This window comes from Lynx rufus, unplaced genomic scaffold, assembly GCF_022079265.1.
Source record: "Lynx rufus isolate CCGP_SWC_20201006 ecotype Redwood Valley unplaced genomic scaffold, mLynRuf1.p SCAF_14, whole genome shotgun sequence".
Taxonomy (NCBI): Eukaryota; Metazoa; Chordata; class Mammalia; order Carnivora; family Felidae; genus Lynx; species Lynx rufus.
Window position 1 is genome coordinate 65,044,556 of NW_025814828.1, and position 72,089 is coordinate 65,116,644.

A 72,089-nucleotide genomic window follows, 5' to 3' on the forward strand; every position below is an offset into this window, starting at 1 on the left:
TCTTTACTCTCTATTATATTCATATAATTTATTTACGCATCTATTTTAATGTAATAGCATATCATAAATTATTTTCAGGTTAGTAATAGTTTAAGCACTCTGTTTCTGATGTTTCAAGAGTGTTCAAATGATTATTTAACCAATCCCCAATTAATTAATATTGGTATTATCTCCATACATTTACAGTTACTGGCCTTGTTTCAGTAAATGTATATATGCAGATTGCCCTCAAAAAGACTGTCCACACCTTACCAACACATGTTGTAATCAATCACATTAATTTATGAAATACTGAATCATACAAAACAAGGTTGAGAGAATAAAGCATACATCCATGCTTTTATACTATATACAGTTTGAAAAAATATATAAAACACATACATACAAACACAGTCATTTTTATAATATTTTATGTGTGTGTATATGCATATAAATACATATATATCCATACATAAAGCATATAAATAAATATATATCCATACATAAACAAAAACACAACTTGCTTTTATTACAAATCATGTTTTTGAGATTCATCTATATTGATTTATAGATAGATGTAAGTCTTTTTTACAGGAGTACAGTGTTCCATTGTATAATTGTATTGCTCGTTTTTTGTTTTCCTATTGACGCACAATTAGATTTTTCCTTTTTTTTTCTGTTACAAGCATAGATTCAGGAAACATCCTTGTGCATGCCTTCTTTGTACTTCCTTCACTTGAATAGCAAAATTTCATATTTGTTCCGTTTGTTTATTATTTTTAGATTTTTTTTTTTTGTTAAGTCTGATCTCCCAGGATTTTCCAAATCTTCCCTTTTTTGGGTGGCATTCTAGATATTGTAGGTACATTGGTTTGTCTTCTGGAGGTTTTAATTTAGTATGTTTGGAATGGAATGTGACAATTTGTAATTTAAGAAGGACCCCAGATAATTTTTAAGATCAGGCAAGTTTGGAACCCTTTAATGAGGTTTAAAAAATTATTTCTTTAGGGGCGCCTTGGTGGCTCGGTCAGTTATGCGTTCAACTTTGGCTCAGGTCATGATCTCACAGTAAGTGAGTTCAAGCCCCGGGTTCTGTGCTGACAGCTCAGAGCCTGGAACCTGCTTCAGATTCTGTGTCTCCCTCCATCTGTGCCCCTCCCCCTCTGGCGCTCCGTCTCTCTCTGAAAAATAAAAACATTAGGGGCGCTTGAGTGGCTCAGTCACTTAAGTGTCCCACTTCAGCTCAGGTCAGGATCTCATGGTTCATGGGTTCAAGCCCCCCACCCCCCACTCCCCGTCAGGCTCTGTGCTGACAGCTCAGAGCCTGGAGCCTGCTTTGGATTTTGTGTCTCCCTCTCTGTCTGCCCCTCCCCCGCTCGTGCTCTGTCTCTCTCAAAAATACATAAACATTAAAAAAATAAAAAATAAAGAAATAAACATTAATTTTTTAAAAAATTTGCTGATTTATGTTCTTTAATTTTTGGTATAGTTCAGCATCTATTCTTAGATATCTTTATTGCCCTTAATGATTGTGTTTTACAAAATACAGTAATAAAGATATATATAATATAGAAAGTAAACGAGTTTGCTATATATGTTTCAGAAAGTTTATTTTGTATGTATTTCTGCATAGGAATACTTTCTTAGCTCAAGCAAGGAGGAAATACACTTAAAATTGTTCTTTAGTAGTTAGGATGTTACTTGGCTTCTCAACCGAGTAGCACTTAAGCACAAAATTTTAGGTTGAAGGGAAAAGTTTCAAAGTGAATACATTTTTTTTCTAAGTTTTCCATAAAAGCAAACAATCTATTTTGGTCAGCCTTGAAATTGATACACACACACACACACACACACACACACACACACACATTCCTCATTGATCTGTAATTTCTACTTCTTCTATTTTTGTCTGTTCTTTTAAAAATATTTTTTAAAATCTTAATAATTGACTTATTTTTCAAAAATAAAAATCCAGTTTGATGTATATTATTGGAATTCATTTTCTATGCATATGCTAATGTAAAGGAAAATTTTATTGAATCTGGGCAGAATTACATCATAAATGTAAGTTTCTCCTTTAAGGATGGTACAGAATTATGCTTAACAGAAAAATGAAAGTTTGAAGAAGAATGAAGTTTTAGAGTCACTACATTTTTACGATTTACTCTGAACAAGAAACTTTTGTTCACCACTCAACTAAGTTTTTTTAAAAAAAATGAATACAAATGCTTTCTAATGCTAAAAGTTGCAAAAATTTCATGGGCATAAATGATTATTTGTCCTTTTGTTATTTTAAATGTTTTAAAACATTTGAAACATTGTAATATAGCATGAGTAATACAGTAATGATTAGTTGGAAAATTATTGTTTCAAAAATTTTATCAGCTGATGTAACATCCCTTTTTTTAAGCTTAGTAAGACTTTGTTAAATAAAGCTTTGTACTCAAATGTTACTAAAACTCAGTTTTTCTTGATAATATTAGTAAGAATGGTTTAAGATAAATATCCCTTCTGTAGTAGAAATAAAGATAATTCAAATTGCTTTTCTAATCTTAGACACATTAGGAATGCTGTTTGCTTTATTAAAATATGTTAATAAAAATAACACATTATATATATTCACATATTTCAATTGAATCATATATACTATAGTGAGACTTGCTTTTTTTTTTTTAACCTAACAGTATATTTGGACATAGTTCCATGTAATAAATACAGTAAAACCTATATTAGTTTCTATTATTGTGAAACCAAGTACCACAAACTTGGAAGCATATACAACAAAATTTACTAGAGGTCATATCAGGCACAGCATTGCTAGGTTCTCTTCTCAGAGAATCACAAGGCTGAAGTCAAGGTGTTGGCTTGCTGTGTCCTTATCTAGTGGCAAACCTAGGGAAAATCTGCTTTTAAACACTGTCTTGTTATTGGCAGAATTCAGTTCCTTGACGATGTAGGACTGAGGTCCCGATTTTCTTACTAGCTATACCCAAGGACAGCTCTTAGCAACTAGAGGTTGTTTTCATATTTTATGATATGGTCCCCTTAATCCCAACAAGAAAGAACCACCGTTACTTTAAATCTCTCTAACACTTAGAATTTCTCTAACTTCCACTTCTGCTACTAGCTGGAGAAAATTGTCTACTTTTGAATGGCACATGTGATTAAGTCAAATCCACCCAGATAATATCAACATTATAGGGTCAATTCATTAGGGATTTCAATTACATGTGCAAAATTGAATCACAGAAGTACTTTGATTAGCATTTGATTGAATAACCAGGGTCCTATAATCTCGTGTGTGTGTGTGGGGGGGTGCATCTTAGAATTCCCTCTGTATCACTATCTAAATCATTTTTCTTTTTAAATTGAGGTAAAAGTTACCTACGTAAAATTCAACATTTTAGCCACTTGAAAGTGCATGATTCAGTGGCACTTAGTACATTCACAGTGTTTTGTAACCATCACCTCTATCTAGGTCCAGAAAATTTTCACAACCCCAAAAGAAAACTCCACGTCTATTAAGTAATCAATCCCCTGTGCTCCCCCCACGCAACTTCTGGCAACCACTAATCTGCATTCTGTATTTATAGATTTTCATATTCTTGATATTTAATACAAATAGAATCATGTAATTAATGACCTTTTGTGTGTGGTTTCTTTCACTTTACATAATGTTTACATAAGTTTCACCCATGTTGTAACACATATTAGTACTTCATTCTTCCTTATACTGTATGGATATGCCCCATTTTCTTTATTGATGCAGCAGCTGATGGACATTTGGATTGTTTCTATCTGCTGACTATTGTGAATAGTGCTGCTAAGAAAATCTGTATACAAATTCTTGTTCAACACCTGTTTTCAATTTTTTTTCTAGTATATATCTAGGAATGGTATTGCTGAGTCATATGGTAATTCCACATTGAAGTTTTTGTCAAGATATTTGATTTCTAGTTACTATTTTGTTTACTTCTGATATAATATTTGTTATTTCCTTATTTCTGCTCATTTTTGGTTTAGTGTGCTCCTGTTTTTGAATGTACATGTTTAGAGCTATTCTCTTCCCTTTGAGCACTGCTATTGCTGCATTACATGAGATTGCTATGTTGTGTTCTTGTTTTCATTTTTTTTTTCAAAGTATTTTCTAATTGCCCTTGTTATTTCTTCTTTGGCCCATTGGTTTTGTGAGTGCATTTAAATTTCTTCATATTTGTAAATTTTTCAGGTTTCCTTCTCTTATTGATTTATAATTTCATCCAATGTTATTGGAGAAGATATTTTTGTATGATTTTAATCTTTTTTAAAGTATTGAGATTTGTTTGTATCCTAATGTATGGTCTATCCTGGGGAATGTTCCATGTGTACTTGAGAAGAATGTGTATTCTTGTGCTTTGGGGTTAGAATTAGACATGAAGTTAGACATTCTATGTATGTCTGTTTGGCTTAGTTGGCTTATATTGTTGTTCAAGTCCTATATTATTAATCTTTTGCATTATTGTGCTATCCATTAATGGAAGTGGAGTATTGAATTCTTTATTATTTTAGAACAATTTATTCAATTATCAGTTTTCCCTTCTTATATTTTGGGACTCTGTTGCTAGGTGTGCATATGTTTATAATTATTATATCTTCTTGATGGATTATCCCTTTTAAGAAATGAAATGATGTTTGTCTTTCTATGACTTACTTCTCTTAACATAATACTCTCTAGCTCCATCCATGTCATTGCAAATGGGAAGATTTTGTTCTTTTTTATGGGTAATACTCTGTTGTTCATACATACCACATCTTCTTTATCCATTCATCAGCTTATGGACACTTGAGTTGTTTCGATAATTTGACTATTGTAGATAATGATGCTATAAACATTGGGGTGCATGCATCCTTTTGAATTAGTATTTTTGTATTCTTTGGGTAAATGCCTAGTGCTGCAATTCCTGGATTGTGGGGTAGTTCTATTTTTAACTTTTTGAGGAAACTTCATACAGTTTTCCAGAGTGGCTGCACCAGTTTGCATTCCAACACTACAAGAGGGTTCCCCTTTCTCCACATCCTCTCCAACACCTGTTGTTTCCTGTGGTGTTGATTTTAGCCATTCTGACAAATGTGAGGTGACATCTCATTATGGTTTTGATTTGTATTCCCTGATGATGAGTGATGTTGAGCATCTTTTCATGTGTCTGTTGGCCATCTGTGTATCTCCTTTGGAGAAATGTCCATTCATGTCTTCTGCCAATTTTTAATTGGATTATTTGTTTTTTGGGACTTGAGTTTTATAAGTTCCTTATATATTTTGGAAACTATCCCTTTAACAGATATGTCAATTGCAAACATCTTCTCATATTCCACAGGTTGTCTTTTAACTTTGTTGGTTGTTTCCTTCTATGTTCAGAAGCTTTTTATTTTGATGAAGTCCCAATAGTTTATTTTTGCTTTCTTAACCCTTACTTCAGTAGGCACATCTAGAAAGAAGTTACTACAGCCAATGTCAAAGAGGCTACTGCTTGTGTTATCCTCTAGGATTTTTATGGATTCATGTCCCACATTTAGGTCTTTAATACATTTTGAGTTTATTTTTGTGTATAGTGTAAGAGAGTGGTCCAGTTTTATTCTTTTTTTTTTATTTCTAAAGAGGTTACTATTGGGATTACAATTAGTGTCTTCAATTTGTAACAATCTAACTTGAATCAATACCAACTTAGTTTCAATAGTTTATATAAATTTTCTTTCCATACAGTTTTATCCCTTCCTCTCTATGTAGTTATTGCCACAAATACACCTTTTACATTTTGTTTCCATTAACATAGATTTATAATTATTGTTTTATGTTTTTGTCTTTTAAACCACATAGAGAAAGAAGGAGGAGTTACAAACCAAAAATATAATACAATGCTAACTTTTATTTTTATCTATGTAGTTACCTCAACTGATGTCCTATGGCTTTGTGTCAAGATTTCTAGTGTACAAGGATAAGGTGTACAGTATTTTATAGGTTTAGTGATCTAGTGGGTAGGTATTCAGGATAAAAGATGAAAGTCATGTGAGACGTGATAAGGTCACCATGAAATTCCTACTTTTGTAACTCTTAGAAATATTTACTATATGCTTTTTGATAAATAATTCAAATAATAAAATGTATGTGAAGTAACAATATAGGAATGGCCTTCCTCACTTCCGCTGCCTCCATTAGTCAAAGAACACTCTTTGCAAAAGTCCTGTTAGCCAGGTAACAACCCTGTTTCTGTCAGACTCCAGGTATGACATCTGGGTTAGTCACACTGTCTCTAATGCTCCCTAGAAACAACATATTTCCTCACTCATCAGGTCTTATTTACAACTATCTAGGATAACAATGAAGTAATGAGAGTGCTAGGGGCTGCTCAGGTTTGAGTGGTGAGGCAGGGCCTTTTGGTGTGGTCCTGCTGGTTCATGACTGGAGAGAGTAATCAAGGATATACAACATATAACATCACTTATAGAACAAACAGCATCATTTGCTACTTTGAAAAGGAATAGGGATTTTTGGTAGGACAAGTACACAAAACAACTGGCTCCTTGGGTGGATGAACATTAGCCCTATAGGATAAGCTTTAGCTTCCTGCACAAGCTGTACTTCTCACCTTAGTCCAGGCCAGAAAAAAAAAAGAGTAGGATGATAATGACAAATCCAGTGGCTCCTTTCAAAGTTTTTGTTTTAGAACCATGGATCACTTCATGAAAGCCTCTTCTGGGACCTTGATCATAGTCTACAGGAAGTGAAGGGAGAGCGTTGGGAGATCCTGAGTGCCAGGAGCCCTGAGTTTCATCCCAAAACCAACCAACCTCTGTGTTCTTGGCCTAAATTCCCAGATAAAACCTTAAGCATAGAAAGAACTCACGTAGCTCTAATATAGTCCCAGTGATAGTCGTGAGGCATCTGGAAGGGTTGGTTGAAGGACAGACATCTATTAGGACCTAAGTGTCAACAGTCTGACCGTTAAGTGTCATTCCCTAGCCTATGTGACAAAAATATGCCTTTAAATTTGCCATAGGGGTGCCTGGGTGGCTCAGTAAGTTAAGTGTCCTACTTTGGCTCAGGTCATGATCTCGTAGTTCGTGAGTTTGACCCGCACATGGGGCTCTGTGCTGACAGCTTGGAGCCTGGAGCCTGCTTCTGATTCTGTGTCTCCCTCTCTCTCTGCCCCTCCTCTGCTCATGCTCTGTCTCCCTCTCTCTCTCTCTCAAAAGATAAATAATAAACATTATTTTTTTTAATTGTCATGAAATATGCCCCGGAATGAGTACTGAGGCACAGTGTGTATTGGGGAAAAAAAGTCTTGTTTATCTAAATGTCAGTGATTGAACAGGGTCCATGGAATTCAGGAAATTACTGTTCACCTGTTCAAAGTGCAAAGTTGAGCATAGACTTAGAGAAGGGTGTCAGTTCTGGCTTGAAGAAGTCCTTCTGTGTCTATTCAGGGCTGGTGCTCCTCATAATAAGCTCATCATTAGAGATATTTGACTTCACACCACTGTGGGAGCTGAGTAAGTAGTTTCTGTAAGGCTATCTTCTTCACATCTGATGCTGAAGCTTTATCACCAAAGTGCAGGCAGTCAGAAAGAGAAGTTGCTGTAAACGTGGGGAGAACAATAACAAGCTATAATGCATAAGCACAAGCTGGAGCCCTTGAGGACAGAATATGTTCTCAGAGCCTCTGTAGTTAATGGCATGGGTGTTATGCAGAATCTGAGGTCCTTCAACACATATCAAGTACACATACCAGACAGAAGAGTCAGAAAAGCAAAGAGGATCCAGAGGAAATTTGGAACAGCTGCAGGCTTGACCAATGTCTCACGCCATTGAGGTGAGCCAGCCAATAAGCAATGTCTGTGAACTATAAAAATGGTGATGTATGGAATTGTTGTATCACTATAAGTGTACACCTGAAAATATAACACTGTATGTTAACTCTACTGAAATTAAAATTAAAAAAATTATGGAGTGTCGGGGCATCTGGTTGGTTCAGTTGGTTAAGCATCTGACTTTGACTCAGGTCATGATCTTGCAGTTCATGAGTTCAAGCCCCACTTTGGGGCTGACAGCTCGGAGCCTGGAACCTGCTTCAGATTCTGTGTCTCCCTCTCTCTCTGTTCCTCCTCTGCTTTCTCTCTCTCTCTCCTCTCTCTCTCTCTCTCTCTCTCTCTCTCTATCTCTCTCTCTCTATCTCTCTCTCTCTATCTCTATATCTCTCTCCCCAAAATAAATAAAGGTTAAAAAGTTTTTTTTTAAATGGTGGAGTGTCTTCACTTCCACCCTCAAAATCTCCCATAGTAATCTCTCTTGTGACTCATTCTAACCTCAGACATCCAGGTAAGTGAATCCTGGAAAATTTAGTCCATTCTACCCAAGTTGACACATTTAAAATATCCACAATATGATTCCACTTATGAGACACTCTAGTGAAGGCAAAGATATAAGGGATAGAAAACTACTCAGTGGTTGCCAGCAGATAGGTGTGGATAGAGGTTGTGACTACAAAGTGGCCTGGGGAAATGTTTTGACCTGATGGAACTGTTCTATATCCTATCATCCTCACTGAAATGAGGGTGACCATGTCAAGAGCAGGATCTCTCATCTCATCTTTGGCTTACACAATTCAGCCACTTTATAACACTTCAAAGATGAAGATGCCCTCCTCACCAGTATGTTCCTCCGTGCTGTGGGGAAAGTCATGTTTTCTGAGTCCCTAAAATCAGTTGCTTGGTCCAACCTCATATTGACTTAAAAGACATTTTAATTCAAGTGACCACAGGTGATAACTTTGGCAACTATTTTTACCATTGAATTCCACAAAATACCAATATTTCATCCTCTAATGTCAATTGGATCCTTACTATCTGCAGATCCACCTAGGCCAGATAACCATCCCAGATCCCCCTTCAGGGCTTTTTGCCTATAACCAATTTTAGTGTCAGTAACTTTATTAATCAGTGTTCCCTCTTGTCAATGCTAGAATTAATTCTGGCTATTTTATAAAAATGAGATATCTTTAATAAAATATATTACATAGCTTATAAAACAGCTGTGAAGGCCAGGAAACTAGGCTTAGATGCTTCCCAGCCAGGGCATGCTATGGGACTGTTATAAGGAAACATCACTCTTTGTCCACTACTTGACATGTATGGCATAAACTGAATTCTAGACACTCTGCCATGTTTGTTTCACAAAAAAAACAGATCTCTCCCAACATACATAGCTGACCCATGTCCTTAAGCCATATGTGTCTCCCACATAATTCAGTTACACCTCCAAGTCTCAGGATGGTGTATATGCTTGATACAACCAACATCAAATTTAGGAGTCTAGCTGCAAGAGGCTCTGGCACACATGCACGTACACACATACACATATTTATATATGTCTCCTTTCTTCTTTTTAGCTTTTTAGACTTTATAGCATGGGAAATCAAATAAGAGTGTTAGGGTCATTTCCAAGTGAGCTAACAGTATATTTCAAATTCCTTATTATTTTATTTTTTGCTATTGTTGATGGCATATTCACAGTGAAAATCGTATTTTGCATTTGTTGTAATTGTTTTGTGCACAGTAGTCTTACATACAGCAAACTTACTAATATATATAATTAAATATACTTCTTATATAGATTCTCTTGGATTTGTATATGAAAACAATCATATTAACAGTTTTGTTTCTTTTCACTTGTATACACTTAATAATGTGTCTATGTATTTATTTTGTCTGACTGCACTAGCTAGGGCGCTCAGTACCACATTGAACAAAAATGGTTATATGAGTCATTCTCTTTCTTTTCTACTTTTAAAGAGAGTATTTTTAATTTTATGATTAAGTATGGTGTTTACTGTAGTTTCTTTAATGTCCATTTATCATTTTAAAGAATAACCTTTTATTCCTGGTTTGCTGGTTTATTGTTGTTTGTTAATTGTTTTTTGTTTTCTATTAATAATATTGTTGTTTAACTTTATTGTATACCTTTTTTCTGGAACTGTTTTTGAGAAAATTATCTTTTTTCCTATTTATTTTATGAATGTGACAAATTACATTATAGACTTGCCAATGTTAAGCCAGCATTGCATATTTAGGGTAAGCACAGCTTTGTCATGCTATACTGTTTTAGCCATTGATGGATTTAGTGTATCATTATTTTATTTAGAATTTTGCATTTATATAACTAATTGATATTGGCTAGTAATTTTGGCTTTTCACACATTCCATTTCTGTAATACTTTTTTTTAAGTTTATTTATTTATTTTGAGAGAGAGAGAGCACTAGAATGTGAGCGTTAGTGGGGGGGGGGGGCGGGCAGAGAGAGAGGGAGGAGAGAATCCCAGGCAGGTTCCATGCTCAGCACAGAACACGATGCAGGGCTTGATCCCATGACCACAAAATGATGACCTGAGCCAAAATCAAGAGTCAGACGCTCAACCGACTGAACCACCCAGGTGTCCCTGGAATATTCTTAATATTAATAATATTCTGTTTATTTTTGACTCATTTGGAAAAGTTACATTTTTTTCCAGAAATGTAACCATTCCATCTTAACTTCTACATTTTCGAATATTTTTTCATAATATCCTCTTATTTCTTAAATCTTTGTTGTAACTGCAAACATGGCAACTTCTTCATCACAAAAGTAACTTATTCATGGGTTTTCTCTAATTTTCTTTATCCGTGTTGCCAGAGGGTTCGTTATTATCCTATCTCTCTAAAGTGCTGACAACTAGAATTTTGTTGAACTCTTCATATCTGTTATCAGTTTCACTAATTTCTGCTTTTATTTTTATTAATTTTCCTTGACAATATGGAAAAACATGGCATTATTTTTATTAAGTAAATCATTAATAGTCTTTCCATCTATCATCAAGTTTTATTCTTAATTTTTATCCTTGAATATAACAGACACAGAAATATCCAATACATTCATTTTATTTATTTTTTTTTTTTTGGAAGAGAGCTGTGGCTTATCAATGCTGAAGTTTTCAGCCAAGGCTGTCATGTCTATTCATTTGCTATATATATATATATATATATAGTAAAGACTTTAAGAGAATAGCATACAATGTAGAAAGGAGTATAAAAATACCACTGACTTTATTTTTTTATTATTTTTTTAAACTTTAATTCAGTTTTGAGAGACAGAGATAGAGCACGAACGGGGGAGGGACAGAGAGAAAGGGAGACACAGAATCCAAAGCAGACTCCAAGCTCTGAGCTGTCAGATGACAGTCCGACGCGGGGCTCGAACTCAGGAAGCGTGAGATCATGATGTGAGCTGAAGTGAGACGCTTAACCGACTGAGCCACCAGGTGCCCCGAAATACCACTGACTTTAAATTCATACCTATTTATATTGAAATACTGGTCCTGTTACTTATTACCTGTGTGATTTTATGCAAGTACTCCATCTATCTGAGTTTCAGTTCCATCGTGCATTAGTTGGTGGTGTCGTTTGCCAAGTGTTCACATTTCTGCCCTGTTCCAGGAACTTGGTGGATGCGCTTTTGCTCAACCCCCTTTTTAAGAGGCACTAGTACATGTGACTAGTTCTGGTTAATAGGCTCAGAGAGACATGTATTTCTGGACGAGAACATATGGTTGTTGGTTTGAGAAACTCCCTCCACTCCAGTGCCCTCTTCCCCTTAGGCACAGCGATTGACAATTTTCTAGATGGTGTCTGCTCTATCAGTTTGAATGTCCAAGGCATTCCAATAAGAATCGCTCAGACTCCCAACATCCACCAGCTTGTGGTGGATGTGCATTTGCCATGGACATTTAGTAAGAGTGAGGAATAAGCCACTGATATGGGGGTTGTCTATTTCCACAGAATAACCCCTGACTCTCATGACTCACACATCTTATCTATAAATTCAAATAATACCCTCTCAAGACTTTTCTGAGGGTTAAATGAGTTAACTTATATGATGAAGTTATTACAGTGTTTGGCATATAATAGGGACACAAAATATGGTAGCTATAATTACTAAATAATAAAATCAAAACTGCTTTTAAAAAGTGTGGCATATTTGTATAAAATTAGATATATAGCATCTGCTCATCCTGACAGGTAAGTTGTTTTTTGTTTTCAAAAGTAGAGCATTTTCGTTGCTGTAGATAAGACATACTAATACCTATTTATGCACTTGTTTTTTTTTAACTTTTTTAAATTTTAAGTTTTTATTTAAATTCTAGTTGGTTTACATACAGTGTTATATTAGTTTCAGGTGTCCAATATAGTGATTCAACACTTCTATACATCACCCTGTGCTTATAATGACAAGTGCATTCCTTAATCTCCATCACCTATTTTACCTATCTACCCACTCCCTCCCCTCTGGTAACCATCAGTTTTTTCTGTATAGTTAAGAGTCTGTTCCTTGGTTTTTCTCTCTCTTATTTTTCCATTTGCCTGTTTGATTTGTTTGTTAAATTCCACATATGAGTGAAATCATATGGGATTTGACTTTCTCTGACTGATATATTTTGCTTAGCATTATATTCTGCAGCTCCATCCATGTCCTTGTACATACATACACACACACACCACTTCTTTATGCATTAATCTGTCAGTGAACAATGGGCTGTTTCTATACCTTGCCTATTGTAAATAATGCTACATAAGGGTGCATATATCTCTGAATAAATGTTCTTGTAATCTTTGAGTAAATACCCAGTAGTACAATTGCTGGATCATAAGATAGTTCTATTTTTAACTTTTTGAGGAACCTCTATACTATTTTCCACAGTGGCTGCACCATTTTGTTTTCCCTCAACAGTGCATGAGTGTTCCTTTTTCTCCACATCTTCACCAACACCTGATGTCTCTGTTGATTTTAGCCATTCTGACAGGTGTGAGGTGATAGCTTATTGTAGTTTTCATTTGCATTTCACTGATAATAAGTGATATTGAACAATTTTTCTTGTGTCTATTGGCCGTCAGTATGTCTTCTTTGGGAAAATGTCTTTTTATGTCTTCTTCCCATTTTTAATTTGGATTATTTGCTATTTTGGGTGTTGAGTTTCATAAGTTCTTTATATATTTTGGACACTAACCCATTATTTGGTATGTCATTAGCAAATATTTTCTCCCATTCCATAGATTGCCTTTCAGTTTTGTTGATTGTTTCCTTCACTGTGCATAAGCTTTTTATTTTGATGTAGTACCAAGAGTTTTTTTTTTTTTTTGTTTCCCTTGCCTCAGGATACATCTCTAGAACAATGCAGCTATGGCCAATGTCAAACAAGTTATTACCTGTGCTCTCTTCTAGGATTTTTATGACTTCATGTCTGACACATAAGTCTTTAATCCATTCTGAGCTTATTTTTGTGTGTGGTGTAACACAGTGGTCCAGTTTCATTCTTTTGCATGTTGCTGTCATTTTCTAAACACCATTTATTGAAGAGACTGTCTTTTCCCCATTGGATATTCTTTCCTGCTTTGTTGATGATTAATTGACCATATAGTTTTGGGTTTATTTCTGGCTTTTATAGTCTGTCTCATTAATATATGCATCTATTTTTGCCAGTACCATACTGCTTTGATCACTACAACTGTGTAATATAACCCAAAGTCTGGAATTGTGATGCCTCCAGCTCTACTTCTTTTTTTCAAACTTGCTTTGACTACTTGAGGCCTTTTGTGTTTCCCTACAAATTTTAGGATTGTTTGCTCTTGTGAAAAATGATGTTGGTATTTTGATAGGGATTACATTAAATGTGTAGTTTTCTTTGGGTAGTATAAACATTTAAAAAATATTTGTTCCTCCAATCCGTAAGTATGGAAGTCTTTCCATTTCTTTGCATCTTCAATTACTTTCATAAGTGTTATAGTTTTTAGATTAAAGGTCTTTCACCTCTTTAATTTGCTTTATTCCTAGGAATCTTATTGGTTTTAGTGAAATTGGAAATTGGATTGTTTTAATTACTCTTTCTGCTGATAGAAGTGGTGATAGAAGTGAAACAGCTTTCTGTACATTGGTTTTGTATCCTGCAACTTTACTGAATTCTTTTATTGGTTGTAGCAGGTTTTTTTTAGCAGTCTTTTGGGTTTTTTATATACAGTATCATGTCATCTGCAAATAGTGAAAGTTTTCCTTCTTCCTTACTGGTTGGGATGCCTTTTATTTCTCTTTGTTGACTGATTGTTGTTGCTAGGACTTCCAATACTGTATTCAATAAAAGTGGTGAGAGTGAGCATCCTTGTCTTGTTCCTGAACCTAGGGGAAAACCCCTCAGTTTTTTCCCCCTTGAGGATGATGTTACCTGTGAGTTTTTCATATATGGTCTTTATTATGTTGAGGTATGTTCCCTCTAAACCTACTTTTTTGAGGGTTCTTAAAAAGAATGGATGTTATACTTTGCCAAATGCTTTTTCTGTGTCTGTGGCAATGATAATATGGTTCTTATCCTTTCTATTATTGATATTATGTATCACGTTGATTGATTTGTGAATATTGAGCTACTCTTGCAATATAGAAATAAATCCCACTTCATCATAGTGAATGATTTTTTTTAATGCATTGTTGAATTTGGTTTGCTAGTATTTTGTTTAGAAGTTTTGCATCTATGTTCATCAGGAATATTGGCCTTTAGTTCTCTTTTTTAGTGGGTGTCTTTACCTTGTGTTCATATGAGTGTAATGCTGGCCTCATAGAATGAACTTGGAAGTTTTTCATCATTTTCTCTTTTTTGGAATAGAGAAGAATAGGTACTTTTTTTGGAATAGAGAAGAATAGGTACTAACTTTTTTTGGAATAGAGAAGAATAGGTACTAACTCTTCTTTAAATGTTTGGTAGAATTCCTTTGTGATGCCATCTGGTCCTGCATTTTGTTTGTTGGAAAATTTTTGATTACTGATTTAATCTTTTTCTGGTTATCAGTCTGTTCAAATTTTCTATTTCTTCCTGTTTCAGTTTTGGTACTTTATATGTCTCTAGGAATTTATCCATTCCTTGTAGGTTGTCCAATTTGTTGGCATACAGCTTTTCATAGTATTCTCTTACAATTGTTTGTATTTCTGTGGCTTTGGTTATAATTTTGCCTCTCTCATTTGTGATTTTACTTACATGAGTCCTTTATCTTTTTTCTTGATAAGTCTGGCTAGAAGTTTATCAATTTTATTGATGTTTTTCAAAGAACCATCTTCTGATTTCATTAATCTGTTTTATTGCTTTTTTTTTTAGTTTATATATCAGTTATTTCTGCTCTAGTCTATTATTTTCTTCCTTCTCCTGGTTTTAGGTTTGTTTGCTGTTCTTTTTCTAGCTCCTTTAAGTGTAAGATTAGGTTATTTGAGATTTTTCATGCTTCTGGAGGTAGGCCTGTATTGTGATATGCTTCCCTCTTAGAACTGCTTTTGCTTCATCCTTGAGGTTTTGGAGCATGGTGTTTTCATTTTCATTTGTTTCTACATAATTTTTTTATTTCTTCTTTTATTTCCTTGTTGACTGTTCATTGTTTAGTATCATGTTATTTAACCTCCAGGTACTTGTGGTCTTTCCAGATTTTTCTTGCGGTTGACTTCTAGTTTCATAGTGTTGTGGTCAGAAAATATGTATGGTATGATTTTGATCTTCTTGAATTTGTTGAGTTTTTTTTTTATGGGTTAATATGTGATCTCTTCTGGAGAATGCTCCATATGCACTTCAAAAGAATGTGTATTCTGTTGTTTTAGGATGGAATGTTCTGAATATATCTGTTAAATCCATCTGTTCCAATGTGTTATTCAAACCCATTATTTCCTTGTTGATTTTCTGTTTAGATGATCTTTCCATTGATATAAGCAGGGTGTTACTATTATCGTATTATTATAGTTTCTTTCTTTTTCTTATTAACAGTTTTATGTATCTAGGTGCTTTATGTTGGGTGAAAAAATATTTACAATTGTTATATTTGCTTTTTTTTTTTTTTACGTTTTTTTGAAGAACACCTATCCTGTTAAGGAAGGCACTTTTCAGGATAAGCCCTAGGAGTCATATGTAAGTGATTAGTAACTGGGTTCTACTCCTGAAGCCAAGACTACACTGTATGTTAACTAACTTGAATTTAAATAAAAAAAAATTGTTGTATCTTCCTGATGGATTGTTCCCTTTATTATTATATAGCGTTCTTCTTTGTCTCTTGTTAGAACCTTTTTTTACCAGTCTATTTTTCCCATATAAGTATTTCCACTCCAGCTTTCTTTTGACATCCATCTGCAGGATAGATGTTTCTCCATCCCCTCACTTTCAATTTTTAGGTGTCTTTATGTTTAAAATGAGTTTTTTGTAGGAAGCATAGAGATGGGTCTTGTGTTTTTGTCCATTCTGTCTCCCTATGTCTTTTGATTGGAGCATTTAGTCCATTTATATTCAAAGTAATTATTGATAGATATGTATTTATTGCCATTTTATTACTTGTTTTGTGACTTTTTCTGAAGATTTTCTCTGATGCTTTATTGTCCTTCTTTTCCTTCACTGGTTTCCTTAGTGATGTATTTGGATTTCTTCCTCTTTATTCTTTGCATATTTATTAGTGGACTTTGATATATAGTCACCATTAAATTTGTGTATAACCTCTTCTGCATATAGGAGTCTACTTTAAGTTGATGACTATTTAGGTTTGAACCTATTCTTTTCTCCCTTCTCCCATGTTTGAGGTATATGTTATTATATTTATATATATATTTTTAGTTCCTTGACTGCTTTTTTTTACATAAATATTAATGTTTAGCGAAGGAATTTATGATGGTGGAGAAGTAGGTGACCTGGGCTTCCTACATCACTCACACAATTGTATTGGGGTCAGATTTCTTAGAACACCCAGGAAATTGATCTGCAGAGTGGCAGACAGATCTCCATGGTTGGAGGGAGACAGCTTGGCAGGTGTGAGATGTGTGGATGTGAGTTGGGGAAGAGAAAACTATGGGGCCACTGAGGGAATGGAACCCATTCTGTGGAGAGATAAAAATGAGAGAAAGGGAGAAGGGTTGAGATAGTATGGCATCGAGTTAGCACAAAAGAAACACATTTCTGGACCATGGGCTGGGGAACAGAAGTACTGAGGGTTCTGGTTGTTTGCAAACAGCTTCTGGAGCCCAAACTTGGAGGTTTTGGAAGTGTGTGACTTTTTCCAGAGCAGAGACATGGCGTATCCTCCTGTGGAGGAGGGAGCTGGCCCCAGAGTGCAGAGCATGGTGTAGCAGTCTCCAGGGAGCACTGGGAGGGAACAGTGCCCTTCATGGAGTACTTTTGCAAGAGGGATTATTGCCTCCCCAAGGACAAAGGACCCTGCAGGTACCAGCAAAGGCTTTTCATCAGCAGGGTAGAGAGGTTCTACACTGGAGGAGGGCAGTAGAGTCGTGTTGTGTCCAGTCCTTTAAGACTTCAGGTTTTGAATCCCAGCTGTGGGTCAAGGAGAAGGTAGAGGATACTTGTGGCACAGGGCAAGCTGACTGCCCTCAGTATTCTGTGAGGGATGCCTGAATGGCATTGGTTGAGATAACCAGTCTAGGGATGAGAGATTGAGGTGACGCCATTTTCCCTCAATACCAACATGGTGGGACTTCAGAGAGCAACACAGATGCCCCCGGTGGAAGCGGGCCCACATAGGCCAACCACTGCCCCTCTGTGCCTGGCAATTGCTTATTTACTGGGGCAAGATGGACTGAGCCAATGTAGCTGGCCTCTCCTTCAGACCAGCACAGCCACCATCACCCAGATACCAACAGATAACTCTTTTTTTTTTCTTTTTTACTTCCTTCTTTTTTTTCTTTTCTTTTGGAATCAGGCTCATAGTTTCTAATTTGTTTTTGGTCATTTCTTTTTATCTTTAATTTTTTTCATCAGGTTTTTCTATTCTTTTCTTTTTCCTTCTGCTTTTTTTTTCAGTTTTTTTCTTTTGTCTTTCCTTGGAATCAGCCTTATAGTTTCTTGGCTCTCTGGTTTTCTTTTGTCCCCTTTCCTTTTTCTCTTTTTATGCGATTAGGCTACAATCCCCCTTTTTTCCCGAGGGTTACTTCAACAAATAAATCAAAGCACATCTAGTTAAAGGTCCAAACACTCCACCATTGCAAGCAAGGAGGAGCTCTGAAGAGGACTGACCTGTGGGAAAGAGAAGCTAAAACACAACAGCAGAGTGCATGCAACATACACCAGAAATGTTTCCTGGAATACCAAGCTCTGGACAGTGTATTACCTCTTTTTAATATAGTAGTACTCTCAGGTGCAGAATACATAAAAAGCTTTTAAAACGCTCAAGATACAGAAACTTAGCCAAAATGACAAGATGGAGGAATTCTTCCCAAAAGATAGGTCAAGAAAAAATCACAGCCATAGAATTGCTCAAAACAGATATAATCAATATATCTGAATACGAATTTAGAACAACAGTCATAAAACTACTAGCTAGGCTTGAAAAAAGCATAGAAGACACCAGAGAAACCCTTGCTGAAGAGATCAAAGGCCTATGAACCGGTCAGGTTGAATTTAAAAATGCCATAACTGAGATGTAAATGAAACTAGATACAGTGACAGTGAGGATTGAGAAAGCAGAGGGGAGAATAAGCGAAAGGGAAGATAAAATTATGGAAAACAATGAAGCTGAAAAAGAAAGTGGCTAAGGAAATTACTAGAGCATGAGGGGATATTGAGAACTAAGTGATTCTACTATGAAATGAAACAATATCTGTATCATAGGAGCCCCAGAAGAAGAAGAGCAAGAAAAAGAGGCAGGAGGTTTATTTGAACAAATTATAGCTGAGAACTCCCCTAATCTGGGGAAAGACACAGGCATCCAAGTCCAAGAGGTACAGACAACTCACTTTAAAATCATCAAAATCAGGTCAACACCAAGACATATCATAGTGAAACTTGTAAAATGCAAATATAAAGAGAGAATTCTGAAAGCAGCGAGGGACAAAAGGTCATTAATCTACAAGGGTAGACACACAAGGTTAGTAGCAGACCTGTCTACTGGAACTTGGCAGGCCAGAAATGAGTGGCAAGAAATATTTAATATGTTGAATAGCAAAGATATGCGACCAAGAATCCTTTATCTAGCAAGGCTGTCATTCAGAATAGAAAGAGAGATAAAGACTTCCCAGAAAAACAAAAACTAAAGGAGTTCGTGACCACTAAACCAGCCCTGCAAGAAATTCTAAGGGGACTTTCTGAGTGGAGGAAAAAAAAAAAAAAAAGACCAAACCAGCAAAGACTACAAAGGGCCAGAGAACATCACCAGAAACATAAAATCTACAGATAAAACAATGACACTAAATTCATATCTTTCAGCAATCAATCTGAATATAAATGGATCACATGCCCCAATCAAAAGACACAGGTTATCAGAATGGATAAAAGAGCAAGATTCATCTATATGTTGCCTATAAGATACTGATTTTAGACCTAAAGTCACTTTCATATTGAAAATGAAGGGATGGAGAACCAGATGCATTCTTTTAGAGTGCACATGGAGCATTTCCCAGAATAAATCAAATAATGGGTCACAAATCAACCCTTAACAGGTACAAAAAGATCGAGATCATACCATGCATATATTCAGATCACAACGTTATTAAATTTGAAATAGTCCACAAGAAAAAATTTGGAAACCCCTCAAACACATGAAGGTTAAAAAAATCCTACTAAAAATGAATGGGTTAACCAGGAAATTAAAGAAGAAACTAAAAATCACATGGAAGCAAATAAAAATGAAAACACAATAGTCCAAACCCTTTGGGATGCAGCAAAAGCAATCCTAAGAGAAAAACACATTGTAATTCAGGCCTATCTTGAGAAGCAGGAAAGATCCCAAATACAAAATCTAACTTTCCACCTAAAAGAGGTAGAAAAGGAGCAGCAAATAAAGCCGAAGGCCAGCAGAAGAATGAACATAATAAAAATTAGAGCATAAATTAATGATATAGAATCAAAAAAACCCCACAAAAACCAGTAGAACATATCCATGAAACTAAAACTGTTTTTTTGAAAGTATAAACAAAATTGATAAAACCCCTAGCGAGACTTCTCAAAATAAAAGAAAAAGAGAGAGAGAGAGAGAGAAGACCCAAATACATAAAATCATGAATGAAGGAGGAGAGATCACAACCAACACCACAGAAATACAATGATAAGAGAATACTAGGAAAAATTATATGCCAGCAACTGGACAATCTGGAAGAAATGGACAAATTCCTCGGTATTCCCACACTACTAAAACTCAAATGGGAAGAAATAGAAAATTTGAACAGTCCCATAACCAGCGAAGAAATTGAATCAGTCATCAAAAATCTTTGAACAAACAAGAGTCATGGGCCAGATGGCTTCCCAGGGGAATTCTACCAGACATTTGAAGAAGAGTTAATACCTATTTTCCTCAAACTGTGCCAAAAAATAGAAATGGAAGGCAAGCTTCCAAACTCATTCTACAAAGCCGGCATTGCCTTGATTCCAAACCCAAAGACCCCACTAAAAAGGAGAATTACAGGCCAATATTCGTGATGAACATGGAAGCAAAAATTCCCAACAAGATACTAGCAAATCAAATTCAATTGTCAATTAAAAGAATTATTCACCATGATCAAGTGGGATTTATTCATGGGTTGCAAGACTGGTTCAATATTTGAAAATCAATCAATGTGATACACCATATTAATAAAATAAATGATAAGAACCATATGATCCTTTCAATAGATGCCTAAAAGGCATTAGACAAAATATGGCATCTTCCCTGATAAAAACCCTCAAGAAAGTAGGGATATAAGGAACATACCTTAACATCATAAAAGCCATATCTCTCCTTTGTATTCAAAGTGTTCCGTTTAATATTTCTTACAGGGCTAGTTTAGTGGCCACAAACTCCTTTAGTTTCTATTTGGAAAACTATCTCTTCTTCTATTCTGAATAATAGCCTTGCTAGATAAGGTAATTGGCTGCATATTTTTTCCCATTCAGCACTTTGAATTTATCATGCCACTCCCTTCTGGTTTGCGAGAAAATGGAAGCAACTCAAGTCTATTAAGAGCTTAATAAACAAAATATCTTAATATATTAATGAAATGGACTATTACATAGCAATATAGATAGATATTTGCCACAGGCATAATGCTGAAAGGGGCCATATGCAAGAAAGCATATACAGTAAGATTCATGTATATGAAGTTCAAAAAAGCATAAAAAATAATTTATCATGATAGAGGTCAAGTTTTGGGTGGTATCAATCAGTTTAAGGCATGAGGAACACTGTTGAAATACTGGAAATATCCCATATTTTTAACCTGGTCAGTGGTTGCATGTATTTATACATATGTGGTAATCCATTGGGATTTACACTTAAGATATGTACACATTATTGTATGTATATTATGCATCAATAATAGTTGTGTTTTTTTTTTTTTTAAGAAGTGATGCTCAGGCTTTTCCCCCTAGTAGTTAGTCAGGAAAACAGCTGCCCGGAATTGAGAATTCAGTGGTCAGTCCTAATACTGAGATTCCAAGACCTTGTGTCTTTTTTAAGTTCATCAGCTGCATCCTAGACTCAAAATGGCTTCATTATTTAGTGCTTGATACCATCCCAAAATGATATTAGCCATAAGGAAGAGGGGAAAGAATCTTTCCAAATAAAAGTACAGTAGAAGCCTCTTTAGCCAACCTCCACTTATCTACCTTGCCAGAGTTCAGGAAATCTATATTCCCCACCTTAAACATAACTGATGTGCCAGCTTTCCATACACTGTCATCTTGTAGTACATTTTATAGAAGAGATTTTTCCAAAAGTACAGGGTGAGACCCATTAGTGGGCCATTAAACCAACATTATTGGGTGATGACTAACACTTTTGTTATAAAACAATAGAAAAGGGAAAATTGAAATCAGTACACAGGTAGCAACAACTATGTACATTACAATAAATACTGAAGCCATCAAGTCCAGTGTAAGAATCAAAGGAATGGTATTATGAATGCCTGTATCGTGGAGGGACTGGCCATTCCATAGGGTGCTCACTGATATCTCATTTTAGTTTTCAATTTAACCATTACTCTAATGAGATAATTTAAGTCATACAGTCTAATTTTATAACATAATTCAGTTATTGGTGAAGTAAGGTGTGGGGGAGGTTTTTTCACATTTGTCATAATATCTGTTTTGAAATTTGGGTTTTTAGAGGAATTGAGATTATCAAGTGGGATGTTTTTTATGTTTGAGACCTTTTAATTTAACAAATACAAATGTCCTTAAGATGTATTATTTTGAATGATGAAGAAAAAATGAAGTGGCATATTCATGGTCAAATTCTTGATCTGGACAAGCAAATAAGAAAAACAAAGGGGATTTTCCCATACATACAGTAAACCTCAACTTTGGATATTATTCCTAAAAAATACATTCTTATGTTGAAAATTATTTTAAACATACTTTTTCAAAACTGAAAGGAAATAAAGTCTTTAATATGAATTATGGTATTGTGTGAATAATTAACAATGAAGGTTTAAAACCTTCAGAATTTAAAAGACAATTGAAAACACACAAGGCTAAGCTTGTCAGCAAGTCTTGTGTACACTATCAACTAAATGAAAAAGACATGAATATGTTGAGTTTTTTTCCTAATTGCTAAATGACTGTTGTGAGAAAATTGCATCATTGCCATATGTGGTTCCATATTGTGTGGCAAAAGAGAAAATGGCATAACAGTTGCTGGAATAAATATATTACAAGAAGATTTGGATATGGTGCATGTAATTTTTGGTTAAAAAAGAATATAAATTAAAATGATCATAACACATAGCATAATAGCTCATTGAATTTATTTTGTTATAGAATACATTTAGAGTTTGGTATATATTTTAAAAAGCAAGTTGATGAAAGTTCTGATACTGCATGCTGTATGACAACTTTAATTCACATCTTATATATATGGTGAGATGATTTTATGTAGGATTTGGTGGCCAATTCTAATGTAGATTCACACATAAAGATATTACGTATTTTTGCAAGATTGGAACAATACATCATTGATCAATATAAAGTGAAAAAACTAAAGAAATAATAAGTGATAAAACAACCATATAATAGGGATTTTACCTCAGTTATTAAAAAGTTAGGTGATATAAAAATAATGAAAATTTACCACTCAGATCTCCTGATTTATTTTGAGAGACAGAGAGTGTGGGGGAGGGACAGAGGTGAGGGAGAGAGAATCCCAAGCAGGTTCTGCATAGCATGGAGCCTGACATGGGGCTCAATCTCACGAACCTGTGAGATCATGACCTGAGGCGAAATCAAGAGTCAGACGCTTAATTGACTGAGCCACCCAGGTGCCCCAATAAATAAATAGACTTTACAAAATTTAAAAAAGAAGAAGAAAGAACTTAAAAAGAAAAAAACGATGCTAATATGCTATCTACAAGAGACTGCCTTTAGATACAAAAAGAGAGAAGTTAAAATGGAAAAAGTTGCTCCATGCAACAGTAAGTAAAGGAGAGCTGAGGTGGCCATACCTAAATCAGATAAAATGGACTGTAGGTAAAAAAAAAAATGTTGCAAGAGGCAGAAAAAAATCATTAGATATTGATAAAAAGCATCAATTAATCAAGAAGATATAATACTTATAAACATATGCACCAAACAAGAGACCTGACATATGTGGAGCACACATTGACTGAATTGAAGGGACAAATAGACAGTTCTACAAAGTAGTTCATGAATTCAATATCTCACTTTCAGTAATGGATAACACATCTAGACAGAAGACCAATAGGGAAATAGAGGATTTGACTAACACTATAAATTGACTGGAACTAACAGACATATATAGAACATTTCACTCAATAACACTGGAATACACATTATTCTCAAGGGTATATGGAACATTCTCCAGGAAAACCATGTTGGGTCACAATAGTAGTTCTCAATAAATTTTATTTATTTATTTATTTATTTTTAATTTTTTTTAACGTTTATTTTTGAAACAGAGAGAGACAGAGCATGAACGGGGGAGGGGCAGAGAGAGAGGGAGACACAGAACCGGAAGCAGGCTCCAGGCTCCGAGCCATCAGCCCAGAGCCCGACGCGGGGCTCGAACTCACGGACCGCGAGATCGTGACCTGAGCTGAAGTCGGACGCTTAACCGACCGAGCCACCCAGGCGCCCCTCTCAATAAATTTTAAAAGATTGAAATCATACCAAGTATCTTCTCTTGACCACAATGGAGTGAAACTAGAAATCCATAACAGAAGTAAACTGGAAAACACACAAATATGTGGAAAATGAACAACACACAGTTAAACAACCTATTGGTCAAAGAATGAATCATGAGGACGATTTAAAAAATACATTTAGACTATTGAAAACAAAAACATAGCATACCAAAACTTGTGGGACACAGCAAGCAAAAGCAGTGCTCAGAGGAAAATATATTTATTAGTCAAAAGGTATAGGAAAATCAAAATCACAATGACATGCCACTTCACACCCACTACAATGGCTGTAATTTTTTAAAAAGTGTTGGTGAGGATGTGGAGAAATTGGAACTCTTGTACACTGCTGGTGGGAATGTAAAATGTTTCCACTGCTGTGGAGAACGGTTTGATGGTTCCTAACAAAATTAAACACAGAAGTGCCATATGACCCAGCTCCTCGACTCCTAGGTATATACACAAAAGAATTGAAAACAGGTGCTCAAAAAATGCCTGTACATGAATGCTCACGCCAGCTTTATTCACAATATTCAGAAGGTTGAAACAACCCATATGTTCATCAAGAGATGAGTGGATAAACAAATGGTGGTATATACATACACTGGAATATTATTCACCCAGAAAGAGGAATGAAGTACTGAAATAGGCTTCAATGTGAATGCACTCTGAAAACATTATGCTAAGTGAATGAAGCTGTACACAAAAACTCACATATAGTATGATTCCATTTATGTGAAATGTCCGGAAGAGAAAATACATAGAGATAGAAAGCAGATTGTTTGCCTGGGGCTGAGGAAGAGGAAGAAATGGGAATAACTGCCTAAACTGTATGAGGTTTCATTTTGGGGTAATGAAAATACTTTGGAGCCAGATAGAGGTGGTTTTTTGCACAGCGTTTTAAGTGTACTAAACACCAATGGATTGTTCACTTTAAAATGATTAATTTTATGTTTGTGAATTTCACCTCAAATAAAAGGCATCACTACAAATTCCACAAAACCTGCAAGGATAAGAAGTATTATAAACAAACCCATGTCAATAAATTTGACAGCTAATCTGAAATGCATACAAAGTGTGTCAGCATTATGATTCCCTTTATATAAAACCATGTGTACATATGCTTATGTGTGTGTGCATTTATGAGTAAATTGTTCCAAATGATTCTGTAGAATGGCTATGCCAATTTACATGCTCAGAAACAACGTATGAGAGTAACTGTTGCCCTCCCCATTTCAAAAACAATCTTACAACTCATACCTTTCGCCTCAGTGTTTACATGTCCAAAAACTTGTCCTGAAGGACAGTTTGCACACAGACATGTATATGAGGAGGCAAACAGCAGGAATAGAATTTGCCCAGGATCATGGGACCAAGGGAATTGAGGGAATTGGCAGAAGAATGAGTGACTGGAAGACTGGGACATCTGAGATGGCTAGAGAAGGAGACCAAGGATGTGAAAGCCTGATGATGTAGAGAGAGGAAGTAGAGGGGCCATGGGATGGGTTCCATGGTCCCTGCCCATGAGGGAACTCAGACAGCTTGGAGAGCCTAATTTGAGCCAGATACTGCAACTGCTTGCTAACACATGAGAGTGCCTCTCTTCCTCATGATGTGGCAGGGAGGTGTGCACTGAGGTCTCTGTCTTTGCACTTCTTGCCCTTGATCATTGAGGCGTTACATGGAATAACATGGAATCACTCCTTATGTAATAGCAGTTATTCCCTTAGTTCATATTTCCAAGAAATTCACACACCACTATATGGATTCCTCGTGTAAATGTACATGAAGAACTGAAAAGTAGCAAGTGGTAGGAAATAACTTATGTGAGACCTTATAATAGAGGCATAATTTGTAAACTGGTGGTACCTCACCTATGTCATCACTTATAGGATGGCAACTTGAAATCTGGTACTGTTATTATACTATTATACTGTTATTCATGTACCACCATTATTTTAATTTCAAAAATTTCAAATGTGCCTGCTGGTGGTCTAAAGTTACAAACGTTACAGAAGTGTGGAAAATAAATTGCACAAGTGTCCCTTCAAACTCTTGCCTGCGATTCTGTACTTCTAATTGCCAGTCATTGGGAAAGGTCTCACAGGACTGGCCATAACGTGAAACTGGGTGCTATTGTTGTCTATCTGGAAGTGAAACTAAATGCCTGAACCCCACCCCACCCCAAGCTCGTGGACACAGAGCACCCTTGTCAGCGGTCTGAGAAATGCACTGGGCAGGCAGGCTGACTCTCCCTCACTCTCAGGTGCTAAAATGAGATTCCTTCCACAGTGCCCCGTCAGAAAGGGGGAGGAGGAAGTAGAGTGGATGGCTGAGAAGACAAGTGCAAGCATGGTGAGAGGTTTGAAAAGGCCCATTTCCCATTCATCTGTGTGCAAATCATAAAACTGTTGATGGTGTGCCTTTGAATGCATTCAAATGATCAGGAATAAGAAGTAAAATAGGTGAGTCCTCATCTTCCTTCCTTCCACAGCCCTCACTAGCCAGTAGGCAACCGTTGCAAAGCCCCTGTTGTTCCAGGTCACATGGCTGCTTCTGCATGCCTCCAGGTAGAGCATCTGACTGAGCCACACTGTTTCCAAAGACCAATCCCTGAAAGCAGTGTGTGTCCATTTTCATCAGAATTTATTGACACACTACCTATGAAGTCAAGCCTGGTGTACTGTCAGGGGGCTGCCAGTGTGAATAATGTGGAGGAGATGGCAGGGCCTCTCAGTCCTGGACCCATTGCCTCATGGTCAGGGCAGGGGAAGAGCGATCCAGGACACACATCATACAACGTGCAGCATCATTCTTTATTATGAAGATAAACAGCAATCATGAGTGGGGGAAATACACAGAACAACTAATACTTCAGGTGATTATGTTACCTGGCCTGCTAGCCAAAGGTAACTTTGGCTTCTTGGTCAGCCTGGCCTCCATCCCCAGTCATGGGCATGGCCTCAGGCTGGATAAAAGACAACCAAGATGATGTGGACATCCAAGGCTTCTTCTAGGTAATTTGTTTGAAGGCCTCCTCTGGGACCTTGCCCTCGTTCTGGAGGGAAGGAGTTGGGACGTCAGATGAACCAGATCACAGAGTTTCATTCCCAGACCACCCAGCCTCCACCTTCTTGGCCTTCCTGAAGTCCCAGAAGCACCCATCTGTAACCCACTTAATGGATCCCAGACCTCACCTTGAGCATAGTGAAGACCTGACCAGCTCTGGTGTAGTTCCACTCGTTGTCCTGAAGGCACCTGGAGTGGGAGGATAGATGACTTCCATTAGTACCACAGTACAGAGACGCTGACCATGCGACGCTAAATATATGCCACCTTTTTGCTGGTATTCATGTACCACCAGTATGACCACTATGTGTAATGATGAAGAAAGACCTAGTGAAAATGTCTATCACATCTGACACAAAATGTCATGCCCATTAGACTTCAAAACAGAAAATTGGAGTTCTCCAAAAGAACACAGGAACTTAATATATTTTGATAAAGAAAAACATCCAAGAACACAGGAGCTTAATATAAATTGATAAAGAAAAACATTCAAGAGGATAGATGGAAATTTTAAAAGTACAAGTTTCCCATCATTTTTATTGAACTATAATGCACATACCGTATTGTTATTATTATTTTATGCACATACCATTTTTAAAATTGTTTTAATGTTTATTTATTTTTGAGAGAGAGACAGAGCACGAGCAGGGGAGGGGCAGAGAGAGAAGGAGACACAGAATCGGAAGTAGGCTCCAGGCTCTGAGCTGTCAGCACAGAGCCCCATGTGGGGCTCAAACCCATGAACCGTGAGATCATGACCTGAGCCGAAGTTGGGCTCTCAACTGACTGAGACACCCAGGCGCCCCGGTGCACATAACATTTTAAAGCATGCAATTCGGTGTTTTCTTAGTATATCCACAAGATTGCTCAACCATCACCACTATCTAATTCCCAAATAATTTTATCACCTCAAAAAGAAACTCCCTAGACATTAGACACGACTCGCTATTCCTCCCCTTTCCCCAGGCCTTGGAAACCACTAATCTGCTTTTGGTCCCTGTAGATTTGCCTATGCTGGACATTTCATATAGATGGAATCACACACTACGTGACCATTTGATACTTGCTTCTTTCACTTAGCATAATGTTTTCAAGGTTCATCCATGTCATGGCATATATCAGAACTGTATTCTTTTTTATGACTGAATAATATTCTACCATATGGACATACCAAGATTGTTTATCCATTCATCAGCTAAAGGACATTTGGGTTGTTTCTGCCTTTTGGCTATAATGAACAATGCTGCTATGAACATTCCCATACAAGTTTTAGAGTGAACATATGTTTTCACTTCTCCTGGTAGATCCTTAGGAGTGGAATTTCTGGGTCATACGGTAACTCCATATTTAACATTTTGGGGAACTGTCAAAATGTTTTCCCCAACCACTGCTCCATTTTTCATTCTCACAAACAAATACATGAGAACTCCGATTGCTGCACATCCTCACTGACACTTGTTATCACTCGTTTATTGATTAAAGCCATTCTAGTTGGTGTGAAGTAGTAACTCACTGTGTTTATTTTTAATTTAATTTTTTTATTTTTTAAAATTTACATCCAAATCAGTTAGCATATAGTGGAACAATGACTTCAGGAGTAGATTCCTTAGTGCCCCTTACCCATTTAGCCCATCCACCCTCACACGAACGCTCCCGCAACCCACAGTTTGTTCTCCATATTTATGAGGCTCTTCTGTTTTGGCCCCCTCCATTTTTCTTTTTTTTTTTTTCAATATATGAAATTAATTGTCGAATTGGTTTCCATACAACACCCAGTGCTCATCCCAAAAGGTGCCCTCCTCAATACCCATCACCCACCCTCCCCACCCTCCCACCCCCCATAAACCCCCAGTTCTCAGTTTTTAAGAGTCTCTTATGCTTTGGCTTTCTCCTACTCTAACCTCTTTTTTTTTCCTTCCCCTCCCCCACGGGTTTCTGTTAAGTTTCTCAGGATCCACATAAGAGTGAAACCATATGGTATCTGTCTTTCTCTGTATGGCTTATTTCACTTAGCATAACACTCTCCAGTTCCATCCATGTTGCTACAAAGGGCCATATTTTGTTCTCTCTCATTGCCTTGTAGTACTCCATTATGTATATATACCACAATTTCTTTATCCACTCATCAGTTGATGGACATTTAGGCTCTTTCCATAATTTGGCTATTGTTGAGAGTGCTGCTATAAACATTGGGGTACAAGTGCCCCTATGCATCAGCACTCCTGTATCCCTTGGGTAAATTCCTAGCAGTGCTATTGCTGGGTCATAGGGTAGGTTTATTTTTAGTATTCTGAGGAACCTCCACACTGTTTTCCAGAGTGGCTGCACCAATTTGCATTCCCACCAACAGTGCAAAAGGGTTCCCGTTTCTCCACATCCTCAACAGCAGCTATAGTCTCTTGATTTGTTCATTTTGGCCACTCTGACTGGCGTGAGGTGATATCTGAGTGTGGTTTTGATTTGTATTTCCGATAAGGAGGGATATTGAGCATCTTTTCATGTGCCTGTTGGCCATCCGGATGTCTTCTTTACAGAAGTGTCTTTTCATGTTTTCTGCCCATTTCTTCACTAGGTTATTTGTTTTTCGGGTGTGGAGTTTGGTGAGCTCTTTATAGATTTTGGATACTAGACCTTTGTCTGATATGTCATTTGCAAATATATTTTCCCATTTCGTTGGTTGCCTTTTAGTTTTGTTGGTTGTTTCCTTTGCTGTGCAGAAGCTTTTTATCTTCATAAGGTCCCAGTAATTCACTTTTGCTTTTAATTCCCTTGCCTTTGGGGATGTGTCGAGTAAGAGATTGCTACGGCTGAGGTCAGAGAGGTCTTTTCCTGCTTTCTCCTCTAGGGTTTGGATGGTTTCCTGTCTCACATTTAGGTCCTTTATCCATTTTGAGTTTATTTTTGTAAATGGTGTGAGAAAGTGGTCTAGTTTCAACCTTCTGCATGTTGCTGTCCAGTTCTCCCAGCACCATTTGTTAAAGAGGCTGTCTTTTTTCCATTGGATGTTCTTTCCTGCTTTGTCAAAGATGAGTTGGCCATACGTTTGTGGGTCTAGTTCTGGGGTTTCTATTCTATTCCATTGGTCTGTGTGTCTGTTTTTGTGCCAATACCATGCTGTCTTGATGATGACAGCTTTGTAGTAGAGGCTAAAGTCTGGGATTGTGATGCCTCCTGCTTTGGTCTTCTTCTTCAAAATTCCTTTGGCTATTCGGGGCCTTTTGTGGTTCCATATGAATTTTAGGATTGCTTGTTCTAGCTTTGAGAAGAATGCTGGTGCAATTTTGATTGGGATTGCATTGAATGTGTAGATAGCTTTGGGTAGTATTGACATTTTGACAATATTTATTTTTCCAATCCATGAGCAGGGAATGTCTTTCCATTTCTTTAAATCTTCTTCAATTGCCTTCATAAGCTTTCTATAGTTTTCAGCATACAGATCCTTTACATCTTTGGTTAGATTTATTCCTAGGTATTTTATGCTTCTTGGTGCAATTGTGAATGGGATCAGTTTCTTTATTTGTCTTTCTGTTGCTTCATTGTTAGTGTATAAGAATGCAATTGATTTCTGTACATTGATTTTGTATCGTGCAACTTTGCTGAATTCATGTATCAGTTCTAGCAGACTTTTGGTGGAGTCTGTCGGATTTTCCATGGATAATATCATGTCATCTGCAAAAAGCGAAAGCTTGACTTCATCTTTGCCAATTTGGATGCCTTTGATTTCCTTTTGTTGTCGGATTGCTGATGCTAGAACTTCCAGCACTATGTTAAACAACAACGGTGAGAGTGGGCATCCCTGTCGTGTTCCTGATCTCAGGGAAAAAGCTCTCAGTTTTTCCCCGTTGAGGATGATGTTAGCTGTGGGCTTTTCATAAATGGCTTTTATGATCTTTAAGTATGTTCCTTCTATCCCGACTTTCTCAAGGGTTTTTATTAAGAAAGGGTGCTGGATTTTGTCAAAGGCCTTTTCTGCATCGATTGACAGGATCATATGGTTCTTCTCTTTTTTTTTGTTAATGTGATGTATCACGTTGATTGATTTGCGAATGTTGAACCAGCCCTGCATCCCAGGAATGAATCCCACTTGATCATGGTGAATAATTCTTTTTATATGCTGTTGAATTCGATTTGCTAGTATCTTATTGAGAATTTTTGCATCCATATTCATCAGGGATATTGGCCTGTAGTTCTCTTTTTTTACTGGGTCTCTGTCTGGTTTAGGAATCAAAGGAATACTGGCTTCATAGAATGAGTCTGGAAGTTTTCCTTCCCTTTCTATTTCTTGGAATAGCTTGAGAAGGATAGGTATTATCTCTGCTTTAAACGTCTGGTAGAACTCCCCTGGGAAGCCATCTGGTCCTGGACTCTTATTTGTTGGGAGATTTTTGATAACCGATTCAATTTCTTCGGTGGTTATGGGTCTGTTCAAGCTTTCTATTTCCTCCTGATTGAGTTTTGGAAGAGTGTGGGTGTTCAGGAATTTGTCCATTTCTTCCAGGTTGTCCAATTTGTTGGCATATAATTCTTCATAGTATTCCCTGATAATTGTTTGTATCTCTGAGGGATTGGTTGTAATAATTCCATTTTCATTCATGATTTTATCTATTTGGGTCATCTCCCTTTTCTTTTTGAGAAGCCTGGCTAGAGGTTTCTCAATTTTGTTTATTTTTTCAAAAAACCAACTCTTGGTTTCGTTGATCTGCTCTACAGTTTTTTTACATTCTATATTGTTTATTTCTGCTCTGATCTTTATTATTTCTCTTCTTCTGCTGGGTTTAGGCTGCCTTTGCTGTTCTGCTTCTAGTTCCTTTAGGTGTGCTGTTAGATTTTGTATTTGGGATTTTTCTTGTTTCTTGAGATAGGCCTGGATTGCAATGTATTTTCCTCTCAGAACTGCCTTCGCTGCGTCCCAAAGCGTTTGGATTGTTGTATTTTCATTTTCGTTTGTTTCCATCTATTTTTTAATTTCTTCTCTAATTGCCTGGTTGACCCACTCATTCGTTAGTAGGGTGTTCTTTAACCTCCATGCTTTTGGAGGTTTTCCAGACTTTTTCCTGTGGTTGATTTCAAGCTTCATAGCATTGTGGTCTGAAAGTATGCATGGTATAATTTCAATTCTTGTAAACTTATGAAGGGCTGTTTTGTGACCCAGTATATGATCTATCTTGGAGAATGTTCCATGTGCACTCAAGAAGAAAGTATATTCTGTTGCTTTGGGATGCAGAGTTCTAAATATATCTGTCAAGTCCATCTGGTCCAATGTATCATTCAAGGCCCTTGTTTCTTTATTGACTGTGTGTCTAGATGATCTATCCATTTCTGTAAGTGAGTGTTAAAGTCCCCTGCAATTACCACATTCTTATCAATAAGGTTGCTTATGTTTATGAGTAAACGTAAAAAGTTGTTTTTTATATTTGGGGCCTCCCGTATTCGGCACATAGACATTTACAATTGTTAGCTCTTCCTGATGGATATACCCTGTGATTATTATGTAATGCCCTTCTTCATCCCTTGTTACAGCCTTTAATTTAAAGTCTAGTTTGTCTGCTATAAGTATGGCTACTCCAGCTTTCGTTTGGCTTCCAGTAGCATGATACATAGTTCTCCATCCCCTCACTCTCAATCTAAAGGTGTCCTCAGGTCTAAAATGAGTCTCTTGTAGACAGCAAATAGATGGGTCTTGTTTTTTTCATCCATTCTGATACCCTATGTCTTTTTGTTGGCGCATTTAGTCCATTTACATTCAGTGTTATTATAGAAAGATACGGGTTTAGAGTCATTTTGATGTCAGTATGTTTTATGCTTGTAGCGATGTCTCTGGTCCTTTGTCTCACAGGATTTCCCTTAGGATCTCTTGTAGGGCTGGTTTAGTGGCGACGAATTCCTTCAGTTTTTGTTTGTTTGGGAAGACCTTTATTTCTTCTTCTATTCTAAATGACAGACTTGCTGGATAAAGGATTCTCGGCTGCATATTTTTTCTGTTCAACACATTGAAGATCTCCTGCCATGTCTTTCTGGCTTGCCAAGTTTCAAAAGAGAGATCAGTCACAAGTCTTATAGGTCTCCCTTTATATGTGAGGGCACGTTTATCCCTTGCTGTTTTCAGAATTTTCTCTTTATCCTTGTATTTTGCCAGTTTCACTATGATAGGTCGTGCAGAAGATCGATTCAAGTTACGTCTGAAGGGAGTTCTCTGTGCCTCTTGGATTTCAATGCCTTTTTCCTTCCCCATTTCAGGGACGTTCTTAGCTATTATTTCTTCAAGTACCCCTTCAGCACCTTTCCCTCTCTCTTCCTCCTCTGGAATCCCAATTATGCATATATTATTTCTTTTTAGTGTATCACTTAGTTCTCTAATTTTCCCTTCATACTCCTGGATTTTTTAATCTTTTTCTCAGCTTCCTCTTTTTCCATAATTTTATCTTCTAGTTCACCTATTCTCTCCTCTGCCTCTTCAATCTGAGCCGTGGACATTTCCATTTTATTCTGCATGTCATTTAAAGCGTTTTTCAGCTCCTCCTGACTGTTCCTTAGTCCCTTGATCTCTGTAGCAAGAGGTTCTCTGCTGTCCTCTATACTGTTTTCAAGCCCAGCGATTAATTTTATGACTATTATTCTAAATTCACTTTCTGTTCTATTATTTAAATCCTTTTTGATCAGTTCATTAGCTGTTGTTATTTCCTGGAGATTCTTCTGAGGGGAATTCTTCTGTTTGGCCATTTTGGATAGTCCCTGGTGTGGTGGGGACCTGAAGGGCACTTCCCCTGTGCTGTGGTGTATAACTGGAGTCTGTGTGCGGGGCCAAAGTCAGCCCTGATGTCTGCCCCCAGCCCACAACTGGGGCCACAGTCAGACTTGTGTGTGCCTTCTCTTCCCCTCTCCTAGGGGCGGGATTCACTGTGGGGTGGCATGGCCTATCTGGGCTACGTGCACACTGCCAGGTTTGTGGTGCTGGGGATCTGGCGTATTAGCTGGGGTGGGTAGGCAAGGTGCACGGGGGCAGGAGGGGCAGGCTTAGCTCACTTCTCCTTAGGTGATCCACTTCAGGAGGGGCCCTGTGGCAGCGGGAAGGAGTCAGACCCGCTGCCAGAGGGGTGACTCCGCAGAAGCACAGCGTTGGGTGTTTTCGCGGAGCAAGGTCCCTGGCAGGAACTGGTTCCCTTTGGGATTTTAGCTGGGGAATGGGCGAGGGAGATGGTGTTGGCTAGTGCCTTTGTTCCCCACCAAACTGAGCTCTGTCTTCCCGGGGCTCAGCAACCTTCCCTCCCTTTGTCCTCCAGCCTTCCTGCTTTCCAAGCAGAGCTGTTAACTTATGACCTCCCAGATGCTAAGTCCCGCTTGCTTTCGGAACACACTCCGTCTGGCCCCTCTGCTTTGCAAGCCATACTTGGGACTCTGCTTGGCCGGCAGGCCGCCCCTCTGCCCCGGCTCCCTCCCGCCAGTCTGTGGAGCACGCTCCGCCTCGCTGCCCTTCCTACCCTCTTCTGTGGGCCTCTCGTCTGCGCTTGGCTCCAGAGACTCCATTCTGCTAATCCTCTGGCGGTTTTCTGGGTTATTTAGGCAGGTGTAAGTGGAATCTAAGTGATCAGCAGGACGCGCAGTGTGCCCTGCGTCCTTCTATCCCACCATCTTCCCTATTCCTCCCCCTCCCTGTTTTTATATTATTTTTGTTTCCCTTCCCTTATGTTCATCTGTTTTGTCTCTTCAGGTCCTCATATGGGTGAAGTCATATGAGTTTTGTCTTTCTCTGACTGACTAATTTCATTTAGCATAATACCCTCCAGTTCCATCCACGTAGTTGCAAATGGCAAGATTTCATTCTTTTTGATTGCCGAGTAATACTCCATTGTATACATATACCACATCTTCTTTATCCATTCATCCATTGATGGACATTTGGGCTCTTTCCATACTTTGGCTATTGTTGATAGTGCTGCTATAAACATGGGGGTGCATGTCTCCCTTTGAAATAGCACACCTCTGTCCCGTGGATAAATGCCTTGTGGTGCAATTGCTGGGTCATAGGGTAGTTCTATTTTTAGCTTTTTGAGGAACCTCCATACTGTTTTCCAGAGTGGCTGCACCAGCTTGAATTCCCACCAGCAATTCAAAAGAGATCCTCTTTCTCTGCATCCTCGCCAACATCTGTTGTTGCCTGAGTTGTTAATGTTAGCGATTCTGACAGGTATAAGGTAGTATCTCATGGTGGTTGTGGTTTGTATTTCCCCGATGATGAGTGATGTTCAGCATTTTTTCATGTGTTGGTTGGCCATCTGGATGTCTTCTTTGGAGAAGTGTCTATTCATGACTTTTGCCCATTTCTTCACTGGATTATTTGTTTTTTGAGTGTTGAGTTGGATAAGTTCTTTATAAATTTTGGATACTAACCCTTCATCTGATGTGTCATTTGCAAATATCTTCTCCCATCCTGTCGGTTGCCTTTTAGTTTTGCTGATTGTTTCCTTCACTGTGCAGAAGGTGTTTATTTTGATGAGGTCCCAGTAATTCATTTTTGCTTTTGTTTCCCTTGCCTCCGGAAACGTGTTGAGTAAGAAGTTGCTGCGGCCAAGTTCAAAGAGGTTTCTGCCTGCTTTCTCCTCGAGGATTTTGATGGCTTCCTGTCTTACATTGAGGTCCTTCATCCATTTTGTGTTTATTTTTGTGTATGGTGTAAGAAAGTGGTCCAGGTTTATTCTTCTGCATGTCGCTGTCCAGTTTTCCCAGCACCACTTGCTGAAGAGACTGTCTTTATTCCATTGGATATTCTTTCCTGCTTTGTCAAAGATTAGTTTGCCATACGTTTGTGGGTCCATTTCTGGGCTCTCTATTCTGTTCCATTGATCTGAGTGTCTGTTCTTGTGCCAGTGCCATACTGTCTTGATGATTATAGCTTTGTAGTATAGCTTGAAGTCTGGGATTGTGATGCCTACTGCTTTGGTTTTCTTTTTTTTTTTTTTTTTTTTTTTTTTTTTTTTTTTTTTTGTTACTAATCATATGATTACTGAAAACAGTTTTATTTTTTTTTTTTTTTTTTTTTTAATGAAGTTTATTGACAAATTGGTTTCCATACAACACCCAGTGCTCATCCCAAAAGGTGCCCTCCTCAATACCCATCACCCACCCGCCCCTCCCTCCCACCCCCCATCAACCCTCAGTTTGTTCTCAGTTTTTAACAGTCTCTTATGCTTTGGCTCTCTCCCACTCTAACGTCTTTTTTTTTTTTCTCCCTTCCCCTCCCCCATGGGTTCCTGTTGAGTTTCTCAGGATCCACATAAGAGTGAAACCATATGGTATCTGTCTTTCTCTGTATGGCTTATTTCACTTAGCATCACACTCTCCAGTTCCATCCACGTTGCTACAAAAGGCCATATTTCATTTTTTCTCATTGCCACGTAGTATTCCATTGTGTATATAAACCACAATTTCTTTATCCATTCATCAGTTGATGGACATTTAGGCTCTTTCCATAATTTGGCTATTGTTGAGAGTGCTGCTATGAACATTGGGGTACAAGTGCCCCTATGCATCAGTACTCCTGTATCCCTTGGGTAGATTCCTAGCAGTGCTATTGCTGGGTCATAGGGTAGGTCTATTTTTAATTTTCTGAGGAACCTCCACACTGTTTTCCAGAGCGGCTGCACCAATTTGCATTCCCACCAACAGTGCAAGAGGGTTCCCGTTTCTCCACATCCTCTCCAGCATCTATAGTCTCCTGATTTGTTCATTTTGGCCACTCTGACTGGCGTGAGGTGATACCTGAGTGTGGTTTTGATTTGTATTTCCCTGATAAGGAGCGACGCTGAACATCTTTTCATGTGCCTGTTGGCCATCTGGATGTCTTCTTTAGAGAAGTGTCTATTCATGTTTTCTGCCCATTTCTTCACTGGGTTATTTGTTTTTCGGGTGTGGAGTTTGGTGAGCTCTTTATAGATTTTAGATACTAGCCCTTTGTCCGATATGTCATTTGCAAATATCTTTTCCCATTCCGTTGGTTGTCTTTTAGTTTTGTTGGTTGTTTCCTTTGCTGTGCAGAAGCTTTTTATCTTCATAAGGTCCCAGTAATTCACTTTTGCTTTTAATTCCCTTGCCTTTGGGGATGTGTCGAGTAAGAGATTGCTACGGCTGAGGTCAGAGAGGTCTTTTCCTGCTTTCTCCTCTAAGGTTCTGATGGTTTCCTGTCTCACATTTAGGTCCTTTATCCATTTTGAGTTTATTTTTGTAAATGGTGTGAGAAAGTGGTCTAGTTTCAACCTTCTGCATGTTGCTGTCCAGATCTCCCAGCACCATTTGTTAAAGAGGCTGTCTTTTTTCCATTGGATGTTCTTTCCTGCTTTGTCAAAGATGAGTTGGCCATATGTTTGTGGGTCTAGTTCTGGGGTTTCTATTCTATTCCATTGGTCTGTGTGTCTGTTTTTGTGCCAATACCATGCTGTCTTGATGATGACAGCTTTGTAGTAGAGGCTGAAGTCTGGGATTGTGATGCCTCCTGCTTTGGTCTTCTTCTTCAAAATTCCTTTGGCTATTCGGGGCCTTTTGTGGTTCCATATGAATTTTAGGATTGCTTGTTCTAGTTTCGAGAAGAATGCTGGTGCAATTTTGATTGGGATTGCATTGAATGTGTAGATAGCTTTGGGTAGTATTGACATTTTGACAATATTTATTTTTCCAATCCATGAGCAGGGAATGTCTTTCCATTTCTTTAAATCTTCTTCAATTACCTTCATAAGCTTTCTATAATTTTCAGCATACAGATCCTTTACATCTTTGGTTAGATTTATTCCTAGGTATTTTATGCTTTTTGGTGCAATTGTGAATGGGATCAGTTTCTTTATTTGTCTTTCTGTTGCTTCATTGTTAGTGTATAAGAATGCAACTGATTTCTGTACATTGATTTTGTATCCTGCAACTTTGCTGAATTCATGTATCAGTTCTAGCAGACTTTTGGTGGAGTCTATCGGATTTTCCATGTATAATATCATGTCATCTGCAAAAAGCGAAAGCTTGACTTCATCTTTGCCAATTTTGATGCCTTTGATTTCCTTTTGTTGTCTGATTACTGATGCTAGAACTTCCAGCACTATGTTAAATAACAACGGTGAGAGTGGGCATCCCTGTCGTGTTCCTGATCTCAGGGAAAAAGCTCTCAGTTTTTCCCCGTTGAGGATGATGTTAGCTGTGGGCTTTTCATAAATGGCTTTTATGATCTTTAAGTATGTTCCTTCTATCCCGACTTTCTCAAGGGTTTTTATTAAGAAAGGGTGCTGGATTTTATCAAAGGCCTTTTCTGCATCGATTGACAGGATCATATGGTTCTTCTCTTTTTTTTTGTTAATGTGATGTATCACGTTGATTGATTTGCGAATGTTGAACCAGCCCTGCATCCCAGGAATGAATCCCACTTGATCATGGTGAATAATTCTTTTTATATGCTGTTGAATTCGATTTGCTAGTATCTTATTGAGAATTTTGGCATCCATATTCATCAGGGATATTGGCCTGTAGTTCTCTTTTTTTACTGGGTCTCTGTCTGGTTTAGGAATCAAAGTAATACTGGCTTCATAGAATGAGTCTGGAAGTTTTCCTTCCCTTTCTATTTCTTGGAATAGCTTGAGAAGGATAGGTATTATCTCTGCTTTAAACGTCTGGTAGAACTCCCCTGGGAAGCCATCTGGTCCTGGACTCTTATTTGTTGGGAGATTTTTGATAACCGATTCAATTTCTTCGCTGGTTATGGGTCTGTTCAAGCTTTCTATTTCCTCCTGATTGAGTTTTGGAAGAGTGTGGGTGTTCAGGAATTTGTCCATTTCTTCCAGGTTGTCCAATTTGTTGGCATATAATTTTTCATAGTATTCCCTGATAATTGTTTGTATCTCTGAGGGATTGGTTGTAATAATTCCATTTTCATTCATGATTTTATCTATTTGGGTCATCTCCCTTTTCTTTTTGAGAAGCCTGGCTAGAGGTTTGTCAATTTTGTTTATTTTTTCAAAAAACCAACTCTTGGTTTCGTTGATCTGCTCTACAGTTTTTTTAGATTCTATATTGTTTATTTCTGCTCTGATCTTTATTATTTCTCTTCTTCTGCTGGGTTTAGGCTGCCTTTGCTGTTCTGCTTCTATTTCCTTTAGGTGTGCTGTTAGATTTTGTATTTGGGATTTTTCTTGTTTCTTGAGATAGGCCTGGATTGCGATGTATTTTCCTCTCAGGACTGCCTTCGCTGCGTCCCAAAGCGTTTGGATTGTTGTATTTTCATTTTCGTTTGTTTCCATATATTTTTTGATTTCTTCTCTAATTGCCTGGTTGACCCACTCATTCGTGAGTAGGGTGTTCTTTAACCTCCATGCTTTTGGAGGTTTTCCAGACTTTTTCCTGTGGTTGACTTCAAGCTTCATAGCATTGTGGTCTGAAAGTATGCATGGTATAATTTCAATTCTTGTAAACTTATGAAGGGCTGATTTGTGACCCAGTATATGATCTATCTTGGAGAATGTTCCATGTGCACTCGAGAAGAAAGTATATTCTGTTGCTTTGGGATGCAGAGTTCTAAATATATCTGTCAAGTCCATCTGATCCAGTGTCTCATTCAGGGCCCTTGTTTCTTTATTGACCGTGTGTCTAGATGATCTATCCATTTCTGTAAGTGGGGTGTTAAAGTCCCCAGCAATTACCACATTCTTATCAATAAGGTTGCTTATGTTTATGAGTAATTGTTTTATATATTTGGGGGCTCCGGTATTCGGCGCATAGACATTTATAATTGTTAGCTCTTCCTGATGGATAGACCCTGTAACTATTATATAATGTCCTTCTTCATCTCTTGTTACAGCCTTTAATTTAAAGTCTAGTTTGTCTGATATAAGTATGGCTACTCCAGCTTTCTTCTGGCTTCCAGTAGCATGATAAATAGTTCTCCATCCCCTCACTCTCAATCTAAAGGTGTCCTCAGGTCTAAAATGAGTCTCTTGTAGACAGCAAATAGATGGGTCTTGTTTTTTTATCCATTCTGATACCCTATGTCTTTTGGTTGGCGCATTTAATCCATTTACATTCAGTGTTATTATAGAAAGATACGGGTTTAGAGTCATTGTGATGTCTGTATGTTTTATGCTTGTAGTGATGTCTCTGGTACTTTGTCTCACAGGGTCCCCCTTAGGATCTCTTGTAGGGCTGGTTTAGTGGTGACAAATTCCTTCAGTTTTTGTTTGTTTGGGAAGACCTTTATCTCTCCTTCTATTCTAAATGACAGACTTGCTGGATAAAGGATTCTTGGCTGCATATTTTTGCTGTCTAGCACCCTGAAAATCTCGTGCCAATTCTTTCTGGCCTGCCAAGTTTCAAAAGAGAGATCAGTCACGAGTCTTATAGGTCTCCCTTTATATGTGAGGGCACGTTTACCCCTTGCTGCTTTCAGAATTTTCTCTTTATCCTTGTATTTTGCCAGTTTCACTATGATATGTCGTGCAGAAGATCGATTCAAGTTACGTCTGAAGGGAGTTCTCTGTGCCTCTTGGATTTCAATGCCTTTTTCCTTCCCCAGTTCAGGGAAGTTCTCAGCTATGATTTCTTCAAGTACCCCTTCAGCACCTTTCCCTCTCTCTTCCTCCTCTGGGATACCAATTATGCGTAAATTATTTCTTTTTAGTGTATCACTTAGTTCTCTAATTTTCCCCTCATACTCCTGGATTTTTTTATCTCTCTTTTTCTCAGCTTCCTCTTTTTCCATAACTTTATCTTCTAGTTCACCTATTCTCTCCTCTGCCTCTTCCATCCGAGCTGTGGCGGTTTGCATTTTGTTTTCCATTTCCTTTAAAGCGTTTTTCAGCTCCTCGTGCCTGTTCATTAGTCCCCTGATGTCTGTAGCAAGAGATTCTCTGCTGTCCTGTATGCTGTTTTCCAGCCCAGCGATTAATTTTATGACTATTATTCTAAATTCACTTTCTGTTATATTATTTAAATCCTTTTTGATCAGTTCATTAGCTGTTGTTATTTCCTGGAGATTCTTCTGGGGGGAATTCTTCCGCTTGGTCATTTTGGATAGTCCCTGGTGTGGTGAGGGCCTGCAGGGCACTTCCCCTGTGCTGTGGTGTATAACTGGAGTTGGTGGGCGGGGCCGCAGTCCGACCTGATGTCTGCCCCCAGCCCACCGCTGGGGCCACAGTCAGACTGGTGTGTGCCTTCTCTTCCCCTCTCCTAGGGGCGGGATTCACTGTGGGGTGGCGTGGCCCGTCTGGGCTACTTGCACACTGCCAGGCTTGTGATGCTGGGGATCTGGCGTATTAGCTGGGGTGGGAAGGCAAGGTGCACGGCGGCAGGGGGGGCAGGCTTAGCTCGCTTCTCCTTAGGTGATCCACTTCAGGAGGGGCCCTGTGCAGCCGGAGGGAGTCAGATCGCTGCCGGAGGTTTGGCTCCGCAGAAGCACAGAGTTGGGTGTTCGCGCGGAGCGAGCAATTTCCCTGGCCGGAGCCGGTTCCCTTTGGGATTTTGGCTGGGGGATGGGCGGGGGAGATGGCGCTGGAGAGCGCCTTTGTTCCCCGCCAAACTGAGCTCTGTCGTCCGGGGGCTCCGCAGCTCACCCTCCCTTTGTCCTCCAGCCTTCCCGCTTTCTGAGCAGAGCTGTTAACTTATGACCTCCCAGACGCTAAGTCGCGCTTGCTGTCGGAACACAGTCCGTCGGGCCCCTCCGCTTTTGCAAGCCGGACTCGGGGGCTCTGCTTGGCCGGCGAGCCGCCCCTCCGCCCCGGCTCCCTCCCGCCAGTCCGTGGAGCGCGCACCGCCTCGCCGCCCTTCCTACCCTCTTCCGTGGGCCTCTCGTCTGCACTTGGGTCCGGTGACTCTGTTCTGCTAATCCTCTGGCGGTTTTCTGGGTTATTTAGGCAGGTGTAGGTGGAATCTAAGTGATCAGCAGGACGCGCGGTGAGCCCAGCGTCCTCCTACGCCGCCATCTTCCTAGTCTCCTGGTTTTCTTTTCCAAGGTCGCTTTGGCTATTCGGGGTCTTTTCTGGTTCCATACAAATTTAAGGATTATTTGTTCTAGCTCTGTGAAGAACGCTGGTGTTACTTTGGTAGGGATTGCATTGAATACGTAGATTGCTTTGGGTAGTATCGACATTTTAACAATATTTGCTCTTCCTACCCAGGAGTATGAAATCTTTCTCCATTTTTTTGTGTCTTCTTCAATTTCTTTCATCAGCTTTCTATAGTTTTCAGTGTATAGAATTTTCACCTCTTTGGTTAGATTTATCCCTAAGTATTTTATGTTTTTTTGTGCAACTGTAAATGGGATCGATTCTTTGATTTCTCTTTCTGTCACTTCGTTGTTGGTGTATAGGAATGCAACCGATTTCTGTGCGTTGATTTTATATCCTGAAACTTTGCTGAATTCATGAATCAATTCTAGAGGTTTTTGGTGGAATCTTTTGGGTTTTCCATATAGAGTATCATGTCATCTGCAAAGAGTGAAAGTTTGGCCTCCTCCTGGACGATTTGGATGCCTTTTGTTTCTTTGTGTTGTCTGATTGCAGAGGCTAAGACTTCCAATACTATGTTGAATAATAGTGGCGAGAGTGGACATCCCTGTCTTGTTCCTGACTTTAGGGGGAAAGCTCTCAGTTATTCCCCATTGAGGATGATATTAGTGTTGGGTCGTTCATATATGGCTTTTATGATCTCGAGGTATGCTCCTTCTATCCCTACTTTCTTGAAAGTTTTTATCAAGAAAGGATGCTGTATTTTTTCACGTACTTTCTCTGCATCTACTGAGAGGATCCTATGGTTCTTGTCCTTTCTTTTATTGATGTGATGAATCACATTAACTGTTTTGTGGATATTGAACCAGCCCTGCATCCCAGGTATAAATCCTGCTTGGTCATGGTGAATAATTTTTTTTAATGTATTGTTGGAGCCGGTTGGCTAATATCTTGTTGAGGATTTTTGCATCCATGTTCATCAGGGAAATTGGTCTATAGTTCTCCTTGTTAGTGGGGTCTCTGTCTGGTTTTGGAATCAAGGCAATGCTGGCTTCATAGAAAGAGTTTGGAAGTTTTCCTTCCATTTCTTTTTTCTTTTTTTTTTGGAACAGTTTCAAATGAATAGGTGTTAACTCTTCCTTAAATGTTTGGTAGAATTCCCCTGGAAAGCCATCTGGCCCTGGACTCTTGTTTTTTGGCAGATTTTTTGATTACTAATTCGATTTCCTTACTGGTTATGGGTCTGTTCAAATTTTCTATTTCTTCCTGTTTCAGTTTTGGTTGTGTATATGTTTCTAGGAATTTGTCCATTTTTTCCAGATTACCCATTTTATTGGCATATAATTGCTCATGTTCTCCTATTATTTTTTTTATGTCTGTTGTGTTGGTTGTGATCTCTCCTCATTTATTCTTGATTTTATTTATTTGGGTCCTTTCCTTTTTTTTTTTCTTTTTGATCAAAATGGCTAGTGGTTTCTCAATTTCGTTAATTCTTTCAGAGAACCAGCTTCTGGTTTCATTGATCTGTTCTACTGTGTTTTTGGTTTCGATAGCATTAATTCCTGCTCTAATCTTTATTATTTCCTGTCTTCTGCTGGTTTTGCATTTTATTTGTTGTTACTTTTTCCAGAGCCTTAAGGTGTGAGGTTAGGTTGTGTATCTGAGATCTTTCTTCCTTCTTTCGGAAGGCCTGGATTGCTATATAGTTTCCTCTTATGACTGCCCTTGCTGCGTCCCAGAGGTTTTGGGTTGTGGTGTTATCATTTTCATTGACTTCCATATACTTTTTAATTTCCTCTTTAACTGCTTGGTTAGCCCATTCATTCTTTACTAGGATGTTCTTCAGTCTCCAAGTATTTTTTCCCTTTCCAAATTTTTTCTTGTGGTTGATTTCAAGTTTCATAGCATTGTGGTCTGAAAATATGCACGGTATGATCTCAATCTGTTTATGCTCACTGAGGGCTGATTTGTGTCCCAGTGTGTGGTCTATTCTGGAGAACATTCCATGTGCACTGGAGGAGAATGTATATTCTGCTGCTTTAGGATGAAATATTCTGAATATATCTTTTAAGTCCATGTGGTCCAGTGTGTCATTCAAAGCCATTGTTTCCTTGTTGATTTTTTGGTTAGATGATCTGTCCATTGTTGTGAGTGGGGTGTTGAAGTCTCCTACTATTATGGTATTACTATCGATGAGTTTCTTTATGTTTGTGATTAATTGAGTTATATATTTGGGTGCATCCACATTTGGCATGTAAATGTTTACAATTGTTGGGTCTTCTTGGTGGATAGACCCCTTGATTATGATATAATGCCCTTCTGCATCTCTTGATACAGTCTTAATTTTAAAGTCTAGATTGTCTGATATAGTATGGCTACTCCGGCTTTCTTTTATTGACCATTAGCATGATAGATGGTTCTCCATCCCCTTATTTTCAATCTGAAGGTGTCTTTAGGTCTAAAGTAGGTCTCTTGTAAACAGCATATAGATGGATCTTGTTTTCTTATCCATTCTGTTACCCTATGTTTTTTGATTGGAGCATTGAGTCCATTGACGTCTACAGTGAGTACTGAAAGATATGAATTTATTGCCATTATGAAGCTTGTAGAGTTGGAGTTTCTGCTGGTGTTCTCTGGTCCTTTCTAATCTTTGTTGCTTTTGGTATCTATCTACCTATCTATCAATATAGATGATATAGATATAGATATAGATATAGATATAGATATAGATATATTTTCATCTTTTCTCCCCTCAGAGAGTCCCCCTTAAAATTTCTTGCAGGGCTGGTTTAGTGGTCACAAACTCCTTTAATTTTTGTTTGTCTGGGAAACTTTTTATCTCTCCTTCTATTTTGAATGACAGCCTTGCTGGATGGAGAATTCTTGGCTGCATATTTTTCTGATTCAGCACACTGAATATATCCTGCCACTCCTTTCTGACCTTCCAAGCTTCTGTGGATAGGGCTGCTGCAAACCTGATCTGTCTTCCCTTGTAGGTTAGGGACTTTTTTTCCCTTGCTGCTTTCATGATTCTCTCCTTGCCTGAGTATTTTGTGAATTTGACCATGATATGCCTTGTTGATGGTCGGTTTTTGTTGAATCTAATGGGGGTCCCCTGTGCTTCCTGGATTTTGATGCCTGTGTCTTTCTCCAGGTTAAGAAAGTTTTCTGCTATGATTTGCTCACATAACCCTTCCAGCTCTATTTCTCTCTCTTCCTCTTCTGGGACCCCTATGATTCTGATGTTGCTCCTTTTTAATGAGTCACTGATTTCTCTAATCCTTAAATCGTGCTTTTTTGCCTTAATATCACTCTTTTTTTCTGCTTCATTATTCTCTGTAAGTTTGTCCTCTATATCGCTGATTCTCTGTTCTGCCTCATCCATCCTTGCCTCTGCTGCATCCATCCTTTATTGCAGCTTAGTTATAGCATTGTTAATTTCATTCTGGCCATTTTTTACTTCTTTTATCTCTGCAGAAAGGGATTCTAATCTATTTTCTCCTCCAGCTAGTATTCTTATTATCGTGATTCTAAATTCTGGTTCCGACATCTTGCTTGTATCTGTGTTGGTTAAATCCCTGGCTATCGTTTCTTCATGCTCTTTCTTTTGGGGTTAATTCCTTCATTTTGTCATTTTGAAGGGAGAAAAGGAATTAATGAGGTAGAAATATTAAAGTTTAAAAAAAATTAAAAATATTAAAATTAAAAATTAAACACACACACACACACACACACAGATTGAACAAATGATTCTAGATCCTAGGTGTGTTTTGGTCTGGGTGTTGAAAGTGGTTTGACAGATTATCGGGGAAAAAAAGGGTTGGGGGGAGAAAAAAAAGGAAATCGTTTGAAAATTTGAAAAAAAATGAATACACTGAAGTAGACTAAAATAGATGATGGGGTAAAATATAATTTGAAAAAATATACACAAAAGTAAAGAATATAGCAGAAAAAATTAAAGAAAAATATTTTTAATAAAAATTAAAATAAATATGATTTTTTTATTTTTCTGTATTCAAGAAAAAACAGAAGAAACTAAAAAGAGAAAAAAGATAAAACAGAAAAAAAGGAAATCATTTCAAAATTTGAAAAAGTGAATACACTGCAGTAGACTAAAATAAAATGATGGAATTAAAATAGAATTTGAAAAAATACACAAATCAAAAAATATAGTAAAAAAATTAAATAAAATATTTTAATAGAAATTGAAAGTAAAATACAAGTTTTCCTCTCTGCATTCAAGAAAAAGAAAAGAAACGAAAAAGAGAAAAAAAGAAAAAGAAAGAAAAAATAAAAGGATTTTTTTTGAAAATTTGAAAAAGTGAATACACTGAAGTAGACTAAAATAAAATGATGGAAGTAAAATAGAATTTGAAAAAAATTACACAGAAGTAAAAAATATAGCAATAAAAATTAAAGAAAAATATTTTTTATAAAAATTGAAAATAAAAATGATTTTTTTCTCTTTCTGTATTCAAGAAAAAGAAAAAAAAGTGTAAAGGAGGAAAAAAAGGAAGAAAATTGAATAGATAAACCTAATAGATTGAAGTAGGACTGAAATTACTTTGTTTTCCCCTAGAAGTCAGTCTATGTAGCGCTTTATAGTCCATTAACTAAGCCAGCGGTGAGACTTGTGTTCTTGAAGAGCGAGGTTGGCCCAGTTGGGCGGGTTCAGTGTAACAGCTCCGCTTTCCACTAGATGGCTCTGCTAGCCTACTGGGGTGGATTGTTGTGGTGCTTGTAGGTGTGTATTCGCACGTGTGGGAGCGGTGAAAATGGTGCCACCCAGTTACCCAGTCTGTTCTCTTGGATCAGGAATCGTGCACCCATCCTCTGTCTTCAGCTTTCATCCACTCCTGGCTTTTTCACTCTCCGTGACCAGGCTCCAGGCAGTACCTCTCTCCTGAGTTTTGTCTCAGATGTGGCTGTTTTCCCCGGCCCCTTACTTCTGAAGGACTGCGGTTTTGACCCGTTCTGCCCCTCTGCGGGAGGGTCTCACCAAGCAATGGCCGAATTTTGGCTGCACCTAGGAACTCTTGCTGGACCCTGCTGCTGCCAGTGCCCCAAGACTGCGGCCAGGCGCCAGCCCACCCCAGGAAAAGCTTGCGAGATAGTGTAGCAGCAGCGTTTCAGGAATTATGGAAAGTCACAACACACATCTGGCACCAGGCTTCACCCTTAACGACCTTGTTCCAGCACCAGCGAATGTGGCCTTTTTCTGCAGTCTGCTGGGACCAGATGGCTTCAAACTGTCTCTACCAAATGTCCTTCCAGCAGTGGAACCTCTTTTCCCCATGTGGACCGAGAACCTCCCGGACCCCACTCTGTTCCTGGGGATTCACCCTTCCCACCAGAGCACCGCCAGGTATCGAGCTGAAGAGTTGCAGACTTTGCGCTCCCCATGTTTACAATCTTAATGGAATTTAAACCCTCTCCTTTCTCCTTTCTCCCTTTTTAGTTTAGTCCCTGCAGCTGTTTCCAATTTTCCACTTTCTCTCCAGCTGCTTTCAGGGAGGGGTACTTTTCCTGTATTCTCCTTCCCCCCTCCCCAGTCTCCATCCTCTCTCTGCCCGCAAAAGCCATTCCCTACCCTCTGCAGCTTCTCGCTCCCCAAATTCACCTCTCTGCGCCATGTACCTGCTGAATTCTTTGGTTCAGGTTGTGCAGATTGTTGCATTAATCCTCCAATCAGTTTTCTAGGTGTGTAGGATGGTTTAGTATTGGTCTGGCTGTATTTCATGGACGCAAGACACACAAAAAACTTCCATTCTGTTCTGCCATCTTGGCTCCTCCCTCACTGTGGTTTTTACTCTGCATTTCCTTAATGACTAATGGTGTTGAGAGGTGTTTCATGTGCTTGTTGGCCCCTTGTATATCTTCTTTGGAGAAATGTCTATTAAGACCCTTTTTCCACTTTTTAAATTGGGTTGTTTGTCCTTTTATTGTTGAGCTGCAAGGGTTCTTCATATATTCTTGTCAGATATGTGATTGGCAAATATTTTCTGTCACTCTGTTGGTGGGATTTTTACTCTTTTGATAGTGTCCATTGGTGCACAACAGCATTTAATTTTGATAAAGTCCAATGTATCTATTTTTTTCTTTGGTTGCTTGTGCTTTTGGTGTCATATATAAGAAACACTTGCCTAATCCATGATGACTTACGCCTATGTTTTCTTCCAAGATTTTTATAGTTTTAGCTCTTACCTTTAGATCTTTCATCCATTTATAGGCTATGTTTGTACATGATGTGAATCAGGGGGTCAAAATTCCTTGTTGTGCATATTTCTATCCAGTTGTCCCAGCACCATTTGCTGAAAAGACTATTTTTCTTCCTACCAGATTTTTTTCCAACACTCTCATTTGACAGTCAATTGGCCATAAATGTGAGGGTTTATTTGTGGACTCTCCATTCTACTCCATTGATTCATGTACTGTCCATCTGCCAGCACCACATAGTCTTGATTACTATAGCTTTGTAGCAAGTTTTGAAATTAGGAAATGTGAATCCTCTAACTTTGTTCTTTTCTTTCAAGATTGTTTTGGCACACTTATGTATGAACTTTAGGATAACCTTGTCAATTTTTGCAAAGAAGGATTTTGACAGGCATTGTGTTGAATCTGTAGATTTCTCTAGCTATTACTGCCATCTTAACAATATTAAGATATTTAGCAATATTCCAACCCCATGGAAATAGGGTGTCTTTTCATTTATTTAATTTTTTTCAACAACGTTTTATAGATTTAGGAATATAAGATTTGTGCTTCTTTTGTTACATTTGTTCCCATGTATTTTACTACCTTGATGCTATTGTGAATGGGCTTGTTTTCTTAATTTCATTTTTGGACTCCTCATTACAAGTACATAGAAATACAAATGAGTTTTGTATATTGGCCTTTTATCCTGCAACCCTGCTGAGTTTGTGTATTAGTTCTAGTAATTTTTTTGGTGGATTCTTTCAGATTTTCCATATATAAGACAATCTCATTGAGCATTATACTGTTTTTAAACTCTTCACATGTATAATAGTATGATTCCTTTTCCACGGGTCCACTTTTTTTTTTCTTTTGGAAGCTAACTCTCCAAAAAGTTATTTTTCCAAATTTCCTGTGAGTTTCTTTGATTCACTGCCTCCCCCCTCCCCAAGTTGCTGTCCAACCCACCCTCATTCCCATGCACACCCAACACTCACTTCTGAGACCACTCGAGTTTCATCCCAGACTGAGTGGAGAAAGCCTGCACCATTTCCTGCTGCTCCTGGGAGAGGGTGGGCATGGAGCTGGAGGTGGGTGTAGGCACTCGGATGGAGAACGCACTCTGAGTCTCACTGGGGGTGGCCTCTCTCACAAACAGCTCATCATTCACGATGCATATACTGGAGGGAAAATGTGCCCTCAGGCAACTGAATGGATGTACAACTCCACATTCCTAATGATCTCACTCCCACTGCCACTCAGCAACCAGATTCCTTCCATACCCCTACTGTGCCTGTCCTCCAGATTGCTTGGCTGGTACCTCTACCCCTCCCAAAGAGACCACTTTTGCAGAGACTATCTACCAGCCTCAGTAGATATGCACTTACCCTGCAGCCCAGGGATGAGTTTACACTCACATTTATCCCTTACACTAGCCCAAGGGAATGGACAGTCTAATCCCCATTTTTCAGGGAAGGCAATGAGTCACAGAGAGGTCATGTGACTTAACCAAGGTCATACACACCTAGAGAATGCTGGGGTCAGGAAGAGAACTCAGTGCTCTAACTCCAGCGCCCATGCTCTTAACCACCAGACTAGACTGCTCCTTGATCTACCTGTTGGCTTTCCACAATAATGAGAAAACCAAGATGTCTACACCACCATGCTCCTACACCCCTGGGCCTGGGCTGGGACAGGCATTCCCACCTACAACATAGTACTCACCTGGAATTGCTGGCAGGGGTAACAATGAAGGTCCGGGTGAAGGCACGAACAGAACCCTGAGATCTTCCTTCCACTTCAACAACAAACAACAATACTCCCTTAGAGTCACACATGCTTCACATGCTCACACAGTGTTCTCCAGTCAGGGTATGCCTTGATACTCATGCTGGGAGGGACAATTGTTCATTGGGATCCATGGTGTCTGGTATGGAGATGGCAACAGTAGGAGCAATCTGCTCCCAGTGATAGGGCCTCTACTATGTCACAGGCGCTGTGACAAACTCTTCAAAAGTTCACTTGATTCATTTTTCACAGCTGCCCAAGATGTGGGTATTATTAGCCCCATTTTGCAAACAAGGAAACTTAGAGGTTAAGTAACTGCCCCAAGTAGTTCTCAGAGTAAGGATCAGAGATGACAGCTATCAAACTTCACAGACTGTCCCTAGTGCCAAAGCTGTGTGGGGCATACAGGCATAGACCCAGCTCAGACCAGGTTGGCTTGGGGGCAGAGTGGAGGCAGGAGAACACAGCGGGAATAGGAATGGAAGGAAAGGGATCAGGGAAGCTAGGAGAGTTATCAGAGGGAGTTCAGCCAGCAGGGAGGGAGCACTGAGGCATCTGGAAAGGGGCTCTACACACACTCACCTTCCTTGAACACCCCATTGACAGAGAAGCAGAGCATCATCTCCTAAAAGGGAAGAGCCCAGGTGCTAAAGTCACCTAAACTTCCTACCCAACTGTGGCTTTCTAGGACTGCCCTTGGGAGGAAGCAGGTGCTCACCGTCTGGAACCACATGTCCACCACAAAGGAGCTGAGGTCATGCTGAGTTTTGGGCAGCATACCGAGGGAGCACACGATGTCACGTTTTGTATGCTTCAGCAGCTGAACCCACAGGCCTACGGGAGGAGGAGAAGCAAGCGAAGGTCAGGGCTTGCCACACCCTGGGCCCTATAATTACTCCTTCACATCCCCTTTCCCTGCCCAGTCTTCCCCCATCACACGCACAGGGGTCCTTGAGCTTCTTCATATTCCTGCTTTCCTTGAAGTATCCACACAAGCTGCTTCTAGGAGAGAAAGAGGAATAGGAGATGATGGTCTGGCCAGTGTGGGTGTTTCTAGGAGCTGCCCTGTGTCCACTGGGGAGCCACATGTCCCAGAAGCAGAGTCTGAGCTTTGCTACTCACGGGGCTTGGTCCTCCGGGTTGAAGGGAATGGTCAGGGAGAAGCAGGCCTCATGATGGTAAGCACCGAGGAGACCCTGGTGGTCTCCAGAGTCGTACATCAAGTAGTACCTGTGGGGGAGTAATAAGGACAGTCTGTCTCTGTGGTCTGGACCCAAAGTGAGATTTTGAAGATGCAGTCAGCAGTCCTGAGCTTGGGTGGCCTCACCTATCCTAGCCTTCCACTTCCCTAGATTCCCAGGTGTACTTACTGCTGCAGGAATTGCAAGACTAGACTCTTCAGTGTCTCAGATCCTTTGTAGCTTTCCTGGAATCAAAAGACTTTTGAGACTATGTGGCTGATAAAGCTTCCCTCTCAATACTCCAAATGTCATTTGATCATTTTTCCTCACCTTGCAGGGCTTTATTAAGTAGGGTGTGTCAATATCAACAGTAACTGGTGGGGATAACTCCTGGCCATCCTGGAGAGGGGAAGAGGAAGTCAGCAGTGGAGCCCAGGGAGGTGGCCCTGGATGTTCAGGGTTGAAAAGATGAGCCCAAGAGAGGGTGAGGGTAAGAGGTCAGCTCTGAAAGGGCACTGGAATTTACATGAACAAGATTACAGTGGGCGTCTTCATCATGAGGTCCTGGAAGTCTCTATTATTATATGCAACGTGTGTGTGTGTGTGTACACACACATGTTTGTGGACATTTTTTCCAGAGAGTATACTCATGTCTTTTACAGGAGTCCTGGTCCCCTAAAATGGGTAAGGGTATGACACAAACATATAATCTAGGTAAGACCCAAAGGGCTTGAGGGTAGGTGTGGAGGTGATCAATGTTAGTAAAAGACACTGATGAATGTAGGCACTTACCAGACGTAACAACTTAGGAAAACAATCCTTGATGGCACTGTCCAAAACCCAAAATAGAAAGAAGTGACTGATAGGTCAGGATTGCAAAGCCTGCCTCCTTCCCTTCCCCCCTACCTCCTCTCCTTCTCCTTTCCACTGGGTAGCTCCCACCTAGACTGCCCTCACTCCCTTCTTCAGTGACCCAAGAAACAACCTTTGGAGTCCAGGGTCCACGGCTACCTTCCCTTCCCTACCTCCTTTCCTTCCTCCAGGTTCCCACTGAAGGCTCCGGAGAAAAGAGGGAATGGGGTGGGAGCGCAGGGCTCTGCTACCTCACTATGGTCCCAGCATTCCTCAGGACCACGACACCCCCAGGGATTACCTGAGATGCTGAGGCAAGGAGGTCAGTGAGGCAAGATCCAGGTGGCAGGGAGGGAGAGAGAGGAGAAGGAAAACAGAAGATAGGGTGAAGGTAGGAGGGGAGGGGGGACAGAGACATAGGGGAGTAGAGACAGGGGAGGAAGAGAAAACAAAGCAAAGGGAAAGGAAAAAAAAACCTCTACTATGGTGGTGGGGGCCAGGGAGGAAGAGAGAAGAAAGGGGAAATGGCTCCCCAGCTGCAGCCCTTTCCTTCATCTGCTCTGGCTGGCCCTGGCAGCCGAGGTAGAGATGGAAAACATGCAGGTATTGGGCTGGGGGCCCATTGGATGCTGGTTGAAACTTTGTCACCTGTGTGAACTCAGCTTGACCTGGCCATGGGGAACGAGGCAGCCACAGGGGCAGGACACCTTCCCCAGAAGGAGTAGAGGGTCAGGCCCCAGGTCAGCATGGGGCTGAGGGTCTGTGGCCCCCTCTTATGACTACCATCTTCCCTTCTGATGGCACCTGTGCACCTGTGCCTGTCTCAGTCAGTTCCCAGCCTGAGGATTCATACTTGTGCTGGGCTACTCAGGGCTCCTCTGAAGGAACAGCCAGGATGATGTGACGTGTTGGGGGGCAGTGGGTGAGGAGGGGGCAGTGCCTCTGAGAGTCCTGTCCTTCTGTCTCCTCAAGCACCTCTGCTCTCTGCTTTCCATTCCTGCTTCAGGAAGCCTCTGCTCATTGGCAGTCTCAGGCCCCTTGACTCAGGGAACTCTGGTTTCTCCCAAGGAAGGTCAAGCTCCTGGCATTGGGTCAGAGGAATGGATTTCATCATGGCAGCCATTCACAGCCTCGGCCCTCAGCATGGGGCAGGAAAGCCACCATGGCAGCCTGAGATTTGAGGGGGAACCATTCTGGAGCAAGGGAAGGAGGTCTCCTCTCAGAACCAGGGAGGGAAGTGCCATCTCAGCAGGAAGTAGGAAGGCCTGTCTCAGCCTGATGCCCTGGGCTGGAAGAGCCTTCTCAGTCCAGGGCACCAGAATCTGGCTCAAGGTTGATCACTCCTGGCCCTGGTAAGGAGGAGAAGCCCTTCTTCCTAGAGAACATGGTTGGAGGGCATGCTAATGAATGCTGAATGCAGAGAGGTGGAAACAGACCCCAGAACAGGAAACAGGTGAGCAGGTCAGAGGAAGGAAATTCCTTACAGGTGAGGGACACATAGAGAGGAGAAGGTGGAGCCTCAGGTCCTTCCAGAGGACCAGGGTTGCAGCTTCCTGCATACATATGTTCTCAGGGACAGTTCAGGCTCCCAGGGGGCAAAGGTTCCCAGGCAGGGTGAGAGGGGTTCACACTGACCTTATGTAGGTGGACTGGTCTGGGAAGGTGTCGCACAAGGGGTTCCCGTCTAGCCAAAGTTCCTCAAGCATCAGCCCTTTCATCTTGTTTAACTCCCACACCAAGGTCAGCTGAGAAATATGGGGAGGAAGCTGGGAAGGAGTCCCAGGGAAAGAGAGACACGCGGGCCCTTGCACCCCCAGCCCCCACCCTTCTACATAGGTACCTTCTCTTGCCTACTGTCATCACTCGGATGAGCACTACCACCCACTGTCACCCCCAACTTTGATCTGGCTCCCTCTTCCCACCTCATTTTTGGAGAGGTTCAGGATCTTGACTGTGGGGACCATCTGTATAATGTCAGACAGGCCATCCAGCTGGTACAGTTTGTTGTTGCTCAAGTTCAAGGACAACAGCTTTTGGTGAAGAAGAGTTAGAGTGACAGTTACTATCTAGGGCCTCAGAGACAAATCTGTCCTCCACCCCATGAGTTCCACCCCTACTATTGATAACAGCACTGGGACTAAGGCCTTACCTCAGGGAAATTCTCTTCAATGATCTGCAGGGTGGCAGCCATGCAGTTTCTTCGATTCAGGATTATATCAATATCATGGCCCACCAAGTCTTCAGGAAGCCAAGAGGAGGCAAACAGAAGGCTGAGAGGGGTCCAGGGCCAGCATCAACCCCTCCCCACGTTACCATTCCTCAGTCTTCCTCCCAGGCAGATCCCTGTGCCCTCACCTGCCCTGCATTACTGCTATCAACTGTACCTGGGTCAAAGCGGAGACTCTGGAGGTCAAGAGCTTCATGGGAGACATCATAGCGTTTGTGCATGGTCAGCTGCAGAGAAAGGCAGAGAAATCCACTCTGAGGCTCTGGTAGGGATAGGGAAATCGGGGGCTGGAGGAAGAGGAGGTGGGTCTGGGTGTGGGCATGCAACGGGCCTTGAGTCTGCATTACCTTTAGCTGCTTCATTTCTTTTGGCTTCAACTTATACCGCACAGAGTAGGGTACATTAGAGGGATTGACAAAGATCGATATCTGCAGGAAAGTGAGGTGCTCGGGTAAGCACCAATAACTCTGCTTCCAAAGAAGACCACCAGACCCTGGCCTTTCCTCCCACCCCGGGGACTAGGTACAGGTAATGCCCTCAACACATACCTTTTGGTTCTCCTCATCACAAATCTTGTAGCTGACATCTTTCAATGCAGAGGCAATGCTGGCATCCTGGACAAAGAACCGAGCCTGGTTTTTCACGTAGTGAAACTACAGGAGAGGGAGGCAACAATAATTTTGAAGGATAGAGTCTTCCTGCTCAGTGGGCTCCTCCCAGTCCCCCCCCCCACTTCCCTTTGTCCACTCATCTGGCTTCACCATCCTCCCTTACATCCACTGGAGTGAAGGGGACACTGCAATGGCTCTGGATTGAATTCACTAGCCATGTCTTGTCATACTTTCCCCCATAGGGAATCTAGAGATGAAAAGAAGGGATGGGAGTGAGGAGAGACAACATGGAATTAAAGCTGGAAAACAGACCTGACGGTGTTCTTTTCCAACCCTCTACTGAGCTGTACAGGGCTTCTAAAGAAGGGACCACTAGCATTATTTCTTATTTTTGTGTGAAATATGGATTTCCTAAACCCTCTTTCTCTCCATTGGAAAGCTCTCCTCCAAATAATTGATGTAAGGTTGTTTAATGTGGTCTTCCTTTTGTAGGGTTCCAGGATACTCTATCTAATGCAGATCTTGCCAAGACACTCACGGTGATCTTGAACCAGCTCCCTGGGTTTCCATCTTGTGTATTCTCCCCCATTTGTCTCTTCAGAAGTTTTCTATCTCTCCACACAGTAATATGGATATGGCCTTCATTATGCCATTTTGCTCTCCTCTTGTTGCGTCGGGTGCTATAGGGAGTGCTGCAGAGGGTAAGTGGAGAGAGGGAGGGTGGCCATAAATGCTAAGAAAGTCTTCGTCTATACACCCTCACCTCTCTGTCACCAGGACTACAAGTAGGATTGCTCAACCATTATTCCACTTCTAGCGTTCTTCAGTTTTCCAGTGAGAGAAGAAAAAGAAGACCAAAGGGGAGTGAAAGGGTTGCATAGTCCCAGGGGCTGCTACATGCAAACCAGGCTGCCTGGTCACTTACTGTCTTACTTGGGGGTACTCCTGGATATCCCTCATCATCACAGTTCCATCATCCTCCTGGTGCTGTGAAAGCTGAGGGTCATATCCATCCCGTTCATCATGGGGATTCCTCTTGCCAAAATTACCTCGGAACGAACTCCAAACTTTCTTTCGTCCTTGATGTGAACTACCACCACCATTGGGTTCTCAAAAGGGGAACAAAAATACAAGTTTGAAGACACACCACTGGTCCACGTACCATGTACCACATCTTAGGCTAACACCATGGTAGGGCAAGCAAAATGTCAACCTGCCCTAAGGGTCCAATCCCACAAACCCCAGAAAGGAAACTCCTCTGCTTGTCTGGATAGGAAAGCCTTATTGGACAGATGGCACTATCAGGGGAGGAATCTTGGGGGAGGAGGAGGAGGACATGACCGAGGATGAGCAGGGGAAGCGGAAACTGTATTGAACCTTTTAAAGAATGATGCAGGATTTATTTTTAAAAAAGCAAACAAAAAAGGCAAGAAAACAACAGAGATGTGTGCATCCATGAGTTAGATTGGAAACCAGCCATACATCAGGAAGACATCTGAATTGTCCCTGCTCTCAGGCTTAACAACCACACCAATACCACAAAGGCAATCTCTCTCGCACTTCCCAAATATAATCAGCCACCAAACTGAGCCCACTGACAATCAGCAAGCTGCATTTCCTTTGCTGGTGTAGTACAAGCTTTAATGTCAGGTGAGACTGACGTAACAGCTTCCTAAGTTGTCCCTCTCCCTCAAGACTTGCTGTCAACAATACTCAGTTTGAAATATCCAGAGTAAGCTTTCTTTTTGCCCAGCCTGAAATACCTTCAGCTCAAGAGACAACTTTTCCTAAACTCAGCTCCTCTATAACAAGGATCTAAATGACAAACTGGAGGGGCGCCTGGGTGGCTCAGTCGGTTGAGTGTCCAACTTCAGCTCGGGTCATGATCTCACAGTCTGTGAGTTCGAGCCCTGCGTCAGGCTCTGAGCTGACAGCTCAGATTCTGTGTCTCCCTCTCTCTCTGACCCTCCCCCATTCATGCTCTGTCTCTCTCTGTCTCAAAAATAAATAAAACGTTAAAAAAATTAAAGAAAATAAATGACAAACTGGAATGATAAGTCAACTACCATTTCCAAGTGTGTAGGGATTCTTTTTTTTTTTCCCTTCTATTATTGATTTCCAATTTAGGTTCATTATAGTCAGATATGCACCCTGTGTGGTTTCAATTCTTCTAAAATTTGTGGAGGTTTGTTTGGTAGTCTAGAAGATGATCTAGCTTGATGAATGTTACATTGATTTGGGGGGGGGAATGCACTCTGCTGTCATTGTGTGGAGTGCTCTATTTATGTAATATAGATCCTGTTAACTTATTATGTTATTCAGATGTCCTATATCCTTGCTGGTTTTGTCTCTAATAATTTTATACCTTGCTGAGTGGGGGGTGTTGAAGGCCCCCAACTATAATTATGTATGTGGTTATTTATTCTTTCAGCTCTATCAGGCTTTGCTTCATGTACTTTGAGGCTCTGTTGTTTGGTTAGTACACTTTTAGGATCATGACTCCCCAGTGGATTGATCCTTTTATCATTATGTAACGCCTCTTTCTGTCTCTTATCAATTTTCTTTGCTCTGATGCCTACTTTATTGGACATTGTAGCCACAGGTATACTTAGACTATGTTTTGGTGGTATTTCACCCTGTATTCACCCCTAGTTGTTGTATTGATGTTCACCCCTCCCCCCACAAATACTCTCTGCCAACATATATCATTCACCATGTAAATTATAGATTTGGGAGTTTTCTGGCATCTACAGAAATATCAGTCCCAATTCCCTCTCCCACAGTGGATTCACTAAAGGTATTTTATTTGTACCATGTTAAACTCAAACACTGTACCAGCAGATAATAATACTAGTGGTTTGGGTGGGCAGCAGGGGGAGGATTAAGGTAACCAGACTGGTAGAAACCAGCTTCCTTTTGGATTCTAATATTTAAGGCTCTCTTGGTTTGTGTGTTGTACATTTTGTACCTCAATTACTCCATGCTGTCTCAGGGCACGATTATGAGTAAAAATCTGTTCACTGCTGATTGCTCCCTGATGTAGTGATTACGACCAGGCCTCAGATTTACTCCTCTGGAAAGTCATTGCTTTCACTCTGTGGCCTTGCTGTCAAGACAATCCTGCTACTCACAACCTTTGGGACTTTTCCTGTGTGGCACTGGAAGTGGAATTAAACATGGATAGAGCATTTGACCCAGAAATGCCAATGGCTCAGTCCTCAAAACTTGAAAGCAGCCTGGAGTGCTCTCTCTCTCTCACACTCCATATCTAACAGATCAGGAAATTCTTTCACCCCCTCTCTCCAGTACATCCAGAATCTAGCCACTTCTTACCACCACCATTATTACCACCACCCTGGCCAAGACACCAACATCTATCTATCTCCTGGTGCCTTCCAGGTCCAGGTCACCAGCAGCAGAGCATAAGTCAAATCATTTGACTCCTGTGCTCAAAACAATGTAACAATGGTTTGATGTCATCAACATGTTAAAAGACCATGAGTTCATAATGATACTAAACAATAACAACAAAGAGGAACCTTATTAATGACACTTGGAGAATGGCAGGAAACCAACCGGTTTTCCTGAAAATCCACCAATTAAAGGAAAAACTTAAATATTAAAAGGAGGAATAAGGGCCTGTGGTCAACGTATGGTGTATAGGGGCATCAGAGTCATTTTTGAGAAGTGACATTACTTCAGAAATAACATCGACAATGGGAAAGTGTAAAAGTGAGCTAGCTAACAGCTACAGCAATCCCCAGACCGACCAGCTAAGTTGGGTGCCTAAACAGGGACAGAGGCCTCCCTCATCAAGGTGATTCAGACCAGAGCAATCTCGGGCATAGCCTTGTTTTGGGAATCTCACAGGACAGTGGGCACGTGATTAAAAAGCCAGAGAAGGGGCGACTGGGTGGGTCAGTCGGTTAAGCATCCGACTTCGACTCAGGTCATGATCTCACAGTTGGTGAGTTCGAGCCCCGCGTTGGGCTCTGCACTGACAGCTCGGAGCCTGGAGCCTGCTTCAGATTCTGTGTCTCCCTCTCTTTCTGCCCCTCCCCTGCTCATGCTCTGTCTCTCTGTCTCTCAAAAATAAATAAACATTACAAAAAAAAATCCAGAGGGACCACGTGCACACACACCCGTGTGCACATGCATATCCACTTACTGAAGGTTTGCATCTCAGCACGATCCCCGTCTTGCCGTCCCTCTGCCAGAATCAAAGGCAATAACAGGAGTATCACAAATCAGTTGGTATCTCTCACCCAGGCTGCCTGAGTTACCCCTCAAGCTCCACCAAGTACCAACTGATCCTCCCATGGAGAAATGGTCGTGAGTATCCTTTATGACATCATGTGTGTTCACATGGCTACTTCCTGTGTCAGTTTGGAATTCTGCCTACAACATTGCTAGGCCACTGATCACATGGCAACTCCATCCCTGCTATGGTAGGGAAAGAACAGGATGGGAAGTAAATGAACACTTGCCCTGTGGCAACCAACATTTGCTCAGTGTTGGGCAGACTCATTAGATTTCTTTGACCTCTTCACAGAAACCCCATGATGACTGTACCCACAGTCCCTTGTCAGACCACGAATATTAGGCTCACAAGGGTTATGTCCATTTCCCAGGATTTCTCAGCCAAGTCCGTGGCAGAACAGAAATTGTGTCCTCACTATTGGTCTGCCTCAACATCCTAAGGGTTCCTCCAGCTACTGTGCTGGTTCTATTTTAATGGTGAACTTTCAGGTCTCCAGGACAGACTTCTGTGAGCAGACTAGGGATGATGGTTTGTGACCAAGAGCTGGTCACTCCTGCTTGGGGGTTGTGGGTGGGGGAAGGGTCCAGGTGCCTTGGACCAAGTGGAGAGATCTGTCTTGAACTAGATGGAGAAATCTGTTCAGATCACAGGGTTTGCAGGTTGAGTCACTTTGAGCTGACGGTGTCTGGCATATAATGGGGCCTAGTTAGTATTTGTTAAATGAATGTAGACAACAATGTAGATTTGGGATCAACAAAGCCACTTTTGAGAATCCATACATCTCAACCATTTCTACCCACATCTATTTATTCCGGGCGGGGGGCAGGGGGGGAAGGACTACAGAACTGTTTCATAACCTGCTTGTAAAACTAGCATGTGTTGAATTTTACTTTTGCAAAATTAGTATTTTTCATTATGTACAGTTAGAAATAGAGCTAATTACCCCCCCTCTTGATTATAGCTAAGACTACTGATTTTCTAATCGTAGGAAAGGGAGGCTTTTGCAAACTGGTGACAGAAATGAGGAGAGGCTTTCCTTAAATCCAGCAGAGATAGCTTCCTGGGTGTCTGGTATGTGTAGGAAGATTGTTCTGGACCTATATACATGTCTGTGGGTGCTCAGCTTGGTGACAGCATTATCATCCTTATCTCAGAGGAAAATAAGAGTGTGTGTGTGTGTATGTGTGTGTGCTCGCACGTGTGTGCATGCGCACATGGGCATGTGTTAATATCTGCTTTACATTTGTATAATTAGATTACATATACATGTATTTCAAATCATGTTGGAAAGTGCATTGCCACAGAAAACTGGACCGTAATGTACATTTTCTTTTCATACATATAGTTTCTTACCTCAGTAATTGCACAGGATCTGTTATGCTTTCTACTTTTTGCACAGCTTCATCTTGGACTGGTGCACACAGTCAATGGAATGAAATTGTTTAGAAATCCTAACACTCTCCAATGAACAGCCCTCTTAAAACAAAGTCATCACAGCCTATGTCTTTTGGGAGTCTCAAAACTATGTCTCTAAGTTTCTTGTAGGAGAATATTATTTCTTTCTGTTTAGGGACCAATTATAACACAAGGCCTCACTGGGATCAGTAATAACAATAGTGCCATATTATTTCTTGACGACAATGAGGTTAAAATATGAATAAAAATAGGAGTATCATAAAAATAAGGCAGAATATAAAATATAAAAAAATACACACCACCACAAGGTGATTGAAGCACTCCTAATGAGGGATAAAGACATTTTGATTGTTTTACTTGAAAGGTCAAAGATAATAAGCAAAGGAACCATTAAAGGTCATTTGAAATTGCTTTTTGACTCAAAAGTATGAGATCCTTGTGGGCAAGGGCTCTTTTATTCACTTATGTGCTTCTGAAACATAGAAAAAGCTCAGTGAAAATCTTTTAAATTGAACAATATACTGTGATATTATAGCAAGATACCAACTTTCAAGCTTCATATCATACAAATAAAATGCTTCTCTAGATGGTCTATTTAAGTAATGGACCATGTTCAGAAAGGCAGTATGCAACTTAGGATATTGGTAGCCATCAACAATCCAAAGATTTGGTCTGCCCAGAAACTTAACATCCACAAATGAGAGGTTGGTTACTCACCTCCTTAAATTCTTTTAAAAGTTCAAGAGCATAAGTGAGGTCAGGGGAGTACTGGATAGCTGCGCTTTCAGATGGTCCCAAAAAGCATTGTACATTGTCTCCATGAACCTGCCTTCCAAACTATAAGAAGTTTAAATGAGCAAATTGCTCTCTACCCAGAGAACTGATACAGGATCATAATGCCCTAAATCCCAAACAGCACTTTCAAGATCATGAAAGATCATTAAATTGACAGGCCAAGAGCTATATGTAGATGGGCAGAATTGAATAAACTGAGTTTAGTATCAGATGCAAAGATGTTAACCAAATCATCTCAGAAGGGACCTCAGGGATCCAGAGAAGCTCTCCTGCAGTAGAAAGAACCATGAACTAGGGGTTGGGCCCTTGAGTTCTAGTCCTGGTTCTGCATCTAACCTAAATATATACCTTAGTTTCTGTGTCCGTATACTTATACTTTACACTAGATATTCTTTTTGTTTCAGTTTTGAAACCCAAGAAAAAATTTCCTTCTTGATAAAACTTGAAAGTTTTAGGTGCACCTCAAACTCAGCAAGCTGAAAATTCAACTCATTATCTCCCCCATTCAGCCCTGTTCCTTATTCATGCAAACCAAAGAGCTTAGCTATTTTCATCTTAAAAATATAATAATAATGCATGTTTTTAAAAAAAATACAAGAAATACAAAAACAAGTGGGTAAAAAAGTCAAAGTTCATCCCCCAACACACCAATCCCACTTGTGAGATGTCACCAACACATAACTTTGGTGTGTACTGGATTCCTTCTAAATTACTTTCCCCTCATCTATTTATCTACTGGGTCACAAAATTCCAGAGATTTTGTTTCCTAAATATCTCTGTAATCCATCCCCATCTACTGTAAATTCCTACCTGAACTATTTCAATAAGTCTATTAAATAGTCCTCCTACCCCCAACAAAGTCTTACACACACAATTCCACATATTCATGCTAAAATCAAGGATTTTTTTTAAAGATACAAATGTGATCATGATGGCATGGTTTACCATGATTTCATGAGCAATGCTAAGTTTAGAAACTTCGTTAACTGTCTCTATCAGATCTGTGACAGAAAGTACTTCAGGTCTGCTCTCTGGAAAAAGGCATAGCAGTCATCATCAGAGAACCCACACAAGTAGAATTTCTATTTTATTTAGAGATTTACTCAGTGACGTAAGACTGCAAAATTTAGATCCATCAAACATCCTACATGGATTCACTCAATCATTCTAGTATTTGGAGGTTTTCTGAACTCTTTGACCTTCAATAGCACTGTAACTCTCTGAGAATTCAGGCACGAAGAGAAGTTTATGAAGAGGAAAAAGTGAAACTGATTTCAAATCCTTTTGCTTGAAATATCAAAATTGTAAGTAAACACAGCAAAGAAACACTGATAAATTAATAATTATGATTTATAAAATAAATATTTTTATGAGTTACTGTTTCTACTATTTTTTTTAGTTTCAGGAGTATAATTTGCTGATTCATCACTTATATACAATACCCAGTGCTCATCACAAGTGCCGTCCTTAATACCCATCCCCCATTGAATCCACCCCCCCTACCTCCCATCCAGCAACCCTCAGTTTATTCTCTGTAGTTAAGAGTCTGTTTTATGGTTTGACTTTCTCTATGTTCACCTGTTTTGTTTCTTAGATTCCACATATGAGTGAAATCATATGGTATTTGTATTTCTCTGACTGACTTATTTCACTTAGTATAATACGTTTTAGCTCCATCCATATCTTTGCAAATGGCAAGATTTCATTATTTTTTATGGCTGAGTAATATTCCATTGTATGTATATACACACCACATCTTCTTTATCCATTCATCAGGAGATGGACATTTGGGCCCTTTCCATAATTTGGCTATTTTTGGTAATGCTGCTATAAACATCAGGAATAAATTCAAGATAGATTAAAGACCTAAATTTAAGATAGCAGCCTATCAAATTCTTAGAGAAGAACACAGGCAGTAACCTCTTTGACAATGGCCTTAGCAACTTCTTACTGGATATGTCTCCTGAGGCAAGAGAAACAAAAGCAAAAATACACTATTGGGACTTCATCACAATAAAAAACTTCTGCACAATGAAGGAAACAATCAACAAAGCTAAAAGGAAACCTACAGAATGGGGCAAGATATTTATAAATGACACTATCTGATAAAACGTTAGTATCCAAAATATATAAACTACTTATAAAACTCAACACCCAAAAAATAAATAATCCAATTAATAATGGGCAGAAGACATAGACAGTTTTCCAAAGAAGACATCCAGATAGCCAACAGACACATGAAAGTATGCTTAACATCACTGATTGTCAGGGAAAAAGAAATCAAAACTACAATGATATCTCATTTAGCCCTTCTGAAACCTGTCAGAAGGGCTAAAATCAACAACATAATAAACAACAGGTGTTAGTGAAGATATGGAGAAAAAGGAACCCTCTTGCACTGTTGGTGGGAATGCCAACTGGTGCAGCCACTATGGAAAACAGTATGGAGGTTGCTCAAAAAGTTAAAAATAGAACTACCTTAGGATCCAGTAATTGCACTACTAGGTATTTACCCAAAGAATACAAGCACTGGACACTTGTTAAAGGTGGAAAGGTAGGTTTTATTCACACTAGAGCAATAGGGAAGAGAGACTCCAATATAGAGTGAGCAGCCTAAGTGTCCATCAATAGATGAATAGATAAAGAAGATGTGATATATATATATATATATATATATATATATATATGGTATATATATATATGTGGTATATATATATGTGGTATATATATATATGTGGTATATATGTGGTATATAAGATGTGGTATATATATATATCAAGCAAAATAAGTCAGCCAGTGAAAGACAAATACCATATGATTTTACTCATATGTGCAAATTAAGAAACAAATTAGCACAGGGGGAAAAAAGAGAGAGGCAAATAAAGAAACAGATTCTTAGGACACCTGGGTGGCTCAGTTGGTTTAACATATGACTCTTGATTTCAGCTCAGGTCGTGATCTCATGGTTTGTAGGATCGAGCTCTGTGTTGGGCTCATGCTGATAGTACAGAGTCTGCTTGGGATTCTGTTTCTCCCTCTCCCTCTGCCCCTTCCCCACTTGCTCACGTGCTTTCTCTCTCTCTCTCTCTCTCTCTCAAAATAAATAAATAAACTTTTTTAAAAAGAAACATATTTTTAATTATAGAGAACAAACTGATAGTTACCACAGGGGACGTGGGTGGGGGAATGATTAAGTAGGTGATGGAGATTAAGGAATGCATTTGTTGTAATGAGCACTGGGTGTTGTATAGAAATGCTGAATCACTAAATTGTACACCTGATAATAATATTGCACTGTGTGTTAAGTAACTGAAATTTAAATAACAATTTTAAGAAAAAAACACTACCAAAAAAGAAAACTACATGCTAGTTTCTCTGATGAACATAGATGCAAAAATCCTGAACAAAATATTAGCAAACCAAATCCAACAATACTTTTAAAATATATGCAATACAATCATGTGGGATTTACTCCTGGCATGCAATGATACAATGTTTGCAAATCAGTCAACTTGATACATCACATTAACAAGGGAAAGGATAAAAACAATATCACCTTTTTAATGGATTCAGAAAAGCATTTGACAAAGCACAACATGTACTCATGATAAAAACTGTCCAAAAAGTAGGCTTGGTGGGGGGCGCCTGGGTGGCTCACTGGGTTAAGAATCCAACTCTTGGTATCCGCTCAGTTATCCGCTCATGGTCCATGGGATCGAGCCCCTCATTGGGCTTGGTGCTGACAGTGTGGAGCCTGCTTGAGATTCTCTGACTCTCCCTCTCTCTCTCTCTGCCCCACCCCTGCTTGCTCTCTGTCTCAAAATAAATAAATAAATATTGTGTTTTTTTTTTTAACTAGGTTTGGTGGAAACATACCTCAACATAATAAAGGCCATATATAAAAAACCCACAGTAACATCATACTCAATGGTGAAAAACTCAGAAATTTTCCCCTAAGAGCAGAACAAGACAAGGATATCCACTCTCACCACTTTTATTCAACATAGTACTGGAAGTCCTAGTCACAGCAAGTAGACAATAAAAAGAAATAAAAGACATCCAAATTAGTTAGGAAGAAATAAAACTTTCACTATTTGTAGATGGCATAATACTATATATATATAAAAAAAAACCTAAAGATTCCACCAAAAAAAAAAAAACTATTAGAACTGATAAACGAATTTAGTAAAGTTGCAGGATACAAAGACCAATATACAGGAATCTGTTGCATTTCCATACTCTAATAATGAAGTAGCAGAAAGAAATTAAGAAAACAATCCCATTTACAATTGCACCTAAAAGAATAAAATGGCTAGGAATAAACTTAAAGAAGGGAGTGAAAGACCTGTACTCTGAGGACTATAAAACACTGATGAAAGAAATTGAAGATGACACAAACAAATGGAAAGATATTCTATGTTCATAGATTGGAGGAACAAATATTGTTAAAATGTTTATATTTTCCAAAGCAATCTACAGATTCAATGCAATCCTTATCATAATACCAACACTATTTTTCACAAACTAGAACAAAAATCTTAAAATTTGTATGGAACCACAAAAGACTTCTTGAGAAAGAAGAACAAAACAGGAGGTATCACAATCCAAGGTATACTAAAAGCTATAATAATCAAAATATAATGGTATTCACACAAAAATAGACACATAGATCAGTAGAACAGAATAGAGAGCCCAGAAATAAACCTACACTTTTATGGTAAATTAATCCATACAAAAAAGGCAAGAATATACAATGGGAAAAAGATAGTCTCTTCAACAAATGGTGCTGTGAAAACTGGACAGTCACATGTAAAAGAATGAAACTGGATCACTTTCTTACACCACACACAAAAACTCTAAATCGATTACAGGCCTAAAAGTGAGACCTAAAATTTCTAAAATAAGACATAGGCATTAATCTCTTTGACACAGAAACATTTTTCTTGATATATCTCCCTTGGCCAAGGTAAACAAATGCACAGTTAAACTATTGGGACTACACCAAAATTAAAACTTGTGAACAATGAGGGAAACCATCAATAAAAGAAAAAGACAACTCACCTAATGGGAGAAGATATTTGCAAATGATGTATCTGCTAAGGGGTTAATATCCCAACTATACAAAAGAACTTATACAACTCAATACCCCAAAAATAAATAACCCAACTAAAAAATGGACAGAAGACATGCATAGACATTTATCCAAAGAAGACATCCAGATGGCCAACAGACACATGAAAAGATGCTCAACATCACTGATCATCAGATAAATGCAAATCAAAACCACAATGAGTATCACTTCACATCTGTCATAATGGCTAAACCAAAAACACAAGAAACAGCAAGTGTTGGCTAGGATGTGGAAGAAAAGGAACACTCATGCACTGTTGGTGGGAATGCTAAGTGGTGCAGCCACTGTGGAAGAAAGTATGGAGGTTCCTCAAAAAAACAAAAATAGAATTTCCCTATAATCCAATAATTCCACTACTAAGTATTTACCCAAGAGTATGAAAGCACTAATTCAAAAAGATATATGCACCTCTATGTTTATTGAAAAATGATTTACAATAGCCAAATTGTGGGAGCAATGTAAGTGCCTATCAATAAATGAATGGAGAATGAAGATGTGGTATATATACATAATGAAATATTACTCAGCCATAAAAATAATAAAATCTTGATATTTGCAACAACATGAATGGATCTAGAGGGCATAATGCTAAGTGAAATAAGTCAGTCAGAGAAAAACAAATACCATCCAATTTCACTGATATGTGGAATTTAAGAAACCAAAGGACAAATGGAAAAAAATAGAGACAAAGAAACAGACCCAACAATAGAGAGCAAACTGATGGTTACCAGAGGGAGGTGCATGGGGGGGATGGGTGAAATAGGTGAAGAGGATTAAGAGTACACTTACCATGATGAGCACTGAGTAATGTATACAATTGGTGGATCAGTATATTGAAACTAATATAACATTGTATATTAACCATACAGAATTAAAATCTTAAAAAATAGTCTCTTAAATATAGAGAATAAAACGGTGGTTGCCAGAGGGTAGGTGGGGAGGGGGATGAGTGAAACAGTTGAAGGGGATTACAAGTAGATTTATCTGTCTGTCTCTGTCTCAAAAACAAATAAACATTGAAAAAATTTGTTGAGGCACTTGGGTGGCTCAGTCGCTTAAGCGTCCAAATTCGTTCAGGTCATGATCTCATGGCTTGTGGGTTCGAGCCCTGCATCGGACTCTGGGCTGACAGCTTAGAGCCTGGAGCCTGCTTCGGATTCTGTGTCTCCCTCTCTCTCTCTGCCCCTCCCCCACTCATGCTCTGTCTCTCTCTATCAAAAATAAATAAACATTAAAAAAAATTTTTAAATTGTTGAAGAGTAGACTTATCATGATGAGCACTGAGTAATATATAGAATTATCGAATCACTGTATTGTACACTGGAAGCTAATATACACTGTATGTTAATTATTCTGGATTTTATAAATAAGTAAATATGTAATCTATTTCCAAAGACTCTCAAGGATTGTCAAACACAAGTTATTATGCTTTGTTGGCCTCTTTCTCTATAGCCAAAATGTCTTTCAATTTTACCTGCTGGTAAAGTTCCTAGGTCCTATATGTAAATATTCAAAGGGGAAAAAAAGACAACAAAAATAATAATCCAAAAGAGGAGTAGTGAAAGGATGAGGAAGGAAAAATGCAAGGTTGCAAGAGACTTCTATGCTCCTAAAAGACACTTAAGCCACAGGCAGTCTATTCCTTTAATGTAACTGCTATCAAGCACTACCCAAGGATGTGATGGTAGAATTCTAGACGTACCAGGAAAGTGGTCATCTAAACAGAAACTCTTGTTTTCCTGGCTCTTCCCTGGTGTTTTAGGCTTATAAGCCCCACTCTCTGCTTCACAGGGATCATTTTGTAGCACACTTTATTCAATCTTGGGAATCTTGATGTTATCTGGAATGAGGAAGACAAGAAGAGGTAAGCTGTTGGTAGTATAAGATCTGGCTCTGACCAGGGATGAGGGAGAGAAGGGCTCTTCAGCTGTCATTGTATGCCTTGATGACAGAACCTACTTCTCCCAGTTAAGGTGGTTAGGAACAAAGGCTTCAAGATCCTCTTATTGCAATAGCTAAGGTCCTCAAACAGCCTTGGGGGAAGGAGAACTTGAGATTAGTAGGACTGCCTTTCCTTAAATCAAAGCAGTTAAGGATAAGGCAAGCAAAAGAGGAAATCAAGGCCCAGAGATGGACAATGACTTGCCAAAAAGCACTGCACAGAAAGAGTGGAGCTAGGAGAGGAAACTTCCTCAACTCTGACTGCCTTCTATTAGTCCAGGAATGAGTCCCTTCCTCCTTAAATTTCACCCCAGACCCACCTTTGACTATGAAGAGAGTAGTGGCTAGACTCATGCAGCAACAGACCCCCTTGGGGACCCTGGTCCCTCACCTCCTCCCAGCCCTCGACCTGCTGCCCCTAGGCAGCTGCTTCTGCTAATGAAGCCCTTCTGTCTCATCAGTCTGGTCCTGGAGCATACCTTGGTAGACAGGGCAGGAAGGGAGATCAGCAGGAAGGGACTGAGTGGAACCATGGAAATGATGAGACCTACCTGGAGCACACCCCTGCCAATGATGCCAGGTAGAAGGGTCCAAAGCCTAAAAACAAAGGGTAACCAGTATCACAGATAGCAAGAAGGGTTTTGTGCCCCGGGTACTATGGAACCAAGAGACCAGGAAAGGCAAGCAGGGAGGCATCATTGGTGATAAAGAATGGCATTCATCTTATGAATTCAGTGCTTCTCCATTTCCCTGTGGATGGTTTTGGGGAAGAGTTTTTCTTGTGAAATTCCCTGTGTGCACTTTCTCTCTCTCTCTCTCTCTCTCTCTCTCTCTCTCTCTCTCTCTTTCTCTTTCTTTCTCTCTGTGATTAGGGCTCCCTCCTCATCATAGCACCTGAAACTCTTTTCTCCTCCAAATAAACTCTCCACAGCTCCTACCTTCCAGGATGTGGCAGTTTTTTCACCTTTAGTTATATCCTTTTGCTCTCTCAGTCTTCACATCAATTTCTTGGGTGTTGAAAATGATTTGATATTTAGCTGTGTTTGAGGAAGGAAGCAAGCCTAGGGTCTCCCTAACCCTCCACCATCTTAACTCCTCTCCTACACTTTTGATTCATTATATTGCACACCTGAACTAATATAACGTTGTATGTTAATTGTACTTGAATTTTAAAAAGTAAATTAATTTTAAAAATAGAGCTGAAATTCCTCATGTAAAAAAGAGGAGAGAGAGAGTGACATTCTCATTTTTGGCCACCCCAAATTTCTTTCTCAGTTTGGTGTCCTGGGGCTTGAAATTCCTAACACCTTAGAGGTATTTCCTTCTAATTATTCTTAACCCCAGGAAGTTCCTTTTTTAAAATGCACATATGCCCTGGGAGAGGTCACCTGGGCCCAGGTTCTGGCCTTTTGTCACATGTCCCAGGGTGTTATCTATCAACCATCAACAAATTCCATAGTTGTGCTATACATATCCCGCATGATGTAGAACTGCACATCTGAAAACTTTTTGAACATTTCAAAGAGAAATATAAAAGTAAAGGATTGTTATAACTCATTGCTAAAGGTTTTTTCAATTATACCCTCCATATTATTGAAAATGACTCTTGAGAAAAACAGAAGACTCTTTAGGTCCCAAAGCAATGCAGCACTAACGTTAAAATTTCAGATTCCAAGATAACATGAAAGATATTTGAGGTAAGAGGGGATGATGTTTTTCCAGAGCATCTCAAACCCCACTTCAAAGGTAGCCACCCACTTAGCCAATTTCTAGGCCACATTTGACCACTGGTATCTTTGGGGGGGTGGAGATCAGCATGACTGAGATAGAGATTTGCAGAATCTGAGAACCAGGAGACATCTTGGAAGTTTCATTTTAAAGGTGAGAAAACTAAAGCCCAGAGAGAGGAAATTCCTCTCTCATTCAGAGTTGAGGAGCCCAAGAAGAAAATTTTGATGTGGTGGTGCTAAGGGTCAGGAGGATCAGAATATGACACAGGGGAGGATGGTGAAACTATATTAAGGACTCTGCCCTCTTGGCAGCATTGGCTCCTCTCAGGGAACTGCTATTGCACAAGCCCTGCCTAATCAGACAGAAATGGCTAGTCATCCTCTCAGTTGGCTGGTCACCTTTCCCAAGCCCAGTATACATCCTTCTTACCTGGAGCCACTCTGTCCAGGAGAGGCCTCCCAATCCCAGTCCCTTGATTCAGTGAGAAAAATTCTAGAAATAATACTTTTAAACTGAAAACATTTTGTTTTTCTTCATAAAAAAGTAGCCATTAAAAATCAGGGATCTGGAACAGAAATAAAATGCAAACCTCAGGGGCTTGGAAGTCTAGAAAAGGCATGAAGTAAGAAAAGAATTGAAGGAGGGATAAGAGGTCTGGGGAGAATATCTTTCCAATATCTCTCTGTTTTCTAGCCCTACAACGTCCTTATATTCCTCCCAGGGACATGAAAAGGGAGCATCTGACCTCATTTAAACCTAACTTTATTCCCACTTCATCCCCTCATGGGATTGTCAAGGGATGATGAGCTGTAGCATGCTAACATTTGATCTATTTCATTTTTAAAAATCTATGCCATTCTGCTGATTCCTTTTTTTATTTTTTTTACATTTATTTATTTTTGAGAAACAGAGTGAAACAAAGTGTGAGAGGGGGAGGGGCAGAGAGACAAGGGACACAGAATCCAAAGCAGCCTCCAGGCTCTGAGCAAGCAGTCAGTACAGAGCCTGATGCAGGGCTCAAACCCACAAACCTTGAGATCATGACCTGAGTCGAAGTCGGATGCTCAACCGACAAAGCCACCCAGGCTTCCCTACCATTCTGCTGATTCTTAATACATTTTTGTCATGAACTAAAAATTATCGATTTCGCCATAATATTTTTGTAGTACAATTTGTTCAAAGGAAAATAGTGGATTTTTTCAACAATATCAAAATTATCTGTTTTACTAAGTAATCATTTCTATTAGTTAATTTTCTAGGATACTAACATTCAGTATCAAAGGCTTTTTTCAGAAATGGCTACATTTTTATAATATGAATTATAGTATCCTAAAGTTTTATGTATTTATCTATTATTTGGCCTTGTGGCATGACAAATTTAAAAAGTAAGGAGTTGGGCCAGGCAGGTGATGGGCAGGATGGAGACAACCTTGGAGCAGTACTTGGAGGACACAATGAAGAATCCATCCATTGTTGGAGTCCTCTGCACAGATTCCAAGAATTTAATCTGGGCTGCTGCAGGACTTTGTCAGATTGGCATGCTGGGTGATCTCTGTTCTAACCCAGCAAGAAGCTAAGCTAAGCTAAGACCCCACTGATATTTCTGTGGTGTGTCTCGAATCAGATAATGGGAACATTATGATCCAGAAACATGATAGCATCATGGTGGCAATGCAAAAAATGGCCTCTTGACATCTCATATCAGTTCTCCAGCAGCATGTCATTTGGGGTTGATCCTACCTTATGTTAATTATCTTGTAGA

The 72,089-nt window shown here is 39.5% G+C and overlaps 1 protein-coding gene and 1 pseudogene across 1 annotated transcript; one reads left to right on the forward strand and one right to left on the reverse strand.

Annotated features, from left to right (window-relative positions):
• Nucleotides 1-27,179: 27,179 nt before the first annotated feature.
• On the reverse strand, nucleotides 27,180-59,233 carry LOC124509143 (nuclear RNA export factor 2-like). The gene is made up of 21 exons (XM_047075718.1): nucleotides 59,221-59,233; nucleotides 55,978-56,161; nucleotides 55,591-55,744; nucleotides 55,216-55,299; nucleotides 54,990-55,094; nucleotides 54,789-54,869; nucleotides 54,599-54,668; nucleotides 54,364-54,452; nucleotides 54,137-54,244; nucleotides 53,850-53,959; nucleotides 52,155-52,191; nucleotides 51,693-51,761; nucleotides 51,552-51,607; nucleotides 51,304-51,411; nucleotides 51,125-51,183; nucleotides 50,900-51,015; nucleotides 50,764-50,806; nucleotides 50,119-50,191; nucleotides 49,392-49,574; nucleotides 27,364-27,424; nucleotides 27,180-27,224 (listed from the first exon to the last, which is right to left on the reverse strand). The coding sequence occupies exons 1-21, from the start codon at nucleotides 59,231-59,233 to the stop codon at nucleotides 27,180-27,182; spliced, it is 1,848 nt and encodes a 615-aa protein (XP_046931674.1).
• Nucleotides 59,234-71,745: 12,512 nt separating this feature from the next.
• LOC124509186 (ragulator complex protein LAMTOR5-like) lies at nucleotides 71,746-72,019 on the forward strand (annotated as a pseudogene).
• Nucleotides 72,020-72,089: the final 70 nt, after the last annotated feature.

Excerpts from the sequence above, each read along its gene's own strand:
- LOC124509143 (XM_047075718.1), bottom strand. Across the intron at positions 55,300-55,590 it reads GGAGCTGGTTCAAGATCACC|ATTCCCTATGGGGGAAAGTA; the intron begins GTGAGTGTCTTG and ends TTTCATCTCTAG. Across the intron at positions 54,870-54,989 it reads GTGATGAGGAGAACCAAAAG|ATATCGATCTTTGTCAATCC; the intron begins GTATGTGTTGAG and ends ACTTTCCTGCAG.